This window comes from Mytilus trossulus, chromosome 6, assembly GCF_036588685.1.
Source record: "Mytilus trossulus isolate FHL-02 chromosome 6, PNRI_Mtr1.1.1.hap1, whole genome shotgun sequence".
NCBI classification, from domain to species: domain Eukaryota; kingdom Metazoa; phylum Mollusca; class Bivalvia; order Mytilida; family Mytilidae; genus Mytilus; species Mytilus trossulus.
In genome coordinates this window covers 12,977,240-13,049,328 of record NC_086378.1, presented here as the reverse complement: position 1 = coordinate 13,049,328, position 72,089 = coordinate 12,977,240, and the positions used below count along the sequence as shown (strand labels likewise).

The 72,089-nt window shown below is 32.2% G+C and overlaps 3 protein-coding genes and 1 long non-coding RNA gene across 4 annotated transcripts in view; 2 read left to right on the top strand and 2 right to left on the bottom strand.

The window, feature by feature from the left end:
• Positions 1-1,299, top strand: part of LOC134723200 (uncharacterized) — a 2,924-nt gene extending 1,625 nt beyond the window's left edge. The window contains exon 3 of the long non-coding RNA XR_010108008.1: positions 1,152-1,299. This is a non-coding gene — a long non-coding RNA (uncharacterized LOC134723200). The remainder of the gene's footprint in view (positions 1-1,151) is intronic.
• Positions 1,300-14,948: 13,649 nt separating this feature from the next.
• LOC134722326 (uncharacterized) lies at positions 14,949-16,335 on the top strand. The gene is made up of 2 exons (XM_063585935.1): positions 14,949-15,226; positions 16,116-16,335. The coding sequence occupies exons 1-2, from the start codon at positions 14,949-14,951 to the stop codon at positions 16,333-16,335; spliced, it is 498 nt and encodes a 165-aa protein (XP_063442005.1).
• Positions 16,336-16,445: 110 nt separating this feature from the next.
• Positions 16,446-20,081, bottom strand: LOC134720820 (uncharacterized). Its single transcript, XM_063583349.1, has 6 exons — positions 19,569-20,081; positions 19,082-19,268; positions 18,572-18,829; positions 17,973-18,144; positions 17,530-17,678; positions 16,446-17,283 (listed from the first exon to the last, which is right to left on the bottom strand). Exons 1-6 carry the CDS (start codon positions 20,076-20,078, stop codon positions 17,051-17,053), a joined length of 1,509 nt encoding a protein of 502 aa, XP_063439419.1. The 5' UTR covers positions 20,079-20,081; the 3' UTR covers positions 16,446-17,050.
• A 10,527-nt stretch (positions 20,082-30,608) lies between these two features.
• On the bottom strand, positions 30,609-57,855 carry LOC134722325 (scavenger receptor cysteine-rich domain-containing group B protein-like). Its single transcript, XM_063585934.1, has 15 exons — positions 57,825-57,855; positions 57,438-57,461; positions 54,773-54,911; positions 53,524-53,690; positions 51,132-51,158; positions 50,436-50,574; positions 45,313-45,479; positions 42,537-42,563; positions 41,752-41,890; positions 40,829-40,995; positions 35,031-35,057; positions 34,148-34,292; positions 32,901-33,067; positions 31,789-31,935; positions 30,609-31,195 (listed from the first exon to the last, which is right to left on the bottom strand). Exons 1-15 carry the CDS (start codon positions 57,853-57,855, stop codon positions 30,609-30,611), a joined length of 2,100 nt encoding a protein of 699 aa, XP_063442004.1.
• Positions 57,856-72,089: the final 14,234 nt, after the last annotated feature.

Genomic DNA, 72,089 nt, shown 5'->3' with positions numbered 1-72,089 from the left:
CTTAATGCACCAAAAAACTATAAACGAGATTAAATCCACAAATAAATCTCAAAAATCGTATCACGATTTCATAAAATTATTACAGCTATTGCCATTTGAAGACGTATTTTCAAACATTTTTTTGTCTAACTTGCCTAATATAAATTGAAGATGCTCATACAGATAAATATAGGTGAGCGACAAATGCTTTTAAGAGCCTCTAGTTCTTAAAATTATCAACGTATGAATATATACTTGTTGAAGTTTATAAAACAATATTCAGTTACAAATATTCTAAATTAGATTGCATCAATCATTTTGTCAGTGCTAAGGTTCATATTCAAATCTATTTGCAAACAGTTATCAAAGGCACCAGAACCACAATTCAGTACGCCAGACTTGCGTTTCATCTACATAATAAAATTAACTGTTCCAATTTTCTTGCACCAGATGCGCATTTCGACAATACATGTTGTGATGCTCGTGGCCAAAATATTTGAAATCCAAAGCTTATATAAAAGATGAAGAGCTATAATCCAAAAGGTCAAAAAAGTATAGCCAAATCCGTGAAAGGAATCAGAGCTTTGCATGAGGGAGATACATTCCTTAATTTATAATAATTTCTAATATTTTGTAACAGCAAATTTTAATAACACAAAAAATCAGTATTTTCATGCCAGTACCGAAGTACTGGCTACTGGGCTGGTGATACCCTCGGGGACTAAGACCATAAGACTCATCAGTGACGCTCATATCAGAATAATCGTAATAAGGCCAAACAAGTACAAAATTGAAGAGCAATGAGGATCCAAAATACCAAAAAGTTGTGCCAAATATGGCTAAGGTTATCTATTCCTGGGATAATAAAATCCTTAGTTTTTCCATAAAATTGAAAGTTTTTGCAAACTTTGTTGTGAAAGTATTTTATAAAACTTTTATCAGGATTTATGTCATCAATTATTTCTTAGATACAGGGTACGCGTCGTAGGTGATTTTTTTTCAAACAATTCTTTGAAGTATTTATGATCTTTTAAGAGATGTTTACGACAATAGGGTAAATTTATACATGTCAGTCTCTAAATTTTTCTTAGTTATGCTTAACGTGCTGTATGCATTGATTTTAAATACCTTTTGTTTAAATGTTGATTTTTATAATGTTTTGTTTATTACAGATGGCTTCTAGGAGGATCAAGTGGAATGACAGTTCAAGAGATTGGAATACCAACCGGTTTTGAACCGAAGACTGATGAAATTGCTCATATATCTGTAGTAAAGAAAATTGAGAAGGAAAATAAAAAAGTTGTTTTATATTTTGATGAGGTAAAAACTTTTACTTGACAAACCTCATTAATATGTTTTCTGAATTTTTAATCCTACAAGAAAGTCGCAAAAGTTAGATAATGCATAGTTGAATTCAGAAGAGAGTTACAATGTGCACTCGTCAGACATTTTGGTATTCGAATTTGAAATGAAAAACATCTGTCATGCATTTATGGCGGAGAGTATGCACCAAAGGCTGTCTTATTGGTTGCCATTTCGTTGCTTTGTTGGCTTTTGTGCGTATATACCTTTCGTAAGGGATGCAGTCTGGAAACTAAAGGCACAACCAAGTTTATATGAAAACTATGCAAAAAACACGTTTGTGCTCTTTTCAACAGTAACAATTGCCGGTATTTTCTATTCCAATATTTATTAACAGTTTACATAGATTGTTATTGTTATCCAAAACCTTTGAATAGACTTATCAAGAAGGAATATAGTTACGATACTGTTGTCGGGTCACAAAAGATTGCATATTTTAAATTTAATATTAATTAACGTACAGGGTCTTTGCATCGGAATTAAACATATTTATTTTTAAACCAGTTGTTGGTATGACACGAGTTATGTTCTTTTCATATATTGTATGATGGTATAATACTAAACCCCTAACGGCAGGGATTGTGCTTGATATTCATATGATGCAGACATAATATTTCAATCAGTTTAATTGAGGTCTAGAGCTGGCGTGTCAGTAACTGCTAGTAGTCCGTTGTTAATTTATGTATTGTTGTAAGGTCTTTTCACTGTTTGTGGAACGACCTTTTGTTTTTCTTCTGATTTTTCATTTTCTGCCGGCTGAGATGCTTTTTTGTCGTATAACACATCGATGGATTTAAGCCAATGATGTAATGGGGGTTTTAAAAGTAACTCTGTGTGACCGAACACTCATTCTTATAGGAGTTATCTCCCCGCGTCCCCTTTTCTTGATATTGCTATATCTCTAAAACCGTAAAAGATTTTAACAAACTGTTTTCACCACATTGTTTGTATACTCTTACGAATGATTTGATTAATTTTGAATGAAGTGATCGGAAAAAATCTTGTTTGAGTTATTTCCCTTTCAAAATTTAGGATAGGCGATATGCTGTATAAATTCATATGTTATAATTCGTAGAGGCCCACAGTGTTTGATTTGAAGTCATTTGTCCATTTGGAGGAAATTGAGGTAAAGGTCAAAGGTCAAAGTCATTTTATAAATTTGAATTTTGCTTGTTATCGTTTTTCAAAAGAAACTGTTTTAGTGAAGGATATGATGTGTTTGCCAAATAACTGTTAACAATAAGGCGCAACTTAAACCTATGCAAGTCGAAGAGTGTTGGATAACCCTTATGAAAGTTTCCCCCAATATGTATTTGAAATCAGTATTTCTCCACAACCATACAAGTGATTGGCCTGGGGTCTTCATATTTGAAGTCAATGACCTATGACCTCAAAATTAAAGCCAAGGTCAAAGGTTAATTTGACGTTCTAGATTTTGGTCTTTGCTAAAAATTCTTTTAGTTCATAACAAAACAATTAAGTCTTCATAAACCTATTAATCTCATTTTTTTTATATTAGTTTGATTTACCACATTACATCAACACGGAGTGACATTTTCTCAGATCGTTTTTTTAAATTTCATTCTTATTATCGAGGTGGAAAGACCTTCAATTGTTCTCTGGAGAATTAGTTTTTAATTATTTTTTTTTTCTTCTGCCGTCTGAGATGCTTTTTTGTCATACAGCATATCGAATGAATGTTTAGCCTATGATGTTGTACAGTAGTTGGGGTTTCAAAACTCACCCTGTGAATTCGAACACTTATACTTATAGGAGTTATCTCCCCGCGCCCCCTTTTCTTGCTATCGCTGTATCTCTAAAACCGTAAAAGATTTTAACAAACTGTTTTCCCCATATTGTTTGTCTACTCTAAGAAAAGATTTGTTTAATTTGACTGGAGTGATCGGAAGACAACTTATGGGAGTTATTTCCCTTTGAAAATTTAAGATAGGCGATATGTTGGATTAATTAATACGTTATAAGTCGTAGATGTCGATAATCTTTTGATATGAAGTCCTTGGTCCATTTGAAGAAAATTGAGGTCAAGGTCAAAGGTCAAGGTCATGTTATAAATTAAGAATTCTTCTCGTTATCGTTATTCAAAAGAAACTGTTACAGTAAGTGATCTGATGTGTTTGCTAAATAACTGTTTACAGTAAGGCGCAACATCAACCTATTTATGTGGGATAGTTTTTAGTTAACCGTTATAGGAGTTTTTCCCCCTTATGTATTTGAATTCAATATTTCTCGACTACCATACGAGTGATTGACCTGGGTTCTTTTGATTTGAGATCATTGACCTATGACCTGAAAGTTAAGGTTAAAGTCAAAGGTCAATTTGACGTTCTAGATGTTCACCTTTGCTAAAAAATCTTTCTTGTTCTTTATAAAACAATTAATTCTGCTGCAAAAAAATATATTTTTTATATCAGTTTGATTTACCACATTACATCGACACGAAGTGACATTTTATTTCATCGTTTTTTAAATTTCATTCTTATTATAGAAGGTGGAAAGACCATCAATTGTTCTCTGAACAATTGGTTTTTAATTTTGTTTAGTTTCTTTTGTTACCTATTCTGACATCGGACTCAGACTCCTGTTAAATTTAGTTTTACTATGCGTATTGTTGTGCGGTTTTTTTCTACATTGGCGATAGGTATATGGAGAGGGTTGAGCACCCAATAAACATGTTTAACCCCGCCGCTTTAATTTTAGTTTTTTGTGTATATTTCGGAGTTTATTGTGACATCCATTGTCACGGAACTAGTAACATATTGGTTTAGGTGCCAGCTGAAGAACTTTTCCGGGTGTAGAAGTTCCTCGCTGCATTGAAGACCCGTTGATGGCCGTCGTCTGTTGTCTACTAAATTGTCGAATTGTGGTCTCTTTGATACATTCCTCATTTCCATTCTAGATTTTATTCATTCAGTTGTTTGAAATGCTTAAGTGCAATTCACTTCAGTGAAAGGTATATTATTTCCATACTTCACTTCTTTATGAATGACGAAGGTGCGGGTAATTTCATTTATAAAAACAGTAAACTGTTAATGTTTTATGTCCCAATTACATACAGTAAGCAGATTAATGGATTAATTGATTAGTTTGTGTTAACGCAACTTTCAGCGTAGATGTGCTTTTTGTGTCGGTCAGTTTATATTGGTGAATGGAGCATGCCGTGGGAGAACTACCGAACTTCAGTAAGAAAATTGAAAATCTTCATCAGTTAAGATTTGAGTCGAGCACAATTGTTACATGTGGCATTTGAACTCACAATCTCAATGATGACTATCATAGTGATACAATATATTAACCACTGAGAATACTAGATGGTTTCTGAGTTTTTAGAAGGCAATTATCTTATCTAAAATTTCTGAAAATGCTTTTCTTGTCCATATCAATACAACCGTTTATGGGACGTCTTTAGAAATGATATTCCATTGACTTAAGATCCATTGTAAAAAAAAATGTTTTTAGATTTTACGGTATCGAGTTAAGGGATTTTTTTTTAAATAAAGAGGATTTTCCAGTTTTGGATTATAACCAAAACATTTAAAAGGGCATGAAACCATTACAACATAATGATATTTGCTAACCTTCATTTTGGTTACTAGAATTAACATATTTTTCAATTTAACCAGTGATACTTTGTATAGATGATGTATTTAGTCATGAAGTATCGTGTAAGAGTGTAACTTAACCAAATATTTATAACTGTTATTAAATCATAAGGTAATACGATCCGAGGCGTCTCAAGTGAAGCAGGAACTACCATGAACTACTGAACCTTTCTGAGCACTTTATAGTTTTGTCTAATTCACGTTTTTTTCTCTAATTGCAATAAATAAAGAATATTCATATATGAGCCACACAAAGTGTCACACTGCTTTATTTTTTAAATGAACAAATCACTGTTCCATCTCAGATAGAATTTTTTTCTAAAAATCTATTTTTTAAAAGTACGTATTATATGACATGTTATTCAACTCGTGTATATCAAGTTTTTACATATCATCGCACTTTTTTGATGGAATTATTACTTCTCTTGCAGATTTCCAACAATCCTATTTGTATTACAATGAAAGCAATTCGTACTGGATTAGTTTCTAAATTGAAACCGTCCGCTGTTAGAGTCTATGACTACTACGAGCCTGGTAAGTGGAACCTTTGTAATATATTTATCAAAAACACTATATCATGCAAAAAAAAGCTTTAAGCCACTGATTGTATTTGCAACTGTCCTTATCTAGGAACATGATTTTAGTTGTTTTTTCGTTGATGTGGTTCATACGTGTTTCTCGTTTCTTGTTATCTTTTTATACTATATTTGTGAATGTAACGCGTTTTCTTTTGGGCTGAAGTCGTTTTGTTTATAATATGCTAGACACAATTTTGTCATGTGACCATGCCGTCATCATTCACGCCGGTGTCATTGGAATTCAGAATTACATTATAAGAAATAACTGTTATTTTCATTGTGTACCTCATTTCTTAAGCTAGTCTTCATAGACATAAGAAATATAACAGTCATTCCTTAAATATGTTTGAATGGTTTATATATGAAATTTTGGGACCCTTTATTGCTTGCTGTTCGGTGTGAGTCAATGATCTTCCTTGAAGACCGTACTTAGACCTTTAATGGTTTACTTTTACAATTTTTGACTTTGATGGGGAGTTGTCAAATTGGCACACATACCAAAGATTCTTATATCATTGAAATCTATTGTTTGTGATTTTATGTCACATGTCTCCAGTAGAAAATACTTTTTAAAATTAGATGATTATTAACCTCATATTCTAATTATCCACATTAAAACAGTATGTGATAATAGGTCTATTTTAGAAATTCGTTAAACGGCCGATTCACGAATCGTCTCTTAAACGTCGAACGTATAGATAAATATCTTCCCAAAGTGTAAGGTCGTGATGCTTCTTTTTTTCATTCAATGAATTTTAAGATTTGTTCTGATTTAAAATGAGAAAACCATATCATGCATATTGCGTAGTATAAATATTATGGCATAATTAAATGTTACCAAGGGTTTAGAAACATTATTTCCTATGTACTATATTACGACACTGTTTTGAAATATTCAATGAAATAATGTTATATAATTTTAGTATTTAAAAGAGATGCGAAAGATACTAAAGTAATTTTTAAACTCATAAGTCGTGTCTGAACTGACAACCATGGCAAAAGAACTCACTTGAAAAACAAAACATAAATTTTACAGAAAACTGATTCGAAAATATCCAACAAAAACCAATGATTATCTCAGGTGGTCCGTAAAGGTATGTGAACCCATCTCTACATATGCCACATATCGTGTTTCTCGTATAAGTACAAACCCTTCAATGTGTCTACTTCGGTTGGTTGCATTCTACATATGAAAGGTTAGTCACAGACTTTGAATGAAATCTTGTTATAAAAATAAACGATATCAATCTATGCATATTGATAATAAAATTGAGAATAGAAATACATGCCGAATTGAATATGTCTATTACACATTATGTGTTTCTCGTTTATCTTCAGAACACCAAGCAACCAAATTTTATCATGTCACTGTCCTACAAAACTCTACAGTGTGTGATGTTTGCAAGCTGTGTAGATTGTGTAGATAGTAAGTTTAAATAAAATCTGAACAGCACTTAAATAAAAAGCAATTTTCGATGCAATGTGGATTAAAACTTTAAAATATGGCGTATTTCGTTATAGACCTACTACGACGCAGTAAATTAAGACAGCAGTAAATCCATTTTCAAAACGTTATAGTCGCAAGACGTAACACGATTACTCCTACGTTTTTCAGTATCAACAGTTGAAAGTTATATATTTATATAACACGCCCATTTCGAATTCACACAAAGCAACGAGACAAATCCTTCCTTTGCTTATTGAATAAACTTTTTTGTTAACCAGACTAAACATCAAGATATATCTGCAATGCATATATATATCTTTTTTGGCAAATCACCTTCAACATGTACAATGCAAATGCAATACATCGCTAATGTAAAGCTACAGAGTGTATGTAAATAATGTGTATTGCTTAAATAAGTATCAAAGGAGTAGGTCTGGTAAGGACCAATTTTGGCCTCAAATTTTAGGTTCATCTAACAAAAGACTTTTGAAACTCTTTAAACACTTTAGTGTCTATTTCAAATGATTCAATTAGTTAATGTGAAAGATTTAAACTGAGTAAGTCATTAAAAACGCACCGATTCAAGCTTAAATATGAAAAATCTATCAAATGTGCCGAAAAAAATTTCAGATAGTTTTTGTCAAAAATAGAAGTGGCCGCATCCGTGTTCATCCTCAACCTTTATATATGTTATGTATTATCATCAAATACAACTTACATTCGATTATTATGAATAAACACGAATGCGGCCACTTTCATTTAACACGGAAACCGTCTAAAGGTTAACTAAAATTCTAAATTTGTGAAGATTTCAGTAATTTAGCATGACTTGATGATGCTCGCACCCGATATATGGGCATTGTACTGTAAAAAACAGTCCATATTTATGTATCAGAATTCTACTTTCCAGTTAATAGCTAAAAAAATATATTTTCACATTTTTGTAAAACTGCTATATTCTGGGGCCAAAAAGGGGTCTTACTGAACCTATACCTTTAGTTGATGCACAAACCTTTACGACTGAAGAATTAAAACATTGAAACAAATGATAAAACTTTCGATAGTTTTTTTTTTTAAATGAGACATTAATAGCCTTGTTTTTACACATGAAAAAGATTTTTAATAGCTTATCTCTAAATAAATTTCCTTTATGTACCATAATTCTGAAGTTATGCAATTTTATATGCGCATATAGTCTTCTATTTTTATTGTTTACTGCACTGAAACTTCATATTTGATTTGAGTCTCTAAAGTGATGACTCCTGAGTTAATGATTTCATTGGCGTCAACTGAGTGGTAGTTAATTTTCATTAAAGATCAAATACGTTGATTTGGTACACGAGACGCTAGTTTCGTCTTTTAAATACTCATCAGTGGCGCTAGAACATAAACAGTTGGATGGCATAATCAAATACAGCGCTGAGCATTTAAACTACAAAAATCCTAAAACTTGTGTCAATACATTCAGGTATAAACTTTGGGTAAATTATTATTTCTACAAACGCACATACGATAGAGGAGAAAATATTGAGGGATATTCAAACTCGTAAGTCAAAAATAACGCCATCTCTAAAAAACGAAAACAGGAAAAAAATCAACAATAGTTGGGGTACACACACAACATAACATATAAACCTTGTGTTGCCTTAATTAGATATTCAATATTTATAAATATATATCAGCATGATCAATATTTTATCATATGTGTGCATTCGTCTTTCTATGAAGTTTATATTGTTCATGTTAAAATTTCAATTTAATTATACTCGAGAAGTGGTAATTTTAACTCAACTATTTACTTAGACTGCATCAAATCAACAGACTATAGGTATGATCTCTCTCTTCAGTCATGGAGTATTTATAATAGGATATTGGAGATATTTTTTAAACAACACATTATGTTGAGAGTTGCAGAGCTGTTAAAAACAATAATATTGTTTAAGAGCTGTTTATAAAAAGAACCCTTAATCCAACAACAAAAACAACAGGTTTCCTCCTTGTTTATTACTAGATTATGTTTATGTACGATGTATGTTTCGATTTCAGGTAAAAGACTGTTTGAAGGGAGTAATGTTGATGGAAAATTGGAATTTAATATTGCTTAAAAGTAAAACCAATTACTTGATTAAACTTTCAAAAGTGTTAATGTGTATCAAATGGTCGATTTGTAAAAAAACAATCAATACAATTCCTAATAATTAACTAATATCTAAGATAGCGTTGTAGTGATATTGATTATTTAGTGAAGATAGTAGACTGATGTTTTTTTGGGGGGCGTCCAAACGATAACTACAAAACAACACAAGATAAAACAAAATGGATGTTAGCAGTCACTATACAGTTCTAGCAATGGAAAAATGCGTACTGCAAATTTTTAAACAGGGAAATCGTCTTTGACGTAGATATGCTATAAATGCCCTCCCATGGTGGTGTTGTTACAATACTCACACAGATTATCAAAGCCCTTAAATATATTTTAATGAAAATGGATGTAAAAGTTGGTCATTTTTCCACGATGTTACACAGACATACCAAGTATAAGAGCTATGTGTGTTTGAATTTTTCTGTACGGAATTGCATTCACAAGGTGTTAATGTCACATTACTAAAAACGTCCCATAACTCTTATACAATAAAAATCCGATAAATAACGACACTTTACAAATGAGGCCTTCTTCGTGTATTTAAATCCCATTCTCTGCAATCGTCAACCAAAGTTGGGCACGGGTGGTCACCGATTTTTTTTTAATTTTCTGACAACAAACATTGATATAGAATATGAAAAAAAAGTCTGTACGTGTCACCCTGAATTAGGTATGGTTATCATGACAACTGGCTTTAAAATGTTGAAAATAGCTGATTTTATATATATATACAGCATAATATTCTTGATGCCGTTTATATCATATCAAATTCATTTTGTAGGTTTCTTATATATATATTGCCCTCTATTAATCATATATTAATGAATTTGTTCTATTAACCATAGTTAAAACTGGGAAATTCATGCAATAGATTAGAACAATGTTTATGTAGTATATAATTCAGTTACAGTTTTGATGAAGTTTTTAGATACAAGTTCCTTGTTAAACATGTTAAATAATAGATTGTCGATCCTTGAAATATTTAGACGGAACCGGAAACAGGAAACAGTCGAGCCAAAATATATTACTTAAATAAACTTGAAGGACCCTATGTAACAAACTTCAATCATACTTCACTATGTTCAGTAACTTGATTACATAATAATAAAGAAATACAATGATGCATACGTCCATCAGAAAAAAACGAACGTGGATGGGTATTTATAAATCCCAGCAACAAAAAGACAATAACTACTGATTTTATAGTACTGGCGGTTACTGACAGCTAATTTAAAACCATATACAACTTATACGAAAATACGTGTGTAAACGACTAAAAAGTAAAATCACAAAAACACTGAACTCCGAGGAAAATTCAAACGGAAAGTTCCTAATCAAAAGGCAAAACTAAAAGCTAAAACACATTTAACAAATGGATAACAACTGTCACATTCTTGACTTGGTACAGATATTTTCTAATGAAGAAAATGATGAATCGAATTGTGTTTTATATCTGGTTAAATCATTCACTTGAATGACAGTCGCATCAAATTCCATTACATTGACAACGATGCGTGAACAAAACAAACATATATAAAAGGTAAACATGTCAATACTGTAGCAGTCAACATTATTCTATAACCCTAATCATTATTTTAAAAAAATACAAACATGTATCAAACATGTCAAAGAAGCACAAAATGACATAACGACAAAGCATATTAGTAAAAAATAAACTCATAATACATTTTTGTAGATACCAGGATTAAATTTTGTATTTACGCCAGACGCGCGTTTCGTTTACAAAAGACTCATCAGAGACGCTCGAATCTGAAACAAGTTTAAAAGGCCAAAAAAGGTACGAAGTTGAAGAGCATTGGGGACCAAAATTCAACAATATTTTTCTAAATACAGGTAAGATAAAACCAAGAATACACAAATTTGTCATGTAAAATATTCACCCGTACATATGGGTAAAGTGTAAATACGTATTATCAATCAAAAAAAAACTTTGTACAATGTAATGATACAGGTTTCAAAAGATTGAAGAGCAGTGTGTGTGTATATGTATATAAAACAAATGCATAGTTTGATTTTATTTTTCTTCGAACAAAATCGATATTAGTACAAACAAAAATACAACAACATTAAATGATGAAATGATTTCTGAATTGGTAACATTTTAAAAGAAGTTTATGAAAAGGATCTATTAGGTTTACCCGGATCGTAACTTTATTTACAAGCTACATGTAGATAATCAACATCTGCGTAAAAATCAGAATGTGCAATCCCATTTTTTCATTAATGAAAGAAACTAGTAAAGGTTGAAGGTAATTTCAGGAAAGAAAATGATGACTGGACAATTTATCAGAAATATAAGAATTAGGAGATGTGATATGATTGCCAATGAGACAGCAATCAACAAAATTTTAATATGCATGTATAAAGTTCCCGAGCGAGTTGTGATACATAAGCACCGTAAGATGTTGCCAAAACATAGGAAATAAACAAATGGAAATTAAAATCATCCGTTTTGTCGTATTTTTTTTAATATATAAATCTAAGAAACCACGGTTTGAGCATTTATATTTGATTATTAACCAACTTACTACAATATGTATAGAAATGCCCATGCTTTATAAAAGGAAAATTTCGACATCTGGTCATTATGAACGGCGAAATTGCTACAGCCAGTCATAACGAGATCTCAATCATGCATTACGAAATCTCAGTCATGCATTACGAAATCACACCCGTGCATTACGAAATCACAGTCATGCATTATGAACAGATGAAACGGGACATCGATTAAATCAAAATGTCGTTTTATTCTTTAAATAAGTGTGACATTTTTTTATTCTTTTTTAAACTTAATATAAAAACAAGTTTAAGTGATGTTCATTGACATTGTTTTGTAACGACTTGAAACGGAAATATTTCACAGCCTTTTTCGAGTACGACTTTCGATTATTATCACTGTCTCATTTCCGTTGTTCAATCCTCAGAAATATGCAGACGTTAGAATAGTTAAACTGTCTGATTTATTCTTCCCAGCTACTTTTTATTTGCTAGATGAAATGAAATTTAATAGCATAAAATTAAGTACTTGGATGAGAAATCAGAAATTACATCTGACAGTCACAAAGTTGACTAAAATTCCATGCGAAAAGACGAGTTGAAGTTCAGCTATGAAATTCCTGTATCTTCTTCACGGTAAGTTTCTTACTCTTTGTTTAATCGAAGAATTAAAACCATTTTTAAAATAGAAATGTTATGAAACGGGCTTTTCTGTATTGGTCCTGTTGTAGTGTGTGGATAGCTGTATAATTTTGGATCCGAGACTCGAAGACTGTTCTTGAATGAAGTTGCCTTTATAGTTAGTTAATAAAAGTATCAATATATGGACTTTTTCATATTGGCCCTGTAACATACCCTTGATATTAATAATGGCCTCGGACAGTTGTAATGGCCCTCGGCGTTGCCTCAGGGCCATTACAACCATCCTTGGCCATTATTAACACCTCGGGCATGTTACAGGGCCAATATGAAAAAGTCCATACATTAATACTATATTATTTGAAGTAAGTTTCTCTTGATAAATTTCGGCAGAATATTTAAAAAATAAACTTGATTATTTAACGAAAAAAAATTGTGCTGTTAGATTTTTTTTTTTGCAATTGTGACAAGTATTTACTGAGTTTGGCCAAAAAGTATAATTCATATAGGTATATATACAAGAAAAAGTCTGCTTACAAAAGGTGTACATGTTAGTTTAAACATATTTTATTGTCCAAAAACATTGACAAAAGGAATGCCTATATTTTTCTCAACAAGAAGAGAAGACTGTAAATGAGTTGCAGCAAATATATTGGCGATCAGATTTATAAACTACACTTTTATTATAAAAAAAATTGAAAACTTTTTTTGATAAGATTTATAGAAGTGAATGTCAACATTTTCCACAGAAACAAACCGACCATCAAAGGCATACAGCATAATATTTTATACAAAAAGTACATATCAATGAAAGAATCGATAGGACTATAACATGTAGACAAATTAAAATTAAAATAAACATATGAATAATTAACCATTGCGTGCTTTTCTGCAGAAAAAAGATATTTTTCTAGATTGTTTAGCTCTTTGTCATTTAGAATAGATAACAGTTGTACTAATTTAAAAGTAGATTGTATCTCGCAGTAATAACTCTTTAAAAATTCACATCTGATGTCGTTATATTCATCACATTCTAAAATGAAATGATACATATCTTCAATAGTATTTTTATCTACATACTTCATAAACGTTCATTTCTGGCTATATTATAGTATCTGCCTGTTTCTTTACATAGTGCATGAGCATTTATTACAAATCTTTTAATATAAGATCTATACAAACTGTTAATGGACGACTAAGGTAAAATTGTATAGTGTGATCATCATTTAAATACTGATACAAAGTATATTTCGGCGAATTTTTAAAATATGATAAACCTCCAGATATATAATTATCTATAACTCTTTGTTTAAATTCACTCAAATAAAATGACTGTTTCTAACTTTTGTGAAAACCAAACATCACTAAAACCAAATTTACATAACATACTTCACAAGACCAATTTAGCTTGTCATTTGGCTTCACACAACTAGATTCGTACATATCTTTATATACATGTTTTAAACTACAGTTCTCTGTGTTTAACGGTCTCAACCAGTAGGTTACCATTTTCACATATCTATTTACATACAAGGACACTCTGTCCATCTAAAAATATACCATGTAGTTAACAGATCCTTTTCTAACTTTTAAAATTCTTTTGATATAATATAAATGCATTTTTCCTATATCTTTGGCTTCACTGGCATAATCCATAATACTTGTAACATATGCATCAAATAAAGATACTAACGTTTCTATATTAGAAAAATCATCATAAGTTTTGCTAAGTAAGCTGGAAGTAGCTTTCCTACCCTGTTCAGTTAGTGTCTTTTGAGTTACAGTTAATATAACGTTATAATTACACAATAAACCCCCGGGTTAACACATTCATTACACACTTCTACTACTGTACCATTTAAATACCATTTTTCGTTATCTTTTATTTTACCTCTATTATGAAAAATTACAATTTTTGTTTTACTTAATTTAATATGTAGCCCATATTGTGTTGAACATTCATTTACAGTATTTATGATTTTTTTGTAACTCGATAACACTTTCACTAAAAAGAACTTTATCGTCTGCGTACATGAACAAATATAAATTTAACATTCTGACTTCATATTACTCAATACCCTGTAAATTGAGCACAATTTCCTTTTCAAACATCACATAAAAAAAACGTTTTTAAGACCAAAAGAAATATTTTCAATCACGTCCTTACATCTGGTATCTAAGGAAAATGTATCCTTAGTTACGAGTCCAAATAGAGTACAAACTAGTCAAAAATCAACACATTTGCTGGTCACCCAGAGCGAAAGTGTGACTAGGAACGTGTTTTTTTTTATCAGAAGTACAAAGTGTGGTAACCATTTCCAAGCATATACATTTGTATAACATTTTCATAAGTGTGATGTTTTATAATACATTGATATAGCAACGGGAAAATGCAAAGAAATTTGAATTGGAAACATTAAAGAGCCACAACAGGAAAAAAAATAATATTTTTTTTTATTTCGAAAATGTAATTAATATATCGTTTGATGTCGTATGCAAAAAACCCGATGAAAAAAAATTGAGAAATAAAGCCATAGTAATGGTCCAAAGTTCATTATCGCACCTGTTACCGAAGATGCACGATTCTAATTGCCGATCACTTCCGGCTAATACCCAAAACAATGCATGACGTCACATCGAGAACAAATATCAACTTCCAAACAATGGCACATGAGGAGAATGCATCTGAACCACGGCCTATCGAGCCCAGTGATGACGAAGACGAACCAGAAAATGACTTGTCGTGTGGGTCGTCATCTTTTGGTGATGAAGATGAGAGAAACCTGACAGAAAATTCCGACACAGATGAAATCGAGGAGGTTGTTGCTGCTGTGGCTGGAATAAATCCATATCAGTTCGAGCCATACGCTTCCGACTCTGAGACCAGTGAAAACGAGGAAGGAGAAAATCATCAAGAAAATAGACTTGAAGACAATTCTTGGTGAATATAATTTTATTTGCGAACTTTCATTTATCATTTTTATCCTTGCAAGTTTCCGATTTTGGCTTTTCTCTCCATCGGACCCTATTTTCAACCAAGTTCTGTGATCTTCTGTATTACACGGACATAAATTGCAAAAGACGACAAAGTTGTTGACATATTTTTTTGTAGTATACATTTTTTTAAACAAAATTTCAAGTACAGAAAATATGAAAATATCACTGTAAAAAATGGCAGAAACGTTTAGAATTCCAAATTAATTTAGTTTTCGAAAGTAACATTTCTATTAAAGTAGGATCAGCATACATTTTTGATGAAGTAAAGGTCACCTGACAATACTCACCTGTCCTTGTAAAAAAGATTGGGGTGGGAATAAAAAAAATTATGATGTCATTTACAAAGGGTTCAGGGTCATATCAAAAAATGAAATGACTTCTGTTCTGTTTCCGTTACAAGGTGTCACAGAAAAAAATAAAACATACTTTCAAGACGTCATAGTTTTTTTGGACTAGGAAGTGCACGTGTCACAGAAAGAAACACCTTAGTCAAGACCTCTTAAATATTTGAACTACGAAGGCGTAACTAAAAAATAAAAATAATCCTTCGTGACATCATAGCTGAATGACCTTTTAAAACATCAACATTTTTTTTATTGACTATGAAGGCATCGCAGGAAAATAAATAAATAGCCTTTTAAGACGTCATTACTATTTGAACTATGAAGGCGTCACAGAAAAAAAATGAAATAGCCTTTTAATAGGTCATATAATTTGAAATAGGGGGGGGGTCTCATTCATGGCTTTAATAATTTATAAGTTTTTTGTTTACTATCACAGTTCATGGATGTTTTGTATTTTCCTTGTGTAGATAAAATTTTGTATTTCCTCAGGTGTTCTTGTGGAAATTGTGAGGTGATGCCGACAGCCAGAGAATGCATTTGTTGCAATGAAGTGCAGAGGGTGTTAGATGTCAAAAATGAAGAAGACATTTCCTGCATAACACAACATCCAGGATTTTCACCAGTCTGTCTTGATGTTCATGTTTTGGGTGTTGCATACTTCCAGTACAGACAGGAATATGGCGAAAGACCAGAACAGGCTAATGAGTAATACACTAATTCATTGCCTTCAATACTTCTTTTTAACTTAATCAAATTGTAAATTTTTTGCAAAATTATAAAATATGTGTCTAAACAATTTACCGCATTTATAAAATAATATAATACTAAAGCAAACAAACCAATTGCATGCAGTTAATTTAAAGTTGGGAATTGTACACTTTATTTCTCTATGGGTTACAAAGACATTTTGCCAACCCTGATTAAATGAGACCAGACTAGACATCAAGGAGTTGTAAGCGATCACTATAGCCACCACTGTCAATAATTGACACAATTTTTATCATCTCAACTATAAACTATGCTTTTGACCTTGTATGTAGAAATCATGTTTCTTAAGATATTTAAGTGTTGGCGCAATATTTATCAAAAGGTCATAGGGTCCTCAACTATAACCCAATTACATTTACCTCGACCTTTGACCTATGAAATTGGACATACACATGGTTGGTTATTATAACTCAAGATATACATGTAGTGCACATAATTAATTCATATTACAAAAAAGAAAAAATTAAAAAAAATTAAGTACATTGTTACATAATTTGAATTAAAGTCCTTAATCTTTTATTTGTCCCAAAGTCAAAGTTTAAATTCTGTTTTCAGACGCAGCAGATATACTGCATACAGGCAGTTTGTAAGATGGTGCTGGCAATTTCTTGGGAAAGAGGTACGGGTAGTCATTCCTTCATGTGCAGTATTACGTATCAGGAGGACATTCCTGGGCCAGAATTACACTGGTTTCCATCAGGCTGACAGTGACTAGTTACTCCAATGTTGAAGCGGCTAATAAGATTTTGAACTGCTATCTCTTTGTCTGGTCTCTCATATTCACTACAAAGAGGAGGAGGAACATCTACCAGCAGTTTAACATCATGATCGTTCATATGTGACACCTTTCCAAGACCCATCACTGTGGTCATTACTCTTTGTACATAGTCTACAAGAATAAAAAGTTTATTCATTAAAATACTTGTCTGTTATCCTGCAGCATTTTAACTTCGAAATATAGAAATCTTTAATTTTTCATTGATAATAATATCTTTGGGGTGTAACTTAGATACATCTACTTGTCTAACATCCTGGTGGTGTATGTAATACTATGTAAAACACAAAGAATCCAGACATTAATGACCAACACTTGACATACTGGCATTCAAAGATCAGTATTTCTTGAATCACTTACCATATGTGCAGTCTACCAAAATTCTCTTGACAGAGTAATCCCCCTTCTTAAACTTTGGATAGACTATCTTGTACCGTGCTCTGCCATCCTTTGTTACAGCTTGTTCCCTTTGGCTGTTCTCATTAAAGTGAAGAGCTGCCAGCCACAACCTGTTAAAATTTTAAATTAAACAAATTTAGTTTAGTTGATTCATACCAAAAATTACTGACAAAATTATGAAAATAAAAAGCACAGAGAGACACTGAGTCTCAAGTTCATTTAATATGCTATCATGAACTTTTTATGGTATACCATTGTCCATCTGTTTCAGTTTGTCACATTGTACAATAACTCAAAAAGGCTTTCTGCAATTTCAATGAACTTTTTTAGCAAATTATTTAAATTTGTGCATACAGATTACCGGTACCATGCTGTACACTGAGGAGCATTATCAATTTTTTTACCTGCAAAGCATTCCATGGTAGGAAAAGCCAATCATTTTGGGTGCAAAATGGTTTATGACAGAATGGTAACCCTCCAAGGCTGATGTTTGTTTGCCTGGTGACAACATGACAATATTCTTTTTCATCTGCCAGTGACACACAATTCCCTGCAGCTTTTCATACACCTTTGTTCCTGAAATTAAATTAAATATTGACCGAGGTGTTGTAAATTATTGTTACACTTACAGGGACATATGTTTCATAACATTTAGCTAAAATAGAGAATGGAAACAAAACTTTTTTCTCATTTTTAAAGGGGCATAACTTAAGGAAGGTAAAATGGCCCACCAAAATACAAATTTAATCTGTGTTTTGGTGTAAAAAGCAATTGTGTATGAGTTTTATAACAATTGATGAAGCAAACTGAAAACTGAAACCAATTTTGGGGTGTACAGACAGAATAGGGCAAAACTTAATGTCCTTCCCCTACGGCTGGGTCATAAAAACAGCTGAGAATAGCGACATACTACATATAAAAATGTCATGAAAACAAACATGAGCCAAGGCTCTTGTGTTGAATGCCCTTAGTTTTACATATCGTTATTAAGAATCATCAGTACCTGGTTTAAGCCATTTCTTGTGCCTTTCTCTGCCCTCTAAAGGCCCATGCTGACATGCTGGAAATTCATCACCATGCCCATCATGTACATTTATGATGTGGTTCAGAATAGAATACCACTTAGCAACAATGACAACCTGGTCCAGTCCTGTCGAAGAGGCAGCAGTCCAGTAAAGATGGTTGACAATACTTTTTATCCATGGCTGAAGGTCCTTGCAGTCTTTTTCTAACGAAAGTTTGGCCAACTTTTTCTTTAAACCTGAAAAATAGCCATGTTATTATATTTTAACTTAACATAATGCGTCAACTGGTTAGAAACAAAATAAAAAAAGATATGGTATGATTACCAATGAGAAAACTATCCACAAAATACCAAAATGACACAGACATTAACAACTACAGGTCTCCGTACAGCGTTCAACAATGAGCAAAGCCCATACCTGTTAGTAAGACCAATAATAGTTAAGTACTGTAAAAAGTACTTCATTTAACAGCATTTTAAAAAACTAACCTTTGGCAACATGCCATACATCCAAGTGGTGTGTTGTTTCTGGCATCTGTTCCCGTATCCATTTGGCAATCATTTTGTGTCCATCTGTTATTATGGTCTTTATTGGTATGTTATGGTGACGGAAAAACTCAATACTTCTCTCTAATCCAGCCTTTTCCATATGATGGCTATTTGGAACTTCATTACTCTGTGAAAATAATAACAGTTGAAAATTTAAATACTGATAGCTAAAATATTCTTCTCGACCTGCTGAAAAAACAATCTGCTCTATATTATACATGCATGGTGATGTTCAGTTTAGTTTAGGGGAAGCTGTCCATATGTCAGTCCACCTTGTCAGTGTTTGTCAGTTTGTCCATCTCATCTGTCAGTCCAGCTTATCAGTATTGAAGACTTTTTTTTATAATAATTAATTATATTTATTAATTTGATTTCCAGAATAATTTTTTTAGGACTAATTTCAAAGCATAAAAATGTAAATATATACCTGAACTAATTGAATATCTGCAACAATTCCCTCATCCAAATCAATCATGTTGTAACTTCCATATTTAGCGCAATGGCCAGGAGTGTCACATCTACCATCACCGCCAAGAACAACACTTCTACCACTTTGTATAACATCATGAACATAATCTTGTTGGTAATTAAACCAAACATGCCCAATTGCTGGGAAAATAAAGAACTTCTGGTGGCTCATGTAGGTACTCATGCTGATACAGGATATGTTCATGAAGTTGTACATCCTCAATACTTTACTAGGAATTGATCCAGAGAGGAGAATGGCAGAAGACATGCTTAAATTCCCAGCTGGCTTTCCCCCGACAAAAGGCTGGCTAAACCATTTGAAAGAAAATTCACAGGCAGGACATACATAAGATATTTTAACCAGTGAACCATGCACATAGTTGATGTTCCCTCTGCAAGGTGTCATACACTTTTTGCATCTATCAAATAGTTCCAGCAAATTCGCCTCAAAAACAATATATTTTGTCATCTCAGCAGCTGGCAACTATGTGGAATAGGCTTTGCTCATTGTTGAAGGCTGTACAGTGACCTATAGTTGTTAATTTCAGTGTATTTTGGTCTCTTGTGGAGAGTTATCTTATTGACAATCAATCCATATCTTCTTATTTTTTATATTGTCAATTCCAGCTGGAGAATGTGACTTATCAAAGCAGGGCATCCTATTATCTTGTACATGTATATATACTATGTGGGAAGAATCCGGGTCCGTTCGCTCCCACTCATGTTCGCCCCCTTTCACTTTCGCACCCTACATGTTCGCACCCAAAGTCCGTTCGCACCCTACATGTACGCGCCCAATTTTAATTGGTTTTGGGTTTAATAACTTTGTAATCAAGTTTTGGCAAGTAGTATTCTAAAAGTATAATTGTTTTCGTTGTCTCAAAATAAAGTATGACAACATTTTTTATTGAGTTGAATAAATCTTAATTATGTTTTGGTTAGTGTATTGCTATAACTTTGTTTCATTGACTCGTTTCACAATGGAGTGAGAAAAAATTTGGTTGCTTATATAGGGAATCAATGAAGCGTGACTAGAGTGGGACCCCTTTTATGTCTGTCAGTGGGCCCCACTTATAAAATATCCTGGATCCCCCACTGTTTTTTTTGAGTATTTAATAAATTTTATCATGTTTGATCATGTTTTGGTTATAATAGTGTATTGCTATATTTTATTGTTTCATTGTTTCAGATCAAAGGGACCAAGCTGTTAAAAAACAATTATCTTTTGTGTTTTTCATTTAAAAATTAAATATTCAGTATTTACACCAAATCAATTAAAAACAAAAATCATGATTTTCCAATTATCAACTGGAATTTGAATTAAAATTGGGCGCGAACGTGTAGAGTGCGAACGGACCTTGGGTGCGAACGTGCGAGGTGCGAACGTGTAGGGTGCGAAAGTATATTGGGCGCGAACGGACCTGATACCATGTGGGAAGTGCCACAACCCCATTGACCCCTGCTAGAATACATATATATGTATGCATTAATGATAAAAATGGTACTGCAATTTTAATAAACCTATGAAGTAATGAAACCAATGACCATGATGACTATTCTTACCCTTGCAGTTTCTCTCTTTGCATATCCTCTACGAACTTTCTTTGGAGGAGAACTTTGGCATACTGCATCCTCAGAAGGTGACAACATTTCTAGTGGGAATGGCATTGCTCTAGTCTTAGTTGCTGTTGGTGTTGTATTTGTCACTGTTGGTGATGCTGATGTGGAGGTGACTGATTTGCTAGTAGATGCCTTCCGTTTCTCCTTGGAACTGTTCTTTGACTTAGGGGTAACTGCCAATGGCAATGGTTCTGGTGCGGCATGCACTGAAGGTATGGCATTACAGTTCAGCTGCACTTTCTTCGGTTTTCGTCCGAAGTGTTCCAACTCAAACCGAAAACGAAATGGGAAACAGTCCATGGTAAAATGATCTGAACATATGGCAGAATATTCTGTTGGACCTGACCAAACTGCCCTCTTTGCCTTCACGAAGTCAACCCATTGTCGGCAAAGTGATGGATCCTTCGGAAAAGTATGCAAAGAATATCCATCTTTATGTGTATTTCCACAGTTGGCAGCAACACATCTTGTGCCACTTCCACTGCTTTTACCACCACGGTCTCCCCTCGGCATTATAATGATACAAAAACTTATATATATTCGGTATTTGTACGTAGATTCAGTGTAAACAAAGTGATTTCAATAACCGGAAGTATATATCTGTTCTCGATGTGACGTATTTTTGCCGAGAGCTTACGGAACTTACCGACCGAGAAATTTATCCAGGTGATTTAAATCGACGAAAACTCACCTGTGGTAATAACTTTATTATTATTGTAAATTTTCTCCTCGGACTTTTTTGCAATCGTTTAAAAAATGAAGGATCATGAGGGAAATGAGAAATAAAAATTTTGGAAATTTTGAATGATGTGGCTCTTTAAAGAATAAGACCCAATTTGTATAATATGAATACAAAAATCCAGACTAACGGTGATGTGATGTACGTTTTATTTTTGATATTGTCTATCTTTAATGTTAATAAAAATTATAAAATTTGATAGACTTAAAAGAGAAATGGTTGCCTGCCGTTTTCAAAAATACAATTATCCCCCTTTTTCTATGTTTTTCTGAAGTCTGCCAGAAATGATCTGTAGACTAAGCTGACCTTATGTCATCCAACTACTTCTCTGCGAACAATTTTATTTTGTTTCATAATAGTTTTGTTATAGATTGAATATGCAAATTAATAAGTATTTGGGACTAACCCTAATGCAGACTGTCATTCTAACCCTAATGCTGCCAATAAAAAGTAAATTCACAAAAATACTGAACTTAGAGGAAAATCAATTCGGAAAGTCCATAATCACATGGCAAAATCAAATAACAAAACGCATGGACAAGACCTGTAATATTCCTGACTTGGTACAGGCATTTTCAAATGTAGAAAATGGTGGATTTAACCTGGTTCTATAGCGCTAACCCTCTCACTTTAATAACAGTCTCATCAAATTCCGTTATATTTGCATTGATGCGTTAATTAAACAGACACAATAAATAAAATAGTCTAAATATTGGTACATCAGTCAACATCGTATACCAATTTTAAAAGGACCAATTTAACAGAACGCAAACACATGTACTATCTACGAATACTAGTACATTGATTGATTTGAGTGTCTGACGTCAGAAATTTTTATGCGTCACATAAATTTGTCGTTCAATGTGCATACAAACAATTTTAAAATTAACATAGGCAGTGTTAGCATACAGGGTTAAAAAATCAAAAGTATGTAAGAATAAATTTCAGAATAAGACCGAGATTTAAACTAATCCAAAAGTTATATATATTATTTATAAGAATCCAAAAACAGTTGATTCCACTACGCGATTTAATGATTATGACGTTTGCGGTTCAACGTATATAGTACTTCATAATAGAAATATATCATAATGACATATAATAGAACAATATCATACTGAAGGAATCTTTTAAAGTACAGAGCCACGTTATAGGAACAAAAAAAAAATACAAAAAGTCGCATATACAAAACAAACACTAAAAAAAAATAACCTTAATGTATATTGTAACCCTTACCCTAATGCAGACTGTCTTTAATATTGTTACGATTTTACAGTTTAAAATGTTTATATACTATTATGTTCTTTTTAATATCTTTATGATTTACATTTGGAAACAACTTTTCGATAACTAGGTTCAGGGTTTGAGATTTTGAAACTAAAAAGTAATAATCCTATTAATTAAAGGATTTGATTAGGAACTTCCCGTTGTGAATTTTTCTGGGAGTTCACCTTTTTTGTGATTTTATTTTTCATGTTTCAATTTTGATTTATTTGAGGTTTTTTTCTTTAAATAAAGTCTAATTGATAAATGTTATGATAAACCCACATTCGCTCATTTTCATTGTTATTCGTTTTTCCTATTTTAGAATCGCATCATTTTAATTATTCTACACATTGAACGAGACTTGTTTCTGCATTGAAATCATGTAAATAGTTTCTCTAGTCATTTAAAAATACTGTGCTTTCAGGTACATATAATGAATGTGCTCTTTGAAATAAACCCCACATACAGCCGCTAAACTACAGTGCAAATAGGCCTAATTTCCAATCAATAGTGACTATTTCATAGCATTGTTTTTATCTATTTTAAAAGAAGTATTGATGTTTTGTTTTTATCTTTCCTTGATAAACGTTTTAACCCTGACAAATATTCAAGTAAAAAAGATTTACTTGGAGGAAAAAAAAACCTTTAAACAATCTCGTTTAGATTTTTTTCTGATTTCTGATAATATTTTTCACTTTGTTAATGATGTTAAAATTGATAATAGTTACAGGTCTGATCATTCACCTGTGGTCTTTTCTTTCAAGATTAATGAATTTTTAAAAGGCAGAGGCCTTTGGAAGTTTAATAATTCCCTTCTTCATGATACTGACTATGTTAAGGAGATAAAAACAAATCATAAGTATAGTAAAAGAACAATATGCCGTCAAGATATATAGAGATGAAAATTTACAAAATATTGACAACTCTGAAATTGAATTTACTGTTGATGACCAGTTATTTTTAGAAACTCTACCCACAGAAATACGTGGTAAAACTATTTCATATGCCTCTTATAAAAAAAAGGCGGATATAAAAATTGAAAATGAAATTATTTCAAAATTAAAACAATCAGAAGAAAATGCTCTAACAGTAGAAAATCTGGAAGAGATTGATCAGAAAAAAGCAGAATTTAAAATGTATAGACAAAAGAAGGTTCAGGGACAATATGTTAGGTCAAGAAGTCAGTGGATTGAAGAAGGAGAAAAACCTACAAATTTTTTTTTTAAATCTAGAGACTAGAAATTATATTAATAAGACTATTCAAAAACTTACTTTAGAAAATGGTGTTATAGTGGAGGAACAAAAAGAAATCTTAAATCAGACAAAGGTGTTTTGTGAAAAACTTTATAGAAAACAAGATTGTTTAAAAAAAGGTTGATTTAACACGGGAATGTTGTTATGACGAGATACCAAAGCTTAGCGAGGATGAAAAGCAATCATTGGAGGGAAATATTATTTTTTCTGAATTAACTGCAGCATTAAAGAGGATGAAAAATAACAAAAGTCCTGGATCTGATGGTTACACTGTAGAATTTTTTTAATTTTTTTGGATCGATATTGGTAAATTTGTCCTTAGATCTATAAATTTTGTGTTTTGGAAGGGCAAAATGTCTGTCACCCAGAGGCAGGGAGTTATTACATGTATTCCAAAAGATGGTAAACCAAAACAATTTCTTAAAAATTGGAGACCTATTACTTTACTAAATTCTACATATAAATTGGCATCAAGCTGTATAGCAGAGAGAATAAAATCTGTTTTGTCAAAATTAATAAGCTCGGATCAAACTGGTTTTGTTCCAGGTAGATATATAGGCGAAAATTGTAGATTAATATATGATATTCTACATTTTACTGAAGAAAATAATATTCCAGGAATTCTCCTGCTGATTGATTTTGAGAAGGCATTCGATTCCATATCTTGGTCATTTCTTCATGATACATTAAGATATTTTAATTTTGGTGAATCTGTTACATCCTGGGTTAAAACCTTCTATAACAATATAACAGCTGCGGTGACACAAAACTGCTGTCTGTCAGAATTCTTAACTATATAGAGAGGCTGTAGACAGGGAGATCCTTTATCCCCTTATATGTTCTGGCTATGTGCAGAAATATAAGGCATTTTGGTAAGAAATAGTAAGGAGATAAAGGGTATTACTATAGATGATACAGAGTTTGTACTTTCTCAATATGCAGATGATACATCCTTGATATTAGATGGCTCGCCAGAATCGCTCGATGCATCTCTTCGTGTTCTCCAATTGTATGCTGAAATCTCGGGACTTAAGATAAATATAGAAAAAACAAGTGTTATTTGGATAGGTAGCAAAAAACATAGTCAGGATCAAATTTGTGTAAAGTGGGGATTGAAATGGGGCTCCAGTACATTTAAACTACTTGGAATTACTTTTTCAGTCGACCTAGATAGAATGATTAATTTAAATTATAGGCCAGTTTTAGATAATATAGACAACACTTTGAAAAAATGGTCAAAACAGTATCTCACCCCCTTTGGAAAGATTACAATTTTAAAACTTTGGTCATAGCTAAATTAAATCATCTGATTCTATCTATCCCTAGTCCAGATTAGAATATGTTACTTAATTTAACAAATAAAATGTATGCTTTTATCTGGGATAATAAACCAGATAAGGTCAAGCGAGATCTTTATGTCAAGATTATTATAAGGGTGGTTTAAAAATGCTAAATTTAAAAGCATTTATACAGGGACTAAAACTTACATGGGTGAGACGTTTGTATAATTCGAATTCAAAGTGGGTGACATTAGTCTCTATTGTGGAGCAAATAAATTTTATTGAAATAAGTTATATTGAGCCTATTAAAAGATCATTAAATAAATTTTGGCAAAAAGTTTTTGATGCTTGGAAAACCCTTAATCAAATTAGAAAACCAAGATATATTGATGAAATTCTATCTTATTCTTTATGGGAGGTAGAAAACTTTAAAATTTGTGGTTCAAGAGTCTACTATAAAAACTGGGCAAATGCGGGAATTTTGACAGTGCAAGATTTGTTAGATGACCAGGGCAAAGTTATGTCATTTCAAAATTTCCAACAATTATATATTCGGGTTTAGTTTTCTGTAATAAGTTAATACTTCAGTTTCATTATGAATATATCTTTCACATTCATTTGTTAAAATTTACTGTTTGCAATAGCATGAATCGTTCTATATAATAGTTTTCTTATCCCGGGCATAAAAACAATGCCGTATTTAGCAAAACCTTTTCAACTTTTGATCTTCAGTGCTGTACAACTTTGTACTTTTTTTACTTTCGATCTTGTATATCTGGGCGTTATGTATTCGGGTTTAGTTTTCCGTAATTTAGTTTTCTGTAATTAGTTTTTACTTCAGTTTCATTATGTATATCTCTTTCATATTCATTTGTTAAAATTTACTGTTTGCAATAGCGTGAATTGTTTTATATAATATGAATGTTCTTATCCTGGGCATACAAACAATGCCGTATTTGGCAAAACCTTTTCAACTTTTGATCTTCAGTGCTGTACAATTTTGTATTTTTTTCACTTTCGATTTTTTATATCTGGGCGTCACTGGTGAGTCTCGTGTGGACTAGACGCGTTTTTGGCGTATTGAATTTTAAACCTGATGCTTTTTGTTATCTATTAATCATGCTTTTCTTAGTCTAATATGTTCTGCTTTTTATTTGTATTGTAGTCCTGTAATATTTTGTTTTCATTTCAATGTTATATTTAACTGTGCCATTAAAGTGCGAGGTTTGGCATGCCATAAAACCAGGTTCAACCCACCACTTTTATTCCCCTTTAAAAGTGTCCTATACCAAGTCAGGAAGATGGCCATTGTTATAATATTGTTCGTTTCTGTGTGTGTGTGTTGCATTTTAACGTTGAGTCGTTTGTGTTTTCTCTTATTTTTGAGATAAGACGTGGCACGGTACTTGTCTATCCCTAATTCATATATTTGGTGTTGATGTTATATTTGTTATTCTCGTGGTGTTTTGTCTGTTGCTTGGTCCGTTTCGGTGTTGTGTCGTTGTTCTCCTCTTATATTTAATGCGTTTCCCTCGGTTTTAGTTTGTTACCCCGATTTTGTTTTTTGTCCATGGATTTATGAGTTTTGAACAGCGGTATACTACTGTTGCCTTTATTTATATCAATTTAGGCCAAATATTTTACATTATTATGGAATAGCACACTCGCTTAATGAGTGGTTAAACACGATAAACATTGAAGTAAACGAGAAAAAAATTCATGCAATACTACCTTTTAACATAAGTATCTTTTTTGAATCAAAAAAAGGTTCAAAGGACATGTACAACATATTGAAGAAAAATATATTACATTTGCTGCAAAGGAAAAATGGGAGAACCATCTTAATATGACTGGTTATAACTGGAAAAAAATACACACTTCGTGTACAAAATATAGTAAAAGCACTAAGCTCTGCTGGTTCCAATATATAATTAACCATAGTATTTTGGGAACTAATTCACTACTTTACCAGATGAAAATAAATAGTAACAACATGTGTACATTTTGTAAAGAAGGACCAGAGACTATAGAACATTTATTTTGGAGCTGTAAGATGGTCGCCAGTCTCTGGCATGCACTAAACATTTGGATTTTTGAAATGACAAATATTGAACTGCCTTTGAATATTATGATTATTTTATTTGGTATCTTAGAAAATGTTCAATTAAATTTTGTTAAAAATAAGATTTTTTTTTTCAAAATACTACATTTACCGAACAAAACTACAAGAAGTTTTGCCAAATTTAAATGCTTTAAAAAATTATTTAAAGGAACACTTGAATTTAGAAAAATACATTTCATTTAAAAACCTCTCTGTAGAGGAATATATCAAATACTGGAGTCCCTGGGCCCCTATCATAGAATAAATAATAAATGGTAAAATTTTATTGAAACATCACTTATGCATATCGCAAGAACAAGTAAGACTTCAATGTTATAAGATATTTATTTATTTTCAAGCTACTATTGCACCATCATATATATTCAACTGTTGTTTTATTATCTAATATTTCTTTTGTGTGAAAATGCCATTCTGTACACCTTTGTTCATACATGTTGTGCTAGTCTATTTGTTACAATAAAGAAAATTCATTATGAAAAAAAATAATATTCAAGTACCTAATCAATAAGGCTCAATACATGTATCATCCCCATCTTAGTAGCAATATATCAACTTCACCTGTATGTGAGATAAATATTTCCCAACTTATTTGATATTCAAGAGCTTGCAGCTCCTACTCAGACTGTGTAAAACGTCAACAGTGTCTGAGCACAAAGTGGATGAATCAGGGGTATGTAAAAGAACGTCTTCAAAATAAGCTTATCGGAAGGATCCAAGACCTTGTTGATAAATATTTCGTATCAACTTCACAAATAAAACATGTTGGTCCGGGTGTATAGATACTACGCACCAATGTTGTTTCTCATCTTATTAACGTGTTTTGCCATTTGATTAATGTCATTCCTTATTTAATTTTCCTCCAAGTTCAGTATTTTTGTGGAAGTGCAATACTTCCTAATTATTAATTTTGTATTGATGAGGAATAGAAGAATAACAAAAATACAGAACTACATGGAAAAAGTCCGTAATCAAATGGAAAAAATCCAAAAGCCCAGACACATCAAACGAATGGATATCAGCTGTCATATTCGTGTCTTGGTACATGCATTATTTGTATGTAGAAAATGGTGGATAAAACTTGGTTTTATAGAAAAGCTGGTATCTATTAATTATCAACAATCTCGACAGTCACATTCATTTGGAACGTTTGGTGGTGTTAACATTTTGAATCGATTTAACCATCACACTGTTTTACTATAGCGGCACTGTACCTTCGAGCATAAATGTCCAGAGTCACTGTTTGGGAAGTTTTCGTCTAAAATTCTTTGCCTCTAAGTAATTGATTTGACCAGTTCTCTAGTTTTGAATCGAATATCACTGATGCGTCATTTTAGAAATTTATTTGGTTTCATTTTCCTTTTATTTATTCAAGCGTCACTGACGAGTCTTTTGTAGACAAAACACGTGTCGGTCGCAAATACAAAATGTCAATCCTGGAATCTATTATTAGTTTTTTTTAACAAAAGAATGCGTTTGACGAACTCTGTAATGAGTTTGTTTCTGTCTTAAAAAGAGAAAAAAGTTCAGTTGAAAGATCCATTTATTTAACACTCAAATCAACCTATTGCAGCGACACTATCTGAAAAAGAATTAATCAAACACTTTTAATCAAAATGTACAAAAAAGGCGAGTGTTCTACTTTTAAATTTCCAAGTAGTTTAAACATATTTTATTGTCCAAAAACATTGACAATAGGATTAGACACAAGTTTTGCAACTTAGATCGTCTTCTCCATTACATACAAATAATAAATAACCGAACAAAAATGAAATACATAATAATAACATCATAAACAATATTAATATGAAGACATGAAACTAACGAGAATTTAAACGACATGACTCATCTATTTCTAAAAGTCGAGTTGACCGTAAATTTTTATGATAGACCTACCTGGTAGGTTGTATTAATCTTGGAATAAATATTCCCTCAAAAGGTAAGTGTTTACTGTATTTTAAACTAATAAGTTAAATTGTTGTTGTCAACTGATGAATTATATACTAAAATCAAATTGATGATCCATGTCTTAGGAACAAATGAACAATTTCATTCGAAGTCAACAAAAAGTAATAACATTGTTATTGGTATATATTTAACCATAATGTCTATAAACTATGAAAAGCGATTGGTCTCTTTAATATAATTCTGCACTTTTATAAAAATTAGCCTGTTTATGTTAAAAGTAAACAAAGCATTGCCGTACATTAAATTTTCAAAGTCGGTAGGTATATTTTCTTTTCTAAGTTCAAAAAATAAGGTATTCCTTTGCACTGTATAATTTTTACACGAGAGGAAATAATGTTGGGCATTTTCGTATAAAAAACCACATTGACACATTGCGTTAGTTTTAATATTAGCGTGATACAGATCCATGTTCAGGGCACTGCATTTGTTCCTTAATCTTGCGTGTAAAATATTTAAATATCTATCGCCAATATTGAAATATGTAGGGGGTGATTTGTTTTTTTTAATATTTCTGTTTAATTTTCAATTTAAACATATTTAAAGAAAGTTCATTTCTAACACTTAAATCAAGCGAATTCCACAGTTTGATACTAGATGGAATAAATGATTCCTGATAAAGTGACAGTCTGCTAGAGGTTTGGTATATATTTTGACTGCTTCGTAGATTGTGATTGTTTGTTTCTGCAACTGTAGGGGGTATTAAATCTAATAAATATTCTGGGGCATCCTCTTTCATAATTTTGTAAAATAAAGTTAATTTCTTAACTTCCCGTCTATCCTTAATGTTTCCCATCCCGTCTCTAAATAAAGTGATTGAGTGCTAGCATAGCTTGTTAGACCAGTGACAATACGTGCTGCTTCCAGTTGTAATTTTTCTAATCTTTCAGAATTCAACTGTCCCCAATTATCCCAAACTTCAGAAGAATATTCTAGAACAGGCCTTATAAAAGTTAAATATATTTTTTCTAAATATTCCCTTTTTAGTCGGAATTTCAAACGTCGAAGAACATTTAATTGTTTTGATACCTTTTCTATTAAAGAATCGACATGCTTGGTCCACTTACAATCACTGCTAAAAAATATGCCTAAATGTTTATGACTAGTAACTGTATCTACCTGAACTCCGCCAAAATTAAAAATCAAGTTATTTTTTGAATTTTTGTTACTACACAACATGATATTAGTTTTATTTGGATTGAATTTAACTAGCCAATCATTTGCCCAGGAATTAATATTTTGTAGATCGATATTTATCATAGATTGGAGAGTAATTACATCTGGAGCAGTATGTCCAATAGATGTATCGTCTGCAAACATTCTACTTAATCCAATCATATCATCTGCAATGTCATTAATAAATATTAGAAATAAAAGAGGACCCAGTATCGAACCCTGTGGAACACCAGCTTTAAGATTACCTAATTCTGAAGTCGCATCTTTTAATACTACCCTTTGAGTTCTATTTGTTAAGTAACTTTCAATCCATAATAACAGATTGCCTTTTATACCATATCTTTCTAAATTAAGAAGTAGACCCCTTATCCATACTCGATCGAATGCCTTGCTTACATCGGCAAAAGTTAAACTTGTATAGAATTTATTGTCTAAAGCATATACGATAGAATGATACATCTCAATTAGTTGATGAAAAGTAGAGCAGCCGGGTAGGAATCCAGACTGAAATTTATACAAAAGTTTATTAGAAACTAAATGATTGAATATATGTTTATATATTATTTTTTCTAGTACCTTGCTCACGCAAGAAAGAAGTGATACTGGTCTATAATTACATTGACTTATCTCCATTTTTAAATAAAGGAATAACATATGCCAATTTCCAATCTTTAGGAAATATATTTTGAGAGCGATTTATTAAAAAGAATACATAAGGGAAGTGCAATCTCATTTTTTACTGCTATAAGCATTCTATTACTAATTTTGTCTGGACCAACAGCTTTATTTGGATCTAAAGTAGAAATAATATCTTTAACGTCTTCTAAAAGTACTGTAATTTTAGACAAAATGTTAATACCTCTATCATCGAAGTCGGGCAAATTTTTGTTTTCTTCATCTAGACTAGCTATTGAACAAAAATATTTATTTAGAATATCAACTTTTGCATCATAAGAAAATTCATAATTATTACTAGGGTTTTGCATCGGTGGAATATCATTTGAAGATCTGTCTTCTTTTAGTAAGGAGTTTATTATTTTCCAATATACTCTACTATTCGTTTGCTTTAGTTCATTTAAGTTTTCATTAATATTATCATAAAATTTTGGTTAATTTGTTTTTTTAAATTATTCACTCGATTTCTTTGGTTTTTAAATTTCTTTTCGTTTGTCATGCTTTTATTTCCATGTATGAATGAATCAAAAATAGTTTAGTTTTGGATGTAAATAGGGTAGTTTTGGATGTAAATAGTCTTCTTATTGGCTGTCAGTGGTTTGTCTATTAGCTCATATGCCAATATACAGAGGGGCAATCAAATGCACAAATCGTAGCAAAAACATACATTATCATTTAAAGACAAATAACAGTCTACGAAACATCGCATACGGGAGCAAACCAAAGGAAACACGAATATTTACTTTAAGGTTAAGCAGTTTCTGCTTCATTGGAGACATCCGTCGACAAACTCATGGAAAAAAAGCTCTGATTGCATTTGTTTTATGAAAACAAAAGAAGATTTTTCTAATCGAATGATGTAGTTGTCGAGATTATCGCGGAATAACGAACGTTCCTTAGTTTGTACATTACCATGATTGGCGACGTTGGCGACTTCAGTGACGACGACGTGTGTTCTTTGAGTTGTTCTTAAAAGTTATGGCTGAACAGACGAGTTAGTTAATATTAGCTAAAATATCATACTTTTAAACTCCAAAGTAGTTTACGTGATTTTATTTTATCGTTGTGGTAGGCCATACAGTGACATTTATTTGCATACATTTGATCTCTGGCATCTCCCTTTTTATATTGTTTTTTTCTAACTCCGATGCTTTTGAATCTTTTCAAACTATCAAAGTCATTAACAAACAAACTTACCGAGACATGAAACACCAACGTCTTCATTGTGTCCACAGTTATGATTATACCACCCTGCCGAAGTACAGTTCTCTATATTTGTCTCGATCCCTTGGCATTGCAGGTTATTTAACAATATGTCCCCTTTACCATGACCAAAATGATTGTTTACAAATGCCTGTATGTGCCTAAATTAATGTAAAACTATCATTCAGAAATGATGCTGAGACATATTAATTATTAATTCCATTCAGTTGAAAAGAATTTAAATGATTTCCGTACGCTTGATTGATGAGATATCTGTATTTTGTTAAAGACTTGCAGACGTAAATGGGTTGTCTACCTGCCAACAATTGTGTTTACTTGACAACAGGTAATGCAAAATAAATAACTCCTTCTAATTTTTGGCATTATTTTTGGTGTACAATTTTTTTTTAAATTCCGCGAAATAATGATTATATCCTTCAACTGAAGGGCATACGATACAGTTTTGATACCATATTGGAATTTTGATGAAAATTTGCATGTAGGCTATTATTTACCTGATTAAATCAAATATGTAAAAAAAAATATATAACTTTATGTGCCATTTTTTTAGTAAATTGAAGTTTAAATTTCAGATATTTCCTCAAAAATACGGATTGGTGGACGTATTTTACATACATAACTTTTTTTGTTTTGAAAGATAAACACACGCTGTTTTGTTATAAATAATGTGTAATTTATGAGTTATATAAATATTGTATAAAAATGAACATTTTACTCTTACAAATAATTCAATTTATCAAATGTTCATGAATATAGAAAAAAACAAATTGCTGTATATTCATCAAATTAAAAAAAAAATCCATTATTAACGTTTCCATGAAACTTTGTACACATAATCTCCTAATCAAACCAAATTGCATTTCAAAAAAAAAGGGGTCCATGAACTCGTTTTCAAGATAAATCAGCTTGAATGATAAAAATCTGCCGAAAACTGCATCTTTTTTTCGATAAGTCACCGTTTGACGTCGCGAAAAAAACAATTTACGTTAGCAACATCATCATCTCTCTTGTAACTGTATAATATGCTTTAAAACAAGATGGCGTCATATGAATCCTTCCGGTGCCAAACGTAAACTCCCTGCGATTTCTGGCATCTCTTCCGCCTCATATAGCATTAAATTTGATAAACCATTTCAAAGACTTCAAATATTTAACTTTGAGATCAAATTAAATTTTAAATTTAATATTTTGAATTTCAATCTTGTAAAAATAGTATATACCCTGTGGGTGAATATCCTGCCATAGTACAAATAACTTTAGCATCATTCACGTCAAAATTGTCATGGCATATAGTACCCCATTTTCCATTCACCAATAATTCAACTCGTCCTTCCCAAGGCCAGGCACCTCCGACGAGCTTAACGCCTGAAATACAGATATGAGCTTTGATTTCAAAAATGCATAACTTTCTTGAACATGTGCTTTATTTAACAGCTTAAAAAAATTATACAAATTAAATTTAAGCATATATAACTGCATATGAAGCAACGTCGACAATGATTTTGAGACCCTAGCGTTAAACGAATAAAAATATGTAACATAGGCCTAATGGGGATAAAGAACAATGCGATTATTTAAAATTCAAGTCTGATATGAAAAATCTTAAACACGGTCATCTTTCATAAGCAGAACTGTCATCAAGTCTGGTCAATAATTGACTTGGCAGCAGGTCTGGACACAGTAGCAGAGGTCCGGTTAAAAGCAGACATGTCCTCATGACTGGTCAAAAGCAGACATGTTCGCAGGTATTAAGCAGTCCTATTAAAACAGACCGGAGGTCTTTTCTGTCAACGACAAAGTAAATTGCTTGTCTTCAAAAAATTTCGCAACTTAACTTAAAAAGCAGTTATCAAGTCTGCGCCAAGTTTCCGATGTTTACCGCCGCATTTTGGTGGATATTATGAAGCTCAAGTTTTCTTTGAAAGGATTTTGCTGACTTTCGTCTGTTCATGTTTCCATTTGTCTTTTTTGTCATGGTATGGTCTGTCTGATTCCCGTAATCTCAAATAGTGATGTCAAAGAATAAGCAAACTTTTTTAGGAAAATAAAAAATCACTTCGAAACAAAGAATCCAAGAGAGATAAAACAAATTAGTATGCGTACCTTCTACTGTGTTGCTTCTGTTACTTCCTGTAAAGTACAATGCAAAAACCTTAATTCCTTTTTATGCAATTGTAACTATAATTCATACTTTTCCAAACAGTAATTTTTATAAAATGACTACTAATATGTAATAGATATACATGATAACCCGGTGACTAATTACAAAATAAAAATGGATAGATAAAACAACCTTAACCGGCACATAAAAATTCACACCCGCGTTTGCCAAATCGATAAACGCACAAAGTGACGTCATATTTAAATTTCTAAAAAAATATCCCAAAAATGGGATAGAATTAGCATACAATTAAGATAGAATTCAAGATTATTTTGTTATGCTGATATGACAATTATTAATAACAATGAAAATAACATTACTTATTAAAATCAAATTGTGGTAATCTACCTTTTCCGGTGTTTCTTCTAAATCAAACTGTAAACCTAATATATCGTACAAATTTAGAACCAAATTAAAATCTAATAAATGAACTGGATGATTGATTATCTGTACCATACCAGACGAATACATCAGAAAAAAATAAGATTTACAACTACAAGCGATTAGACATTTGAGAAAATCTTTTTAAAATAATAAATATAACAACACTTTCTATTAAAAAATCACTTTACTCCCTTTTTTGCAAAGTTAGAAATAAAAAGGAATACTTATTTTTTTTTGCACAAAAATCATGTTTTCTTAGACATTACAGTCGTAAATCCTACAAAAAAAATATTTGTCTATATTTACATTAACCTTTTTACACATGAATTACATACAACTCTCAAAATTTACACATTTCATAAACGTTCTGGACCAATTTGTATCTGCTACTTTAAATCCAAGATGGAGGAAGACCCCCGAGCCACCTTTATATCTTATAATATTTAATATCAGTTTTAAATATCATTTTTGTTAAGCATGACGTCACGATGAGAATAACGAAGTTTGACTAAAATAGAAGCTTCTATTTCGCTGTGCATTATGTTAATGTAATGGTCGTTCCGTAAAACTTAAGTTAATGCAGCGCTCCAGAGAGGGTCATGGAATGCTATCCCATGTTGTTACAACTTCATTTCAAGCGGTGTAAACATTTTTGTTTTTTGATTCGACGAGCGATCATCAAAACGTAAAGGTGGGCTACTCATCACTAAATTTATTCACATTTAACACGCACAAAATGTACAAAAAATGACAAGGTGGTTGAATTTACTTGCATACAATCTTGAACATCGCAAAAAGACAGGTTTGTTAACCAAAATATTGATATTATTCTGTGAAAATTCTTCACGGAAATCTGCCTTTTGGTGACATTTATCAATTTGAATTAAAAAAAAAAACTGGTCTTTTAATAGGGTGGATGTATACAACACGGTTTGTTAATTGGTCTGTTGAGAGTTTTGAATGGCAATAAGAAAAACAAGAGGAAAAAGAAAATAAAAATCATCCCTTCGTAAATTTTACGGACGCCATCACGAGTTGCTTGACCGTTATGGAATAACCGTTTCACAAATGATATCGGATATGTTCCTTACGTCGTAACTACAATTCCCTTCCCTTTCATGAATGTGACCTACTGAATTAGACTATTTACCGGATTTGTAATCACATAAGCAACACGACGGGTGCCACATGTGGAGCAGGATCTGCTTACCCTTCTGGAACACCTGTGATCACCCCTAGTTTTTGGTGGGGTTCGTGTTGTTTATTCTTTAGTTGTGTATGTTGTGTCATGTGTACTATTGGTTTTCTGTTTGTCTTTTTCATTTTTAGCCATGACGTTGTCAGTTTGTTTTAGATTTGTAGCGGGGTTGCTTCCCCTTAGTACAGGTAGAACATATATAGCCAGTCTTTATCAACTGAGCTAGGGAAGCGATTCTTTGGCTCAGTGGGTTAAAGCACTGACTGTCACCCAGACGACCGGGGTTCGAATCCCGGTGGTGACGATATGAATTTGTAGAGTAGATACGTGCTCTCCGGTTACAGATTTATGAGTTTGACTGTCCCTTTGGTATCTTTTTTCAGCTCTTACCAGGTAATCATATTCATATATGAAATCTTTCTGTCTCCCACCCGAACAAATAAACAAATACAGAATGACTCTTATTTAACACAAGTTTATTAATGTTAACAAATGACAAATATGTCATGCTTGTTCATGAAAACACGAATTCAGAAGTCGGGTATATAATATAAAAACGAAGAGATGGAATGTGATTGCAACCAATCCAACGAAGTTCAAATATGAAATGGATGTAAACAGTTATAGACAATCGTAAGGCCTGCAACAATGACAAAAACCTGATACTGTAAAGTCGTCTATAAAAGGCTCGATATGAAAATGTAAAAAATCAAACGAAAAAACTAACAGCCTAATTATACATAACAAAACAATTTACAAAATATCAAATATGAGTCGATACATGAACCAACGACAACCACTAAACTACAGGTGTGGTATGAATGCAAATGAAACAACTCTCCACAAAAGACCAAATGACACAGAAATCAACAGCTATAAGTCACCGTACGGCCTTCGACAATAAGCTAAGCATACATCGCATAGTCGGCTATAAAAGGCCCCGAAATCACAAATGTAAAACATTCAATCGAGAAAACTTACGACCGAATTAATGTACAAACATTTGAACGAACACAATTGCATATAACAATGCAACAAACGGCAACCACTGAAATACATGCTCGTGACTTGGGACAAGCACATACATACAGGATGTGGCGGGGTTAAACATGTTAGCGGAATCCAAAATCCTCCACCTAATCCCGGAAAGGCGTATAACAGTACAGTAGAATAACAACCTGTACAATCAGTTGCAATTAGATTAACTCAGAAGATCGGAAGGAGACACACACAAACAAACTAATTGTAATACAACTGACACAAAGCACCAACATAAGAGTAATTGCAATAACTGGAAATTCGTTCAAAGTTAATTACAAATAGAACTGAAATAAATCTTGTTCTTTAAGATTGAGCTCTCAAACACTACACAACGCGCGGCAAAGAATTTAAAACAAAAGAAAACAATCTAAGAAACTTCTAGTTTACGTTGTATATAGATGTAAGAAGATGTTGTTTGTGCCGGTGAGACAACTCTTCATCCAAGTCAAATTTTCAAATGTAAACCATTATAGGTCAAAGCACGGTCTTCAACACGGATCTCTGACTCAAACCAAAAAGAAATTCATAAAGGGCCCCAAACAATGACCAGAGTAAAACCATTTAAAGTCTAATCTATTTAAAAAGGTATAGTTGCATATATATCTATATACAATGGAAGTTTGTGAAAAGTGGCCCGAACGTTGTGACCATCGAAAATTTGCAATAGAAATACTAGTCAGGACCACAAGATTTTAATAAAAACAGCCAGTGCAGGGCTCGCACGAACGTCAGAATTAGTTAGAGCGGCGAAATTCTGAAGCAGTTTTTTTTTATCATTGGTCACCCATGGTTAGAAACAAAGAGGAGAAATCCAATCAATTTTCGACCAATCACAAACGTTGTTGCAAATTTGACCTTGAGACGTCAAAGAAATTTTCCTAATGCTATTATTGCTTATATATGTAAATATAAAAACAAATATACCAATGGAATAAAAAAATATTGCATAAAAATGATTTGTTATACCAAATGAATGAAAAATATTGCACATGAATGAAAATTGCACCATTTGAATGAAAAATTATACCATTTAAATAAAAAATATTGCATTTAAATGAAAAATATATCATTTAGATGAAAAATTATACCATTTAAATATAAAAAATGCATCTAAATGAAAACAAATATACCATTCAAACGAAAAAAATTATTTCATTTAAATGAAAAATATCGAATTTTTGCAACCAATACCATGCCATAACAGACTATGACATGTTTTACAGGTGGAAAATGTTCTATGATATATATCATTTTAGCAAAGTGACACTTCATTGGATTTCGTTCTTATCATATGACAAAAATCTGTATATTTAACATTAAATTGAACGTTTTTACTCTTTACAAACGTATAACTAACCCGATTAACCTCCCGACCGCAAGTATAGCCGCAGACTCAGGTAGATGAACCATGTAAGAGAGAGTACCCTTTATAATCCTTCCATAAAACAAATATATTTGACCTTTTGTATATTTTTAGACAAAAACAAACCATACATCAAAACTTAACATCGATCAATGAACCGTGAAAATGAAATTAATGTCAAAAAAAAAAAACTGAGAGACTGACATGTACATATAGTTGACATATTGCATATAGTATAATAAAGAACAAAAAACACAAAAAAAATACCTTGATCACTGAAATATGAAAATGAGGTCAAGGTCAGACGACACATGCCCGATGGCCATGTTCACCTTACAAGTATGCCATACACCAACTATAATAGATCTTTTGCTTATAGTATCTGTTATATGGACTTGACCACGAAAACTTAACCTTGTTCACTCATCTATGAAATGAGGACGAACTCATTTGAAATCTGTCAGATATGCCTGAGGATTTAACAAGGTACGCATATACTAACTAAAGTTATCTTCTTGCTCATTATAAGAAAGAAATTAACATTACAAAAAATCTAAATTTTTTTCAAGTAATTACTTTATAATATGAGGCATCTACATAAAAAGTAAGAAACATCCAGGATTTCTACCTTCTAAAGTATAAAGCTTAGAAGAAATCAGATAACGCCGGCGCCGAATCATTATCACTATATTACTAATATAAACCTAAAAGCTCCCCAGATCACCGAGTATGGCTAGTGGTGGAGTCATATTTCAAGGCAATTTTCTTTTAATAAAAATGTGTTTTTGAGACTCCGTTCTATCAGAATATTTATCTTTTTACAATATTTCACTGAAATATCATGAATTATAACAAAGGAGTATACATACATGGACAAATATGCATGTGTAGTTTTTCATTATACAAATGTACCAACATTATGTTTTGCCTATTAGTCTCAAATTGTTTAGTTTTTTCTGAAGAATTATATATGATGAGTCAAGTTTTCTCTTGTCCTGTACTAAAGACAAAATTCCAGATAACATTTGATTTCATATAACAAATCAAAACAACACTGCAAGCTAACCAACCATGCTTTCACTTTTTATCATGTGTACAAGCTTTAGTATATGTGATCATACAACATCAAGTTTCCAAAATGATCTACAGAAACACCATATACAAATGGTGCATTGGAACTCATTAGATATATGTTTATGACTCATATCTTTTTTTTACTAAAATGAAGTGTTCGATTAATTTCCTGTCAAAATCAAGGGTATATTTTTTCGACCCATTTTAGTATGTAAACGAATATAACGTGCTATGATTTTGCATGATGAACCATAACTGACCCTCGATGTCCGTTGACAACTCTCAACGTTGAGCTATACACATATGCCAAGGAAACTTTATGTTATGTTAACAGATATGTAAGGAGTAATGACATCGGGGTTGCATTCCGTATTTGATGCCATGTTTTCCTCTTCTACTGACACTATGGTCCAATCAATACTCTCTTAATAAAAGCTAACCAAATATACTTAAAATGAAATCTGTTTTCTTTTTTTTTATTATTTTATAAATGGAAGTGCTCAGATATTTGCAAAAAAATATATAACAAAGAAACCAACATAACATTTATTGTCGTACTTATCTACAGCATTAACTAATTTATCGCCTATAAACTATAAATGGAGAAATTAATCATCTATCATTTCTATTGCAGATAACTTGTATTCAAGATTTAAGATTAAATGTAAATCTATCATTACCTAAGCATTCAACTCCGGCATCTTCCGAATGGTCGCAAGTATGTTTGTACCACCCTGCTGAATTACAACTCTCCAAACTATCTTCAAAACCACTGCAGTCCAAATTACTTAACATAATAGAACCTTTACCTTGGCCAAAGTAAGCTTGTCCAAATGTATGTATTGCTCTGAAACGTAAAAAAAAGGAGTTATACATGTTAGAGAAATAGTATTTAAACGAAAAGGAACCTTGCATCTAAAACTTCAGTTGTTTTCATTGTTTCTTCATCATAAATTGTTGTCAAACTTTCCCAAAAAAAAATGAATATAGTAGAGTCACATATTTCTGACAACATCAAATTCAGATTGAATCATAAAGGTATACTGCGACAGTAAGTTAGTTTTTCAATTATGAAGAGTAAAATCTAAATTACAAATAAAAACTGAGTAATTCACAATAAACTTGATTCTGCGAATGCACACTCAAAATGTCAAAATCTCTGATTCAATCTGTAAAAGTTACTGAATCGTTAGTATTTAACTGTTTCATAAACAATCCGTAAGAAGAATTTTATCGTACTTATTAGTTAAATTGTAAACGTAATTCGTACATTTTTTTGTGAAACGGTAGCCTGCTGATGAAGTCCGTAAAATGTGAATCTGCAATATGTTAACGTGTCAAATGATTTATGTCAACACCAAAAAATGAAATACAACGAAATAAAGTTGGTTAAATATTGTACTTCAATGCCTTTATCAATCGGTAGACAAACCTTACTTAATCTGATCGACAAAACACGTTAATTTTTATATGACAGATATGTTAGTGTTTGCTCTATTTATGATAAATTTAACCATGCTAATTTGGAAAGCGTAAAAAAAGCAATATGTTTCCCACACTAGATATTATATAAACAATAACAATTATGCAGTCATTAAACTACCTCGGATACCCTGCCATACGACATATAACATTTCCATCATGTATATCAAAATCATGGTCACACACTGTACCCCATACACCATTAATATTCAATTCTATGGTTCCTTCAAATGGTCCCTTTCCTCCTACTAGTCTTACACCTCAACAATAAAATTAAATGCAAATAAAAGTCAATTTTTTATACTTGTTAAAATAATAAGAAAGAAAATACAAATCTACGGACATTCGACGAAAAAGGTGGTACTATTTTATCAATTACTTTCGCATTGTTTTTGTAGAACATCTTAATTAACACTATGCGTTGCATTGTACAATAATTAACAAATCTACCAGGAATAAAATTTAGTACTCCAGACGCGCGTTTCGTCTACATAAGACTCATCAGTGACGCACATACAAATGCTAAATCTATGACATTTAATTACTGTTTTCTTAAAACGGGCATTTTTGTACCAACTAAGGTTCAATCTACATATATTTAAAGACTACTACATTGTTCAAGGGAATCTTCTAGTCCCTTTAGATTATATATCCTATAAAAAAAAAATAGAAACAGTAGTATCTACATCAAGCAAAAACTCTTATAAAAACGGCCAAATATCCAATCTATTAATGGACTAAAAGGATATTATATTTTGGATCCTGATCTTTTTGAGCTATTATCTTACATGTAAAGGTGGATCTGAAAATTCTGTTGACTCGGATATATGTGGTCAGTTCGGATCTTCTCCAAGTAGTTAAGCTATCACTTACCGTGTCAAATACTTGCGATTTTATTGACATTACCTTGAACTGTTTCATTTCTTTGATTTCCTTTAAAAGAAAGATTAAAATGTGTCCCGGCATGATCAACAGTAGAGTCGTAAATATCTTGGGAAGATAGGAACACATCAGTAATTGTAGATGAACACCAAAAGTAACGAAAGTACTGCATATAAGAATTAACATACGGTCTTTAATGTCAAACAAAAATCAACGCTCTGTGTATCAATATTGGTTAGATTCTTGACTCGACATAATACATATACATGAGGTATGGTTAAACAAGTTTTCTGAGTACACCACTACTCCTGTTATCATGATCAGTAAGAATAAGGCATCAACTTAAAATTTCATCAAATATCTCATTTACCAACTTTACCAATTGATTTTTATACGAGACGCAGAGCAATAATCCATAGTTAAAATTTCCAAAACCCAAATAAATAAATAACGATAAACAAAATTTAATATCAAGTTAATGTTTATGTATCCCTTTAATATGAGTTATGTTATTTAGTGCAAAACAGCAAATGTGTGTGTAAAACAAATAAAATTGAGTAACGGGTTGGTTGAAAATTATCGTAATAACGATTCAGTTATCTTCTGCACAGTAATCTGTCGGTCACGATTCAAGCATAAAAACCAAAGGTATGAAATCATTAACGATATAATTTCATACGGTTGAACGCAGTGAATTAGAGTGAAATTATTTTCTCTTGTCTGTTCATGATGTATATAGGTGTCGTACCTATCGTGTGGTCAGTTTCCCGCCGAAACGGGGGTTTCGGTCATTCAGCACGACAGCAAAAGCGGTCGGTCCTCTTTCTAAATACTTTGTAAATTTTAATTTATTCTAAAAGTCCCCCCTTTTTTCAATTAATTATATATAGGATTGATAGGACTGGAGGGTTGGTTTTTTTTCTTTTTGGTATCATATTGTGTGAAGTATATAGTTGTGTATAATGTGTTTATGAATGTTCATGTGTAACATATTTAATAAACATAGCAGCGGCGTTGTGGTGTAGCTTTGCACTTTAATTATGAGTTTTGTATTCTTTATACTTTCACAGTAAAGGTTTTACAAGGCATACATTATAACGTACATGAGACTAGTATTATTTAGTGAAGTTTAATACAGAATGAAGGTTGTTACAAGAGAATTATTAAATTGATAAAATTTAAACTTGACACATCTATACGCATTTGCTGTATTAAATCATGTCTTTTACATTTAGTAAAACAGGGTTGGGATCTCTCTAACATGTTTAACCCCGCCACATTATTTATGTATGTGCCTGTCCCAAGTCAGGAGCCTGTAATTCAGTGGTTGTCGTTTGTTTATGTGTTACATATTTGTTTTTCGTTCATTATTTTACATAAATATGGCCGTTAGTTTTCTCGCTTGAATTGTTTTACATTTTCTTATCGGGGCCTTTTATAGCTGAATATATTCGGTATGGGCTTTGCTCATTGTTGAAGGCCGTACGGTGACCTTTAATTGTTAATGTTTGTGTCATTTTGGTCTTTTGTGGATAGTTGTCTCATCGGCAATCATACCACATCTTCCTTCATTATACACATATGGAAACATGACCATCGTTTTAAACTCATAATTTTGGTTGATTAGAAATGTTAAAGGAGTAAATTTAGCTTATCAGACAACAAATCAAATAAACAAAACTACACAAATTGAAAACAGTAAATAAATGTGGTACTAGTAGTAACTGGACTGTCCGGAAGTACAATGTATTTGTTTACGTTTATATTTTGAATTGATGGGCTCGATGTGACGTTCTCATTTGAAGACTGATGTTCCCATATTTTGACTATTTTATTGATTGTGACTGTTTATTTAACGCATCATGTAAATGTAACGGAATTTGATGAGACTGTTATTAAAGTGAGAGGGTTAGCGCTATAGAACCAGGTTTAATCCACCATTTTCTACATTTGAAAATGCCTGTACCAAGTCAGGAATATGACTTTTCTTGTCCATTCGTTTTTGATGCGTTTTGTTTTTTTGATTTTGCCATGTGATTATGGACTTTCCAAATTGATTTTCCTCTGAGTTCAGTATTTTTGTGATTTTACTTTTGACGAAATTATCGAAGAATAACTAGAAAAGCATGCCAAAAAAAATCGAATTAAAGCATTTATGAAATCAGTTTAAGGTAAAATCAGTTAATAATTATTGTGGTTTGTATGGTAAATTATGAAAAGCTGTATGTGTGAATGTTAACGACCAACTCAGGGTCTTTAACGCCCTTTTATTCATTTTGTAACTACCAAAAAAACAATGTTTCAACTCCTGCCAGCAACGATGAACATAGATGGATTTAATTAAAAAACAATAAGTTCCCTTTATTCTTATACCTCACAATCCTTTTAGTTCTTGTACACTCGTGGCTTTCAAATATTCAGCCTGGAGCGTTCCCGATGAGGTTAAACCTAGAAACCCGCATTTCGGATGCATGTAATCTATGGATTGTCGTTTTCTTTTTTTCAATTTTTCAAATTACAAATTTTAGGAAGCTCTGATTTTTAGACTTTGAGACACCATTTCATTTGAAAGACGGACATACGTACACAGCGAAGTTGAATATTATTCACCCCAATGCAGAGCCAACAATTTTTTTCTATATATACTTCTATTTTTAAACTGTAAATGACTGGTGTGGTCCGGATTAAATGTTATTTTCAGTTAGTAAATGTAAACATACTTATCTTCGATCATATTCATGTTATTGAGTAAATGTCGGAATTGTATAGTTCCGTAATTTAATTAGATTTATAGTCTTACCTAAGCATGCTACCCCGGCATCCTCTGCATGATCACAGTTAGTGTTGTACCATCCTGCTGATCCACAATTGTCAACATTTGTCTCGTGCCCAGTGCAATGTAAATGACTCAAGATAATGTAACCATTTCCCTGTCCGAAATGAGACTTTTGAAATGCCTGCAACGCACTAAAATAAATCATATTTAAGTGTTGTATTAGCAGTTAAACGAGATATAATTTCTAATCCTCATCTCGTCAAAATATAATGGTCCCGAGCTACTTGAATGAGAGAATATATCTACAGTAACTTAAAAATAAATCCTTTTGTTATTGTATTTTGTTAATTTGAATGTTAAGAAAAAGAGAACTGCAAATGCAAAAAAAATGTTTATAACAGTAAATTATATTTATATCATAAAGGACGATCTCAATTTAAACTATTTTTAAGCAGTTCAAACTGATGTCATAATCAAATGAATCCAAATCTCAACTGACGTCATACGTTTTTCCTCTTTTAACATAGTGTAAAGGAAAAGTAGAAAAGACAGTTCCTTTCAGGTCGCATTTAATAAATATAGACAATACTATTTCCCATGGGAACTCCTTGTGCGGTTAAAACTGTGACACTAATACTATGACGTTTCGTGAATTGTTTTATTCTAGAATGCATTAGTTTATTCAAAGGTCAAAACATAGGGCTGTGCGGCATATTTTCAACATTTATATGCCCTGAATTTGTTAGAGTTTTAACTTTTACTTGAATTGTGTTCTAACCGTACATTTGTACTTTCTTTGCCTACTTCAGAATACATTTTCCCTCGCAATAGAATGCTTTTATTCAGGTAACTGTACCAAATTATATTTCTATGAGATGAATCAAAGAGATCATATCTGGGAACCAGTATTTCAACAAATCAAATTACTAATAAATATCATACCCCCCCTCCCCCCAAACAAAGAGGCGTGATTTGAGAATCAGCTGTATTTGGAAAGGGCAACCTAGAAGTAGAAGAACATTGTAAATTATTTGATTACGTTAATGATATGTTAGCATTAAGATAAAAAAAAACGAACTAGTAGTCCAATACATTGTACTTGAAAGTTACTATTGTGTTTTGCAAGATCAAAGTCCAAGTGTTTTATGTATTTTTCGAAGTGGGAGTTTGAAAGACTTTTAGGTATTTTTCGCCTCTCATTGTGAGAGATTTTTTCCCATGGGAACTCCTTGTGCGGTTAAAACTGTGACACTAATACTATGACGTTTCGTGAATTGTTTTATTCTCGAATTCATTAGTTTATTCAAAAGGTCAAAACATAGGGCTGTGCGGCATATTTTCAACATTTATATGCCCTGAATTTGTTAGAGTTTTAACTTTTACTTGAATTGTGTTCTAACCGTACATTTGTACTTTCTTTGCCTACTTCAGAATACATTTTCCCTCGCAATAGAATGCTTTTATTCAGGTAACTGTACCAAATTATATTTCTATGAGATGAATCAAAGAGATCATATCTGGGAACCAGTATTTCAACAAATCAAATTACTAATAAATATCATACCCCCCCCCCCTTCCCCCCAAACAAAGAGGCGTGATTTGAGAATCAGCTGTATTTGGAAAGGGCAACCTAGAAGTAGAAGAACATTGTAAATTATTTGATTACGTTAATGATATGTTAGCATTAAGATAAAAAACGAACTAGTAGTCCAATACATTGTACTTGAAAGTTACTATTGTGTTTTGCAAGATCAAAGTCCAAGTGTTTTATGTATTTTTCGAAGTGGGAGTTTGAAAGACTTTTAGGTATTTTTCGCCTCTCATTGTGAGAGTTTTTTTTCTGAATTTGATCACGACGGTTTTTTTCGGTTTTGTTTGTTTGCACGTTCATGTCTTAGGTACCGATTAACGTTTTTTGGCTTCATCTGACTCATTTCCCTAGTGTCGCAACTCAAACAAATAGATTTCATTTTTTTAAGGAGTTCATCAAAACACTCTGTATTTGACCATCTTTTCTTGTAATTTATGTTCTGATCTATAACAAGAGCTTCAGAGACACCAAACTTAAAATTAGAAAAAAATATATTCGAATGAATTGAGTTTATACTACTGCTGACATTATGGGCTACAAAACCGAGGTATTCATTGGCTCAGTAGTTAGTTCTCTGGAGCCAAAAATTCTTCCTTAATTAGTACTAACCGTACTAACCGTTAGTAGAAAGTAAAATCACAAAAATGCTGAACTCAATACGGAAAGTCCATAATCACATGGCAAAATCAAATAACAAAACGCATCAAAAACGTATAGACAAGAAATGTCATATTCCTGACTTAGTACAGGCATTTTCAAATGTAGAAAATGGTGGATTAAACCTCGTTCTATAGCGCTAACCCTCTCTCTTTAATAACCATCTCATCAAATTCCGTTATATTTACATGATGCGTTAAATAAACAGTCACAATTAATAAAGTAGTCAAAATATGGGAACATCAGTCATCATCGCATAACAATTTTAAAAGGGACAATTTAACAAAACACAAAAACATCTATCTACGAACACATGGATTGACTTGAGTGTCTGACGTCATAAAATTTGTATACGTCACATAAATTTGTCGTTCAATGTGCATACAAACAGTTTTAAAATTTACATAGGCAATGTAAGCATACAGAGTTAAAAAATCAAAAGTATGTAAGAACAAATTACAGAAATAGACCGAGATTTAAACTAGTCCAAAAGTTATAGGTAGAATTTATGAGAATCCAAAAATAGATAATTCCACTACGCGATTGAATGATTTTGTCGTTTGTGGTTCAACGTATATAGTAATTCATAATAGAAATATATCATAATGACATATAATAGACCAAAATAATACTGACGGTATATTTTAAAGTACAGAGTCACGTAATAAGAACAAAAGAAATACAAAAAGTCGCATATACAAAACAAACCACAAAAAAATGAAAGCCAATGCACACACATTGACGAGATGTATAAGTACCGAGCCACGTCAAACGGATATCACAAATAACCATTCAACAGTAAAAGTAATATTTATAATAGAACAAAGACAAATGAAAGCTCTTGAATATCGAAAAGTTGAGAAATATATATCCCATATGCAGGTGAAGTTGGTATGTTGCTACTAAGGTGGGGGAAATTTATAATTTCAAAATTAAAATCGTCTCGTTTGTCATAGATTCTGGTACTGAAATGACTGTGTAAATCAAATTCGAGATATAAATCTAAAAATGAGGCGGAGGAAGCGGTGTCTTTTGTTTCTTTAATCTCTAGTTCTGGGGAACCCAATCAGAAAAGCTCGGAATTTTTATGGAAAGAACATCATCAAATTATATCTGAAAGTGAAATTAAATAATCTGGCTTCTTTGATCCTCTTGTTTTTGACAAGTGTCTGGAGGAACTCCGATTCAATTGAAAAAAAGGAGAGGTCGACAAGAAGAGGCGCACAGTTTGTTCCCATAGGAATGCCGACACTTTGTTGGAAAAGTCTCCAAACTCAACAAATATGGTGTCGATAAGGAACTCCAGCATACTGACCACTTGTTCTTCTCTGTAGCATACTTTACCTTTTTATTTGTCACTATTAACGAAATATGCCTTATGAAATCCCAAAGTAATAAATTTATAGCGTATGCTACCATTTTTATGTTGAAAGGCATTGTGGATAATTTCTTTTAGGCGATTTTTCCATTTTACATGGGGAACGGTTGTATACAGGGTTGAAAAATCAAAAGTAGAAGTACGACAAGCTTAACAAATATTAATACAAAAAGCTTTACTTTCAAGTACAGCCCTGATATAGTGTAAACTTCCCAATAAACGTGTATGGTGAAATAGTATTAAATTTAATATAAGTTCAAACTCTAACACGTTCAGGGCATATACATGTTCAAAATGTGCCGCACAGCCCAATGTTTTGACCTTTAAATAAAATAGTAGTGCATATCAATTTGTCATACTAGGATATAATTTTTCACGAAACTTTATAGTTAAGTGTCACAGTTTTAGCCGCAAAGGGAAATTACATTGTCTATTTTTTGGTTTTTTTTACAGAAATGCAACCTTCTGCAGATCTATTAAATGTAAAATGAAGAAGAATTTATATTTGTAAGCATTGAGTCAATACCGCTGCTGATAGGCTGTTAGTCATAGGTATTCATTTGTTCAGTAGTCAGTACTAAGGAACTGGAATTTATTTCTTAATTTGTTGATTTAACACTTATTCATAATTCGTAAAATAAGTATTCTACTCAATCTTGCAAAGTTAAACTCTGTTGATTAAGCAGTACATTTTAATTTTATCAAGTTATAAGCTCATCACAAATTTATGTTTTAGCTGTTTTAGTGCATGTAATTGATGAGTGCTATATAGAAAAGTGCTACTAAAATATCATAACCATAAGATAGTGTTATTTTATTTTCCTAGATTCAAAAAACAAAAGAAAACATGTTTGGTTTTTGTTTGCAATATAATGCTAGTCATATATGTATATTATCACAGACTTTTCTTTACATAAGAACATTCTTAGACAGTTTGCAAACCTGTAAAATGCCCTAATCAATAATCAGATGGACTGCAAATATGACAGACAGAAACCAATGATAGTTACTGAATTACTAACTCCTGGAATGTGATAGATACATTAGGAATTTGATAAGGCTATACATATTTCTCCGTGTGCAGACCTCTCCGAATTCGTGACAACCAAAAAAAAATGTGTGTTCTTAGGCATAAAAAAAAAGTATTGACAGAATGGAGATCCATATATGATAATAATTGTATCACAAAACATTTTTATCCGTGATTTATTTTTTAAGTTAATGTCAGATTTTGCATTCATTCGAATTCGTGAAACAGAAGCCCTGGGTTACGACATAGGGAACTCTTTTACCTGTCACTACTTTTCTTCTTTTTATACTGACTGTCGATAGTTAACCAAAACGATAAAAAAATACGTTGCCATGATAGAATTTCAAAAAGGATTACTGCGGATTTAAATGCTCCAGACTTAGAAGATGCACCCACATAATTTGGCAGGAAAAACATGTGTGCGAGTGTACAATCTTTGTACGAAGGTAGTCTAGTTTTAATAGTATAATTTCTAGAAAAATATATATTACCTAGGATATCCTGCCATACGGCATATAACATTACCGTCATGTATATCAAAGTCGTCGTCACACACAGTGCCCCACACACCATTTATGTTTAATTCTATGGTTCCTTCATATGGGCCACTGCCTCCTATAAGTCTTACATCTAAATGTAGTAAAGAACACATATAATCGATGCTGTTAAAACAACAACACAAATATATGTTTAGATCAACAAGATGAAAAAGTATGTTATCTTTGTTTTAAAAACTTGTTACTTTATTACGCATTACTTGTTGTACAGAAGCTACAAATATGGTGGTGGAGTGGGTTTCTAAGCCTTTCTTGTGTTAACTATGGTTATAATCATAATACATGTATTTAAAGTTTCCAGAACTGGTCTTAATCTTGATTTACCAGTTTGTTACAGTACTTTCATAGATAATGTATCTACAGTTTACTGGAAACGTCAGCATTAAATGAACAAAAGTCCCAATTAAAGGACGGGAAAATAACCAATCTGTCTAACGATTAAACGGTCACATACTTTTAGATTTTAATCTGTTTTTTGCTTGTCGCATTTAATAATGATGTAGTAAAACAATCAAATGCAGTTTATTCGGTAAGCATACTTTTTTGTTTCATAAACATGACTTTTATCATTTTAAAAAACCAGACTATGGGTCTCCATAACATTGAGACCTGCTATGTTGTACATATTACCTTGTACTGTTTTCTCCCTTTTATTTCCTACAAAATGAAGTTTAAAAAAGGCCGTGAGGTGATAAATGCTAAGTAGATTTCATTGGCAATAGAGAAGGCGGAGAAAGGAGAAAAGGACAAGGAAGAGGAGGAGGAGGAGGAGGAGGAACGATACGTATACAGAACAAACAATATTCCTGTTATTCATCGTAAATCAGGAATTTCTACAGGGGTAAATATGTTTGATCAAATCATTTATAGTCGTTAACATGATTGAAATTTGACATCAAGACATCGTATGTTTTATCTAAATGTTTCAGGTAATACTGTCAACATCTGATGTTGTATTTGTTATTCTCATCGGATTTTGTCTAATGCTTAGTCCGTTTCTGTGTGCGCTACAATTAAATGTTGTGTCGTTGTTCTCCTCTTATATTTAATGTGTTTCCCTCAGTATTAGTTTGTTACTCCGATTTGTTTGTTTTTTTCATAGATTCACGAGTGTTGAATAGTGGTATACTACTGTTGTCTTTATTTAACGAACGAAAATTTTAAATTTATTGGATTGAATGGGAGAAAATTTTTTTCATTTCATTTTATAATTTTGTTATTTTCAACATCATTTTTGCAACAATTACTGTAACAAGTAAAATTCAGATATTAGACTTGTAATGACATATTGCTTTCTAGAAGAGTCATTATTCATTTTCAAGTTTAATGATGATCACATTCTTGTCAAGAATGTGCCATTTTTTTAAGTTATGAACAGTATATTGTTCTCACAGTTATGCATGGATGTGATCATGATGATGCGTGATTTTTTTTTACAACAGTTTAGTCAACGGTCAATATTTGGGGACACAAACGCAAGATCTTATTATGCTTTAGGACCACGAATGAATTTATTCGGACTAACAATACAATAAAAGAAAGTCATGTCAATCAAATTCTCCAGATCCTGCCCCTTTTCGAATATTTCAGAAACAAATAAAGCCGTAAATTATATACAGTGATTACATACAATAGCATCTATTAATTAGATCATACTAATCACTTCATGGAGAAATTACGATGAACTACACAGAAAGTTATCGGTCGTGTTTTTACATAATACAAATATAGTGTCTTATTGCCAATGGAAGGTGTGGAGATACATGCTATTGATTTTATGAACAAAATCTCGCAGTTGATGTGAAACGTACTAATCTGGACATATAACACAGCACAATTTACATGAAATATGTATATAGATATAGGAAGATGTGGTGTGAGAGCCAATGAGACAACTCTCTATCCAAATAACAATTTAAAAGTAAACCATTATAGGTTAAAGTATGGCCTTCAACACGGAGCCTTGGCTCACACCGAACAACAAGCTATAAAGGGCCCCAAAATTACTAGTGTAAAAACATTCAAACGGGAAAACCAACGGTCTAATCTATATAAACAAAACGAGAAACGAGAAACACGTATATATTACATAAACAAACGACAACTACTGTACATCAGATTCCTGACTTAGGACAGGTGCAAACATTTGCAGCGGGATTAAACGTTTTAATGGATCCAAACCTTCTCCCTTTTTCTGAAACAATAGCATAACATCACAACATAGAAAAACACACGATAAAATATCTATTGGCAGACTTTACTCAATCAAAAAATGTTTGGTCTGATCTCGCTTAAATAGTTAAAAAGTGGCAGTACATATAAGAAAGAAATAGTCTTTATACTAGTAGTATATTTCAAAGGATGCATTGCTTAACTTCCACAAAAACGATACCATATCTACTGGACATCCCGTTTTTGAAAACAGCCAAAGAGGATAAAGAAGTATGAATAAACAACCGAACTGTGAGCCAATTCAATAACTCGGTCAACCAAAATTCAAACAGAATGTTCACACCAATATAAGGTAAGAAGTTGAAGAGAATTGCTGATCCACAATCAGAAGCAAATACAATAGATCAAATAGGCATCATACGGTGAAATATGCAGACATGAAAACAAATACAAATACCAAAAATGTCATTCGTGATAACGCTACAAGATATAACAATGATAAGTTAATTATCAACGAATTTGACCTGTACTACCCGGAAAACATGTTAAAATGAAGACCGCTAACAAATTTAAAGACGCCTATATATGAAGGAAGATGAAATGGAAATTCAAGAAACGGACAGACATGTGGCCGAAAATATGGCCAAAAGGACATTTAGATAAACAGAGTTATAATCGTAGTATGATTAAATACTATACATAAAGAAAAGAATCAATATGTTTTCTTTACTAATTATTTTGGTATTTGTTTTTTGCTAATGTTTTTTTCTTGGAGGAGGGGAACATTTTTCTTTCATCAACTTGTTTTGTTAACACTGTAATCAAATATTTATCATATTTATATTCATACCTAAGCAGGCTACTCCGGCATCTTCCATGTGATCGCATGTACTTCTGAACCATCCTGCTGATCCACAGTCATCAATAGTTGTCTCATGACCAGTGCAATTTAAATTACTCAACATAATAGAACCATTTCCCTGTCTAAAATGAGCCCTTTCAAATGCCTGCAACGCCCTGAAATTAAGCAGAATAGATCAAATGAATAAACGTTGGTTTTTGAAAACGGAAGGCAAATGGTTTGTGAATCACTGCTAATTCATTGTATCTTTTACTGAAAACATACTCGCCAAAACGATGACCAATATCAAACGGGAATTTCAACGATCTAATCTATAAAACACGTTGAAATCTATCTCACCTTTTTTACTAAGCATGTATATTATGTTGGTAGTCCTACATAGAAAGCTTTATTTCACCTATTCGATCAACATAAACTGATACCAAAAAAAAAAAGGTCAAGGTCATAAAAACCAAACGACAAATACATGTGCACCATACATTCATTAAATACACTAACCATAGTTGACCTTCTATAAATATGAATTAAAGTTTTATAAGCTCTTAGTCTGTATTGGTGAATTTTTTTATTGTTTTAATTTTGGGGGGATTGATTGATGTTTTCAGTTCATAAACCCAATAACCTGAAAGTATCAATTATGTTATTTTCAGCTGTCCAATATTTGTAAGAAATAGGAGGGTTATTCTACAAAATTTTATCACGATAGATTATAGCTAATGCATACTAGTAGTTTAATGTTTTTATTGTCGTAGAACACACCGAGGGAGTGTCAGAACTGATCAAATGAAAGACCATCTGTAGGTTCACCCATAGATTGACATCTAAAAAGATATCTAATAAATACGACTTTTGGCAGATGTACAGATGTTTATCAAGGAAAATAGTGAGCTGACACTTATTTTTTATGCCTTGGCACATATATCATTGAAACATGGTATCGTCCGGGTTAATTCTGAGAAAGAATGACCTATGGTTCTGAAAGAAAATTATTCCATATAGGTATATAATGAAATATAAGATGATGATTTTTTACAAGTGAATTATACTCCAATCACTGAACTAAAGAACGGGTTCACCAATAGATTGACATCTAGAAAATGTTTTGATGTATACGACTTTCAGCAGATATGCTTACTGTTAGATTAACTTGTTCTAAATCTCTTTACTATTCTAAGTGTCGTCACTATATGTACTAGTTCAACAAAACACATTTTGAATTCTTTATAAACATTTATACCTCGGATATCCTGCCATTCTGCATAAAACGTGTGCGTCATTGATATCAAAGTCATCATCACAAATTGTTCCCCACTCTCCATTTACTTTAATCTCTATTGTACCTTCGTACTGTCCTGTACCTCCAATCAATCTGACACCTGCATAAAGGTAGTAATCTTGATTAGATTGTAAACAAGGAAAAATATAGAATAACGAAATTTGTTTTACTACACCTGATTTCAATCTTTAAAAATGAAATGCCTTTATTTTATTTTTATTTGCAATTTGTCTGTTTAAATTGAGAAATTAATATGAAATAAATTGAAATAATTATTAAAATTGTATCGAACAAAAAATATCTAGCCATCTTGTCACAACGTTATAAAAGCAGTAAAACGATAAATCACAAGTTTCAATTTAGGTTTTGACCGTATGTACTTCAAGTAAGCATAATTAAACCATGGAAAATAAATATGTTGTAATTGTAGTACATATTTTTGTTTTCATTTTAAATAAAATGTTTTATGAAGTTTACCGCTAGATAACACGATGTATTGATCGTATAAAATAAAGTATAGCCCTTGTCTAGAATACGTATCTAGTGGCATAGCTGTGTTCTAATTAGGTCTTTCCAATTTCCAGTGGAAAGACCTATTGGTTTTGTTTTGATTAATTTTTTTATCATTTATTTTTTTTCAAAAGATGCCTCTTATTTTTTTTTTGTAAATAATATTATACAGTCTATACGCTTTTGAAACTGACCCTGTTTAACTGAACACTTTTCTGTGTAAGAGTTTTCTCCCCGAACACTGTTTTTCTTGTGATAAGTCTCCTTCGCAACCGTAAAAGAAAGTGACAAATTTGTTTATCCAAAATGCTCATTATACACTTAGGATGTTACATTTCATTTTGAACAAAGTAATTCGGAGACTCCGTATGTGAGTTATTCCACCTTACGCATTTGATATACGTGATTTGATTTGAGGTTATTGTTCACCAAAAAAAATTTGGTCTAGATAAAAGGTCAAGGTCATATTCTGATTTTAAATTTTGGCTTATTTTTACTTCTTTTAAATAATCGTTTATGATATCGGCAACATATTTTCACTAAATTGTTAGTTGCGACATGTCGTTACACATACATTTTGGTTGAAAAGGTACGCTAACAGTAAATTGCAGTTTTCTACCCTCTTACATTCAAAATTACGCGTATGGCGCTACATTTGTACCTCATTCAGCAAATATAATATAGTCCTAGTTTCTTTTGATTTGAAGTCCTTGGTTGATGACCTTCAAATTAAGATTAAGGTTGTAGGAAAATTTAACGTTCTAGACTTTGATCTTTGATTTGATTCTTTATGTATGCATGATAAAGCCATGGGACTTTTTGCATTAGGTTGCTAGTCATATGACACCAACTGAAAGTAACCTTGTTTTTACTGGAAGTAGCTATTTTTGTACTTTTCGTATAAGAATATATGGAACCATATATCTTCGGAATAAGTGTCAAGTAAATTATCAAATAAAACTGGAAGTGATATTTCTCAAACCGGAACTAACGAATTATCTCCGTTATTCATAAAAAAATGTCTCGAAACCATTTCCTTGTAAATCCAGCGTACAATAAGCTATCATGTGACGCTGAAAAAAGCAAAATACAAGACATAACGTTAAAAAGTCAGAAGAAAACACCCCAAATCATGATTTGTGGCTTGCTCGGTCTAATAATATTTATGGTAGAGTCCTATTTTAAGACAGTTTTATCACAAAATGTGTTTTGGGGAATCAATCCACTTAGAAAATTTCACTTTCCAAAATAGCATTAAGATATGAACAAATGGCAGTACACACAAGGTCAAATGTATGTCTATCCATGATTAATGTTATACCAACAAATATTTTACCTTTTGTTTTAATTTTCACTTTTCAAAAAATTTGGAGAATTTATCGTTCAAATTGTTTCAAATACAGAAATAATTGGCATTGGTAAAGTTTTATCTTGTACAGTACTTACATGTATTATTTGTGCATGACAAATATAATATAAAATATCATTGCATATTAGAAAATTCCAATCACTGGAAGTTATCAAGTTAAAGTTTTGCTCCTTTCCTCCCCCCTCCCCGTGTTCATGCATGCTTGCATCAGCATGTGACTACAAGTTTCCAAAACATTTAAAAAAATCGTCATTATGAACATTTCAAAATTTAGCGGTGCTTATAAACTACCATAATATATTTGTTTTGACTCAGAAAGTCTTTATTGCTTTTTTGTAAATTATTCTCCTACAACTATAAAATTTAAAAAAAAATCAACTGGTATTGGTACTTATAATATAGCTTTTTTATCCAGCTTTCATGAATCTTTGTTGAATTCGTAATATATTATGACGTAAATAATTATCAAAGATACCAGGCTTATAACATAATAAGCCAGACGCGCGTAAGAAAGCTCTGTTTCGAATTTTATGTTGCCAAGTTATTGGATTTGTTTAGTTGTTTTTTTTTATAAATATTTGATAAATGTGAAAAAGCAGTCTTTAATTTGTAAGAACTTTTTGCTTTTAAGCTTTAACTGTAGATTATAAACGGCATTTTAGATCATAACGTGTTAAATCGAAATCTAAAATACTGATTTCTTAAGTAAAATATCTAATAAATTGCATATATCCTTAGGAGAAATACCTTTGACTGGATCTGTTCCTTCTCCTGTAAAAGGTAAATCTATGCATACAATATGTTTATTAAAGAATAAATGTCAACTGTAATCATTTGTATGAATGTGAAATTGTTTTGTGCATAAATCAGGCCGTTTGTATTCTCGTTTTAATGTTTATTTTTTTTTCAATATTTGGCCTTTCGGCAATTTTCATAGCTTAAAACAAATGTGTATGGGGTTTTGCCTATTATTCAAGGCCGTATTGTGACCTAAGAAAGTTGTTCACTTCAAATGTTGTTGGTTCCTTGTGGGAAGTTGTTTCATTGGCAACCATACCATTTCTTGGTACTATAAAAAGTAACATACATGCAGAATTTGAGCAAAATCAATCAAAGTTGTAAAAGTTTTTATACTATTGAATATCACAATCTCAGACTTATTCATTTTTTTTATTTCGCTTTCAGACAAAAAGAAACTCAATAAAAAAAGTCAATATGTAATTAAATCAGTGTTACATTGTACTTACTGAGGCAATGAATTATAACATCATCATTACAAGTACCTGTGGGAAACCATGTATTTGAAAAACAGATTCTTATATCAGGTTCATCTCCGTTGCAGTTTATGCCATTAAGATATAGTTGTCCTAAACCATCGAAATTACGACGCCTTCCAACAAAACCTAATGTTCTGAAAGAAACCATTGTTCATTAACAAGGTTAGTATCTTAACTAAATGGTTTAATTGAATATTCAAAAAAGCGCTGCGAATTTTTTTGACGGACATAATTTATTTTATGCTTGAATTTATAATTTAATAACATTTCTTGTGGTATAAATAAAGAGTAATTTAATGTTATTATTTGTGTTATTTTACACACAAAAAATGTAATAAAATGAATGCGCTCCTATTAGAACTGAAGCAAACCTTAGTTCATTGCAAACTCTCGTATCTATATTTACACGGAAAATACACTTTTTGGACCGGATTTCAAATATTTTGGCCACGAGCATCACTAGAGAGACATGTATTGTCAAAATGCGCATCTGGTGCAAGAAAATTGATACCGTTAATGTTATTACGCCTTCATCCTATTTCAATTGTATTACAGATTGTGAAGATTTTCAACATTTACAATGTATTATAGAGTTTTTCTATGTTGTGATGTTATGCTATTGTTTCAGAAAAAGGGAGAAGGTTTGGATCCATTAAAACGTTTAATCCCGCTGCAATTGTTTGCACCTGTCCTAAGTCAGGAATCTGATGAACAGTAGTTGTCGTTTGTTTATGTAATACATACGTGTTTCTCGTTTCTCGTTTTGTTTATATAGATTAGACCGTTGGTTTTCCCGTTTGAATGGTTTTACACTAGCAATTTTGGGGCCCTTTATAGCTTGTTGTTCGGTGTAAGCCAATGCTCCGTGTTGAAGGCCGTACTTTAACCTATAATGGTTTACTTTTTAAAATTGTTACTTGGATGGAGAGTTGTCTCATTGGCACTCACACCACATCTTCCTTTATCTAGTTGTTTTAATTCTATAATACAATGAAGATAGTCCATTCAATCAATTTTTTTTAATTCATTATTTTTTGATGTGGTGGACGCCTTTCTTAGTAAAAAATTCGGGTTTATATTTAATTCTTTTGATTGTCTATTCTTTTCAATTACAGTGCAATTAAAAGGATTATGAGTCTTTGTACTAGGTCTTCGTTCGTTTCTAAAAAAGGAACCATTGATTTCACGTGTATCAATATACTATACAAGGTTATAGTAAAGAACAGTAAGTAATCATTAATTTGAAAACTAATATTTAAATTTTATTAACATAGAAATCTGTGTTGGTCACTTATTGAGAATATCATACAGTTACTGTCTTTTGATAAGGTAAACATGTGATTGGATTGACTTTTAAAAAACGGATTTTTATTTTTTCAAAAGTAAATTAAACCACATATTTACCGAAACATAAGACACTAATTGTTTATTTGTTATTCCGGGATCGCATTTGAGCAAAACGAGCTGTAAATGAAATAATTACTGTCTTTGGTTTCCATGAATATGTGGTTAAATTGACTTTTAAAAAAAACGAGGTGATATTCATTTCGGTCATTGGCCTAGTAATTTCAGATGCAGAGATTTTTTTCAAAGTTAACGATGGCCGACGGACGTCGACAGACGACGGACGCCAAGTGATTGGAAAAGTTTACATAGCAATGTTGGGCGTGGTGAACTAAAATTTTGACACTCACTCGACAATAGCAATATCTCCGACGAACACTGTACCTACTGTGAGCTTAGTTGACGTTGCTTTGTAACAATGTAATGTACTAAGTGATGTTTACCTTATGTCATCGTTTGTTCACACATAATTAGTGTATATAAATAACATCCAAACGCGATATTTTCAAAACTGTGAAGTTTTTGTGTATTACAACTTAAACTATGTCTATGTTGTGTACAAGTTGTAATGTTGATTTTTTGTACAAGTTATCAATGTTTTATGACCTGCTGAACAAAAATGGATGATTCAAGCACACAGCCTTTTGCTTCGCATTTTCTGTCATATTTTCACAACTTCATGATACAGTCTAATACTGAGCATTGATACAAAAACATAATAAGAACACACAAAGATTTTGTATGGATATGAATATGGAATGTGAAAAATAATAAAATTAGTATTAAACCATTAATGTATCCTCATTTGCAGTTTGAAAACAAGGAGGTTGAAGTTTTTTTTTTTAATTTAAAACATTACATATAACGATAAATGTATCTTTCAAATCATAATATTTTTTAGGTAACTTTCTAGTTGTATTTACTAGTGACTACTGGAGACAGAAAAAAGAAATACGTTATAAAAGATGTTCATGAATCATTAAAACAGTTAACATCTGTGTTTTATATAATTTGCTGTATTGTTAAGTCAAAATAATGTGGCATAACATCATGCCCTTTAAAATATTGTATTTTTTTTCAGACATTTTCCGTACCTCTGGTATCCTAACATGCGACAAACAACTTTAGCTTCATTCATTCCGAATCCTTTAAAACAAACTGTTGACCAACCAATAGAGATACGACCGCCGTACATTTCTAGTCTTCCTTCCCAAGCACCTGGACCTTTGAGTAGCTCAAACCCTACACATTTAAGATAAAGAATAAGATATGATCATGTTTGTGCCTTAATTACTACTATGTTGAGAAAAGTAGAAGAGTGACAAGTTATTATAAAATTAAGAAGATGAAGTATAATTGATAAATGTAAGCAGTTTTATAAAAACATACGGCCTTGAAGAATGACAAACCCGGTGCCGTGTAGACGTCTGTAAATCCCTCTTCCAAAATTTCGTAGATTCGATATTTAAAAAAAAGAACAGAATTGAATGGTAAACCTACATGTTCATGGCCACTGACGAGCTTCCTGCTTCTTTCTTTTGATTGTGCTGTTTTCAACTTACCCTTGGTACTATCGCTCTTTCAATAAGTATTCAGTTTAAACCTTCAAAAACACAAGGGGGCATTATGTGTAACTGTCTTTTTTGCCATCCTTCCGTTTGCCCTAATTAGTTTTTTTTTACCTATTTTAAGCAAAATTGACCGGAGGTGTTCGTGTCCACTGACACATTCTGCATTTAATGTAACCTGACTTTAAAACCAAATTTAGCTGTAATACATTGATCAATGTATGTTCATTGTTTTGCATTTCAAATAACAGTAATACCGAGTTAAACATCTACATTCGATCTGTTTTATGCCTTTTTTAACGCTTGGCTGATACCGAAACTGATATCGAAACTCAAACGAATCTAGTAAGAGAATATTTATGACCCATATAAAACAGTGTTGTCAAAAAACTTACTAGTATATATAGAAGTTGATTTTCCTGGTGTGAAGGTAAATAATACCAGTACCATCAAGATCCCTGGTCCCATTATGTGTCTACAGGTAAGAAAAATGAGACCATGAAATTTGAAGAACTCTTTCATACTGTAGTTATAGAAATGTGTATTTTTTTCCCGACTTTATTCGTGGCAACATTTTCTTCAAAGTCTTCACATTGTAATCAATAAATTACTAATTTCCAACTATTAAAAATGGTGCTGAACACGGCTTTTTATAAAACCTCAGATGACGTAAGGTTTGTTATATAGTTGTTTGACTACTTATACCTCTTGTTCACCGATGCCACATGAAGGAACAATAGCTGGTCGAAACTTTTTTCGATCTATACAATCTGTAATTAACTTTGAAAGAGATATAGAACTAGAGGCTCTAAAGAGCCTGTGTCGCTCACCTTGGTCTATGTTAATATTAAACATTGTACACAAATGAATTCATGACAAAATTATGTTTTGGTGATGGTGATGTGTTTGAAGATCTTACTTTACTAAACATTTTTGCTGCTTACAATTATCTCTATCTATAACAGTAGTTTCTGTGGAAAATGTTAGTGAAAATCTACAAATTTTGTGAAAATTGTTAAAAAATGACTATGAAGGGCAATAACTCCTCAGGGGGTCAATTGACTATTTTGGTCATGTTGACTCATTTTTAGTTCTTACTTTACTGTACATTATTGCTGTTTACAGTTTATCTCTATCTATAATAATATTCAAGATAATAACAAAAAAACAGCAAAATTTCCTCAAAATTACCAATTTAGGGGCAGCAACCTAACAACCGATGATCCAATTCATCTGAAAATTCCTGGGCAGATAGATCTTGACCTGATCAACAATTTCAACTCTGTCAGATTTGCTCTTAATGCTTTGTTTTTTGGGTTATAAGCCAAAAACTGCATTTTACTCCCATGTTCTATTTTTAGCCATGGCCGCCATCTTGGTTGGTTGGCCAAGTTACCGGACACAATTTTTATACTAGATACCCCAAAGATGATTGTGGCCAAGTTTCAATTAATTTGGCCCAGTAGTTTCAGAGGAGAAGATTTTTCTAAAAGATAACTAAGATTTACGTAAAATGGTTAAAAATTGACTATAAAGGGCAATAACTCCTACAGTGGTCAACTGACCATTTTGGTCATGTTGACTTATTTGTAGATCTTACTTTGCTGAACATTATTGCTGTTACAGTTTTTCTCTATCTATAATAATATTCAAGATAATAACCAAAAACAGCAAAATTTCCTTAAAATTACTGATTCAGGGGCAGCAACCTAACAACCGAATGTCAGATTCATCTGAAAATTTCAAGGCAGATAGATCTTAACCTGATAAACAATTTTACCCCATGTCAGATTTGCTCTAAATGCTTTGGTTTTTGAGTTATAAGCCAAAAACTGCATTTTACCCCTATGTTCTATTTTTAGCCATGGCGGCCATCTTGGTTGGTTGGCAAGGTCACCGGACACAATTTTCAAACTAGATACCTCAATGATGATTGTGGCCAAGTTTGGTTAAATTTGGCCCAGTAGTTTCAGAGGAGAAGATTTTTGTAAAAGTTAACGCCGGACGCTGGACGACGACGGCGGACGACGACGGACGACGACAGACGACGGACGCCAAGTGATGAGAAAAGCTCACTTGGCCCTTCGGGCCAGGTGAGCTAAAAAGGGAAAGAACGTTTTATTAATCAAAGTAATCTAATTCATGTCATAACGCACGGTGACACTGAGCGTACAAACTATGACAATCATGTAAGACATATTCTACAATTGTGCATCAGCGATGAGAAACGAAGCTATCGATAACGCCAAATAGAATACATTTACCTTAACTGCAAAAAACATCGCAATGAAAATGTTGCAAACAACTTTCTCTTACATCACTAAACGTTCGATCAGTTAAAAACAAATATCTATCTATAAGTGACAATTTAATTTCGAGCAATACCGATATATTAGTGCTAACAGAGACATGGCTCGGTTCCGTCATCGATAAATGTATTCTATCTGAACACTAACTAGACGGATACACTATTCAAAATGCTCCTAGATGCGTCCAAAGCGGTGGTGGTGTTGCCAGTATACATACATTGAAAAAAAAATCACCTTCACATTTCGAACTCCTTGAATGCAATATAAGTTCATCAAGAAAGAACTTCCATCTGTTTGTAATCTATCGTGCACCTCCGTCCTGTGCAAACAAGTTCGACACATCTAGCTTTTTCGAGGAATGGTTGGATTTTCCTGACTATACAATGGGAATATCTGATGATATGATCATACCGGGAGACTTAAATTTCCACCTAGATGATAAATTCGACTGTGACGCCCGGAAATTCACTGAAACATTATCTGATCGTGGTCTCGTGCAACATGTTGTTGGTGATACTTATGTCCGTGGACACACGATTGATGTCATTATAACTAGATGAGATAGCTTAATTGTAATAGGCATTCCATCTATTGAGGAATTACATCTTTGTCACGATAAGGCGTTCCATCACTCGACCATTTCGCGGTTCACTGTAATCTGAACGTTAACAAACCACCTAAAAAACGGAAGTCCATGAAATTCCGTAAGCTCGAAAAAAATGTTATTGACGATTTTAATACCGACGTCAATTGTTCGAATTTCATGCCAAATCAGACAGCAACGCTTGACGAGTTAGTTTCAACATATGACTCAGTGCTCAGCTCTATCATTGAGAAACATGCTCCAATGCAGTCCAAAACTATAACATTGCGCCTGAATACAGAATGGCACTCATCCGAGCTCCGTACCGCTAAGACAGAGTGCCGTAAAGCTGAGCGTAAAATGCGGTAGACATATCTTGAGGTTCATAAACAGTTGTATAAAGAGCAATGTATCAAAACACACAAGCTGCTTTTGAAGTGTAAGACTGACTACTATTCAGATAAATTTTGGAAATAGGGTGTGATCAAAAGAAACTGTTCAATTTAACAAACAAGTTAATGGGTAATACAAAGACCGCAGATTTGCCATCACGTGAGTGCGATAAAGACATATCGAACAGGTTCGGCGAATTCTTTCTCTATAAGATTGAAACCATCATGAGATGTCTATCGAGTGAAGATGATTCCTCTCTAAATGGAAATGACGCCTTCTGCGCAGATGTGAGGTTCAACGGGCAGTCACTTACTGTTCTAACATCTGCATCCGTGGATTAAGTTCGGAAGATAATTTCAAAGCCTCCGTTGAAATCGTGCGAACTCGATCTGTTGCCAACTCCGTTACTAAAATTATGTGTGGACAACTTAGCACCAATCATAACGAAAATAGTGAACACGTCATTACAAGAGTCGTATGTTCCAAAAACATTTAAGGAAGCAATTATACGACCGTTACTGAAGAAACCGGGATTAGATAAAAAACGTTTTGAAGAACTATCGTCCAGTTTTTAATCTTCCATTTATATCGAAGGTCCTTGAAAAGGTTGTAGAATGTCGATTAGAGAACCATCTTCCGTCGAACGATCGTTTGGATAGTGTTCAATCGGCTTAACGTGCTTACCATTCCTCCGAGACGGCATTGCTATGGGCACAACGTAGCTGTTGCACTTGATAAAAACTGTTGTGTAGTTTTATTTATGTTAGACATGTCGGCAGCGTTTGGTGTCCTCGACTATTCCATTTTACGACAGCGACATGAATATTCATTCGGAATATCTGAAGCCGCGCTAAATTGGTTGTGTAACATGTAACCGGGCGATCAATGGATCAACAATCACTATTGCAATATCCACATATAAATCCAAACACTATTTATATATATCCTTTGGAATCACTTAATGCACTCTACTTACCCTGATGTTATCACTTCAACGGTCCACATAAAACTGACAAAGTTTCTCTGTCTTGAGCTGGTTTATTTACTACCATAAGGAACGGTCCATCATACTTGAAGGGGTGTAAATCAAGACTATACCAATTTTAGGGGTGTTTTAAGTAATAGACGGTGCTATGAAGAAACTTGTATACATATAGGAACACAATTAATAGGGAAAGACAACTGGAGATTCACATCAAAATAAATAAACTATAACCGATTTTCGTTACACTTGTCATTTTATCTTACTGATAGATCTCAGCGTATCGCAATCGGCTCTGTTCAGTCGGAGGATATTCATCTGAAGCACGGTGTACTTCAAGGATCCGTTCTCGGATCGAAACTTTACTGCATTTTTTCAAAACCCATCGGTTGTATATGAAACGTCATACTATGTGTTACCACTTCTATGCAGATGATACTCAGGTGTATCTCGAAATTAAACCTCTTGACAATTGGAACCACATATCTGCTCGACTTGAAACCTGTATGGCGGACATAAGCTCTTGCATGTGTTTAAATAAGCTAAAGCTGAATGAAGACAAAACTTAGCTGATAATTTTCTCACCGAAACACCGAGTAAAAGAGCTCGCAGACTGTCACCTCACTTTTGGCAAACACATCGTAAGTAATTCAACATGCGTCAAGAACCTTGGTGTTTACTTTGACAAAACATTGGCGATGGACTAACAGATTAGTGCGACCTTAAAATCTTGTTTCTACCAGATCAGAAATATCGGTCGGATTCGTCCATAAATTACAGAGAATGCAGCCAAGACACTTGTTTGCTCTTTAGTGACGTCTCGCTTTGACTATGGAAATGTATTATGGTATGGACTTGCCGCTAATGCAATCCACCACCGCAATACTAATAACAAGAAAGAAGAAAAACGAACACTTTAGTCCAAATTTTAAAATCTCTTTAATGGCTGCCAGTAGCATATCGATGCAAATACAAAGTGTTGCTTTTTGTGTTTAAAGCTCTGAAACAAGAAGCACCCGTGTACGTTCAAGATCCAAAAACATTTACAAGACAACAAAAACTCTTCGGTCAGAAAACAACATGCTATCCATTCGTTTGATGTGTTTGGACTTTTGATTTTGCCTTTTGATTTTGGACTTTCCTTTTTGAATTTTCCTCGGAGTTCAGTATTTTTGTGTTTTTATTATTATGCTTCTAGTCAAACCAATAGTAAGAACAAAAACATACGCAGAGAGACGGTTTGATAGAGCGGCCGCCTTTTTATGGAATGACTTGCCGAAAGAATTGCGAAACATTGAATCTGTGAATGCTTTTAAGAAAAACATTAAAACTTATTTATTCAGACAGGCTTTTCCACATAATTAATAATTGGACAGTTTTAGACTTTTATTCGATCTCAGTTTACATTTTTATGTATCATACTAAATTTTTATTGCTTTTTTTATTACTTTTACACTTTTTACTTTTTTTTAAGACATTTCTCAAACCTACCTTTTTTTTATTTCCTTTACTCTTTTTATTTTTAGACATAAAGCTATTCTCCAATTTCTAAATTAAAGCACTTCTTTTGATTTTCTTTTAATACTTTTTTTCAAAATTAGATTATATTTTTTAATCATTTTTTATAAATAATTTTAAATTTTAATATTTTGAGTCGCATTTTTGTTTTACGGTTTCTATTTTTTATTTAATTTTTAAATTTGTTTAAATGTACGTGTTTCATTGTTTTTATGCATTGTAATGCGCTAAGAGTAAATGTTTATTTAGATAAACGCTAAATAAACACTGTAAATAATAATAAAAATAATCAAAATTTCCTATCCAACCTCGTCTGTTCCGATCCGTCGTGTATGACAACGAACGAGTCGAACATAATTAGTATTACTTGACTAAGTATATATATATGTTCTGATATTATTTTGAGCAATCAAAACTATAACATAAAACATTTATATTGAATCAATTTCTTTGACGATATAGATTGTTTGTAAATAGATTAAACTGAGAGAAACATATGTGTTGCATTATTTTTTCTCTCTTTACAGGTATCATAATACGAAGGATTAATGTAGTCTCTGTCTTAAACATTATCACAGTTTTTTTTAATTAATAACCACCTTTAAGTTATATTTGTTCAAATGAAATTGTATCTGATATTAATAGTTATATATGAAATACTTACATTGGTAGTAATTCACAATGATACATGTACTACAAACCGAACGGCACAGCCTTTAACCTTTTGTTCTGCTTTATCTATAAGAACTTCAAATAAGGATAGTGTTGACATGTTTAATCACCATGTTTTCAAAACTGCAGGAAATAATAGAAAAGTGGGTTTCCCATTTGAATGGTTTTACACTCGTCATTTTTTGGGTCCATTATAGCGTGCTGTTCGGTTTGAGCCAAGGACCCGTGTTGAAGACCGTACGTTGACCTATAATGGCTTACTTTTATTAATGGTGACATGGATGGAGAGTCATTTACTCATACCAAATCTTTTTATATATATTGAACTGAGCAAATCTCCAGAAAGTGGTGAATTGGAGATTTCAAAAGTGTTAACTTTTCTGTAGGTCTTGATCTTCTTTTGTTAATATTTTTTATTGTATTCAGGTGTGCTCTGACTTAGCTTGGGGTATTGGTTCACTTTCAAATGCAAAAAATGTTCGAGTCCACCAAACTGCATTACCGGTAATTTGATAAATATCATCACATAACAGCATAGATTACCTTAGCTGTATTTGGCAACACTTTTAGGAATTTTGGTCCTCAAAGCTCTTCAACTTCGTACTTTATTTAGTCTTTTTAACTTTTTTTGGATTCGAGCGTCACTAATGAATCTTTTGTAGACGAAACGCGCGTCTGGCGTATATACAAATTTTAGTCCTGGTATCTATGATGAGTAAAAAAATGTCAAAAGTTTAGAACAAAGGGCACAGGGTAATGGTGAGAGCCCCCCTGATCTCCCAATCTTCCTCATATTATGCAGATATTCAGTCAATAGGTAGATAAAAACGTGACTAACATGAATTTGGGTTCACTTCCTATTACCTAGCCTGTAATTCAGTGGTTGTCGTTTGTTTATGTGTTACATATTTGTTTTTCGTTCATATTTTTACATAAATAAGGCCGTTAGTTTTCTCGCTTGAATTGTTTTACATTGTCTTATCGGGGCCTTTTATAGCTGACTATATGCTATATGGGCTTTGCTCATTGTTGAAGACCGTACGGTGACCTATAATTATTAATATTTTTTGTCATTTTGGTCTTTTGTGGATAGTTGTCTCATTGGCAATCATTCCACATCTTTTTTATACTCTTAACTAAATGTCTGCATAATATTAGAAAGATTGAGAAATCAGTGGGCTCTCATTATTACCCTGTGCACTTTGTTCTAAAATTTTGACATTTTTTGGCTGAAAATTTGTTTTTTTTGGCTTTCCATAAATATTTCTATTTGTAATTCTAAATTTTTCTAGAGTTATCAGCTTTTCTTTTTGTTTTAAGAAATATCATGTACAAAAATACTTATTTAAAGTCGTTTTTTGATAAAATTTATACTAAATTAAGACAAATATGAAACTTAGAAAAGGGTTCATATTCGAGGACAACGAGAATTTACAACAGCTTGAAGAGGTCATTTAACGATTTCCTACATATCTTATCAGTTCTCTTAACTATGAAAATCATTTTTATGTTATCCAATATTATTTTTTTTTATTATTTTCAACAACAAAAAAATGATTATCCAACTGACTGCTAGCAGCCGGCTCGATATTGAATATCGAATAACGAATAACGAATAACGAACCGGCTGCTTACTTCACATACATAAAAAATAATAAGATGAATGCAATCATCAGTATTTTTAACAGTGAAATTCAAAGCCTTTCTTGTTTTTATAAAGACCGAAGTTATTTATTTTAACAATGTTTCTTATTAGACACGTATGATGAAAGTATACAACATATATCTTTATGTACATTTTCGATTTTGTCAGACTACACATACGGTAAACATGCAGGAGAGGGGAGTTAAGTCAAAGATTCAACTGATAAAACAACCGTCTTCATATTAAATAAAGTGGGACATTTAAAGACGTATCGTATCATAATCGTATCTGATACATTGACGTATCTAAACGTATGTATACTATAATGGTTTACTTTTTAAATTGTTATTTGGATGGAGAGTTGTCTCATAGGCACTCACACCACATCTTCCTATATCTAGCTATTATTCAAGTAATTATTTACGTGCTTTAAAAAATAGTGCTATTGTCCCAGAAAAGGAAAAAAGAGATCGGGGGAAAAGGAAAGGGCAATGTATATTTTTTAGCTCTTTCATTTCTGATATATAAACAATGTTGAATAATTGTTTGATTTATGTATTAGTTATGTCTTATGCTTCTTGTATGTCAAAATCTGGACTTAATTATATTTATTGCGCTAAAAATGATGTTTCTACTTTATTTCAGTACTTATAATACAATTATGACAACATTGCTACGACGACAACAGGAGCTAACATTTACAAACATATAACAATCACGTGATTTCCATGTCAATCTATATACTTGTATATGTTTTGAAACTTGATATTTAAATCATTAGAACTACAAAGTCATTAAGTTGAAATTTAAAACAAATAAAGGTAACGTTACCAATATTCATACACTTACTTTAGATTTGCTAATAAAAGATAATTGAATCATCCACATCATATGAGTCGAATTGATCACTTATACCATTAAACTAAATTTTTAAATTAATATGTAGCAGGCAATCCTTTTTTTTCAAATATCTAGGATGCGCTCGATTTAAGTGACTTAATCTCAGACATAATACGAGTTTTGTTTTTGAATAGTTGCAAATGACTTGTTGTTAACAATAAACGCTAGCACATTAAGAAGTGAGTAAACTATGTTTAAAATTTGATAATAAAAATCTCTTTTTTCAAGTCTGTAGATTTTAATATATTTGCTACAAAGTCCCGATCTTCTGAACAGTGTTTCCTTTGTGTATATGCACAATGTGGCAAATCTCTATTGTACCATTGCTGTTTTGATTTAGTTGCACAATTTCGTAATACACATGGCTACAGAAGGACTCATAAATATTGAACTCACGACTGAAAAGTGGTGATTGTTGAAATATCGAGTGATTAGATATACACGAGTATTCATTAATTGAAAACTAGCATGTAATAAAAAGAGTGTAGCGATGGGTATAAATGAAAACAAAATATCAAACATAGCAAGACGTATATTCAAACCTGAAAATAATCTATTAAACAATAACACATAGACATTTTCTCATATACGTCAACGTATCAGAAACGTATACGATACTGAACAGATATATCATGTTAAGGAGGGGTATTTGCAAAAGATATCAGTCGAGAGAATGTTAAATTTCACGACCCGTAAGGCGAGGGAAATTCATTCTCAAGACTGGTATTTTTCGCAAATACCCCTCAATAACATGATATATCTGTATAATTACACAGAATGTTAATGTGCTAAAACGCATTGATGATCTTGAAGTTACAAGCGTCGACTCGGATAAAGTATTTTTTGGCAAATACCACGGCAGAGAGGGAAAAAAAAGGCATATCCTTTTAGCAAATACCCCGGCGGCGTTAAAAATGAGCGATATTCATTTGATAACAGAAAATTGGTGAAAAATACACTGGCTATCAACTAATCAAAACCCCGGATTCTTACATAAGGTGTAATTAATATTTAAATGTCCCACTTCTATTTCTTAGTATAATTATTGTCATTATGTGAAATTCCCTATGTCGCTGGAAAAATGGGACACCAATATAACGTCGACTTGGGTGAAGAATAAGTCACCATAAACCCCAAAGACTAGTCCTGGTAAAACGTGTGGGCCATTTCTGCATTTATTGAGTCGTCCAATCTTAATATACTTTATTGTATAAATCTGCAAGTATACAAATTGTAATCTAAGTTTACAATTGTGTTCCAATAAATATGACCAATACATTTGACTGAAATATGTACATGCAACGGGGCTTTATTCTGACATTAACTTACATACCAAAATGCGGTTTTCAAGCCATACTGAATTCTATATATGATATAATAAAGTAACTTAACTTTAATTGAAACATTTTTAACATGGGGAAAAGAATACATAAAGTTACAAGTACCTGCAGAGGTGACTTTGGTCTCTCGCTCTCCTGATTGTAATAATGACCAGTGACCAACTAAATTTATAGTGAAATTATATTAGTATATATATGGTTAATATTGCAGCGCTTTGAGCTCATGCATAACTCATGCTATTTGAATATATAGATATATATATCATTTAAATAATAATAAAGAATCGCTTTAACTTTCTATTGTATCAATTTAAATATTCAATACGTAAAACAAAATATACCGGACAAAGCTAAAGTCTATTTCAAAATACGCAGCACAATCGTCAATCGTCAAAAAACATGAATATGAAAAATGAATATGATATGAAAGGAAAACATAATGCTTAATAATGAAACAAAATGGATAAATATATCCGCTGACATACACCCCTCCTGCAAAACGTTTCGTCTCGAAACTATATCGAAAGCAATATATCAAACCTTATACAATAATATATGACACTTTGAAATTTGGGCAACCTAGATGAGCATGCGGCAAACGCCTTTTTACCATATAGCAATTACCAAAATTCAAGACACTTCAATAGAATTCACAAACCAATAGTAATTTTTTTTTATAAAAACGTCAAATAAAATTAACAAAATCTTTCCTCATTGATTTGAATTGCCGTTGACAAACGATCAATCCAAATTCTTGCCAAATCAAATGTAGGATGTACCCCATTCATTAATCTGTTATACATACATCTAAATTTCTCACAGGAGGATGAAAAATTGGAGTGATAACATGATTTGTATGATCAAATTG

What these genes read in the sequence shown, in the direction of transcription:
- LOC134722326 (XM_063585935.1), top strand. Translation starts at nt 14,949, where the DNA reads ATGGCACATGAGGAGAATGCATCTGAACCACGGCCTATCGAGCCCAGT. An exon ending in AGACTTGAAGACAATTCTTG is followed by an intron (nt 15,227 to 16,115) that starts GTGAATATAATT and finishes GTATTTCCTCAG; the next exon opens with GTGTTCTTGTGGAAATTGTG.
- LOC134720820 (XM_063583349.1), bottom strand. Translation starts at nt 20,078, where the DNA reads ATGACAAAATATATTGTTTTTGAGGCGAATTTGCTGGAACTATTTGAT. An exon ending in TGTATGGCATGTTGCCAAAG is followed by an intron (nt 18,830 to 19,081) that starts GTTAGTTTTTTA and finishes GCTATTTTTCAG; the next exon opens with GTTTAAAGAAAAAGTTGGCC. An exon ending in CAAGAAATGGCTTAAACCAG is followed by an intron (nt 18,145 to 18,571) that starts GTACTGATGATT and finishes ATTTAATTTCAG; the next exon opens with GAACAAAGGTGTATGAAAAG.
- LOC134722325 (XM_063585934.1), bottom strand. Translation starts at nt 57,855, where the DNA reads ATGAATAAGTCTGAGATTGTGATATTCAATA. An exon ending in TGCCGGAGTAGCCTGCTTAG is followed by an intron (nt 51,159 to 53,523) that starts GTATGAATATAA and finishes TTCATTTTGTAG; the next exon opens with GAAATAAAAGGGAGAAAACA. An exon ending in TGCCGGAGTTGAATGCTTAG is followed by an intron (nt 35,058 to 40,828) that starts GTAATGATAGAT and finishes TGTACTTTACAG; the next exon opens with GAAGTAACAGAAGCAACACA.